Genomic DNA, 71375 nt, shown 5'->3' with positions numbered 1-71375 from the left:
ATATTTTTAGCAGACAAGCCTTGCAACATCCTTTTAAAAAACATTAAGCCCATTTCTTAAACAGAAATTTCAGAAACACATGTTTAGAGACTACCTCTCTCTCTCTCTCTTTTTTTTAATAACTATATTTATTGGCTAGACACAGTCAGAAATAGAGAGGATAGGGGTGATAAAGAGGGGGAGAGACAGAGAGAGAGAGACACCTACAGCCCTGCTTCACCACTCACAAGCTTTCCTCCTGCAGGTGGGGACTCGGGGCTTGAACCTGAATCCTTACACATTATAACACATGCACTCAACCAGGTGTACCACCACCTGGGCCCAAGACTACCTTTCTTTGTGTAACATCCATGCTCTCTGGAAGCTATTGTAAAGTCCACTGTGGTCTGCTTAAAAGGAAATTTGAAATGAAATCTACCCTCCTAGTAGCTATGAGCATAGACAGGGCTGGAGAAGTGGGTCAGCCAGTAGAGTGCATGCTTGTGTGTGTGTGAAGCACTAAGTTTGATCCCCACAACTGTACACAAATAGGAAAAATGGAAATAAATAGGGACCAACAAGATAGTTCTCCTGAGAGGGTGCCTGCTTTGCCATACACAAGACTCAGGTTCAAATCTAGCCCCCACAGCACTTGGGGAAGCTTTGATGCAATGTTGTTTATTTGCTAATTTGTTCTTAACTTTTTTGATTGGCAGAGAAAAATTGAGAGGGAAGGGGAAGATAGAGAGAGACACCTGCAGCATTGTTTCACCACTCATGAAGTTACCCACCCTGCAGGGGGTCCGGGTCCACGGGGCCATGTGTATCACTGCCCAGCCATTCTCCTTCTGTTTCTTTGTCTGTTCCTGTCTTTGTATTTCTCTCTCTCTCTTTTTATTTGACGGGACAGAGAGAAATGGAGAGGGGAGGGGAGATAGAGAAGGGAGAGGAAAGACACACCTGCAGGCCTGCTTCACCACTCAGGAAGCATCCCCCCCATCAGGCAAGGAGTGGGGTTTGAACCCCAGTCCTTGCACATGGTGATATGTACTCTTAACCAGGTGCTCCACTGTTAGACCCCTGCATTTATTTTTATGTGAAAAAGCCAGTCCAGAATAGTGAATCTCAGCGACAACAAACAGAATATCTTAAATGGTAGAGTGATGCACTGCTTTCTCTCTTTGTGTCACATAATAAAATGAAATAGTGAACTTCTGGGTGAGCAAGGCCTGGGTAACCATCTGGGTCCTAGGGTCTCTGTTCACATCTCTAAAGCTGAGGAGACATGTTAACACTTGGAGGCAGGCACTTCTATGATCCCCAGGAGTAAGAGAGACACTAGATAATCCCAGTGCATTCAAGTTCACTGCAACATGGACCAGGCCAGCTGCAAGGTGACGAACTATATCCTGGTAACCAGAGTGTTTCTAGGGAAGGGTGGGTGCCCTTGGCCCTATCTTTGGGACCCGGGCCTTAGTTAGCTGTGCCTTCTTTCTTTCCATTTCCTCACACTGAGGCAATACCCAGCTGCAGTGCCACACCCGGCCTGGGCAGGATGGCATCTGTCACCAGCATATGGAGATGGCAAGCCTCAAGCACCCAATGGCGACATAAGGAGCCTGAGGTCAGGGTCATGGAGCCCCAGAGCCTACAGCAGGAGCTCATCTTGACCTCTGGACCCATGTTACCCTGTCAGGTGCCCCTTCCCCTGCATGTAACTTTAATGTTCTCACCCATCAGTATTTATTTGCCTCCTTTGCTCCCTAATATGACTCAGATCTGACCCATCTCTATTTCCCCTACACTCAGCATGGGCAGATGTAAAAACATACATCAGTGAATGAGGAGTGGATGAATGAATGAATTGTCAAATGAAAGCTTCATCACATACAGATGATCACCCTGAATCTATTACTTTTGAGAGTAAATTCCAACTATCTAATTGAAAGATTGAGATGTTATTTATTTATTTATTTTAAATATTTATTTATTTCCTTTTTGTTACCCTTGTTTTTATTGTTGTAGTTATTATTGATATAGTCATTGTTGGATAGGACACAGAGAAATGGAGAGAGGAGGGGAAGACAGAGAGGGGGAGAGAAAGATAGACACCTGCAGACCTGCTTCACTACCTGTGAAACGACTCCCCTTCAGGTAGGGAGTTGGGGGCTCGAACCGCCATCCTTCTGCCGGTCCTTGCACTTTGTGCCACCTGCACTTAACCCACTGCGCTACCGCCCGATACCCTTATTAAAAAAATTTTTTATTAGTGATTTAATAATGATTAACAAGATTGTAAGATAATAGGGGTACAATTCAATACAGTTCCACCAGAGTTCTGTGTCCCATCCCTTCCCTTGGATACTTCCGTATTCTTTATCCCTCTGAGAGTATGAAGCAAAATTCTTTTATTATTATTATTTATTTTCTCTTTTGTTGCCCTTGTTGTTTTATTGTTGTTGTAGTTATTATTGTTGTTGTTGATGATGATGTTGTCATTGTTGGATAGGACAGAGAGAAATGGAGAGAGGAAGGGAAGACAGAGGGGGAGAGAAAGATAGACATCTACAGACCTGCTTCACCTCTTATGAAGCGACTCCCCTCTAGGTGGGGGAAGCAATATTCTTTTTTGAGGGTGCAGAAGGTCAAAGGTCTGGCTTCTTTTTTTTTTTTCCTCCAGGGTTATTGCTGGGCTCGGTGCCTGGCACCATGAATCCACCGCTTCTGGAGGCCATTTTTTCCCCCTTTTGTTGCTCTTGTTGTAGCCTCGTTGTGGTTATTATTATTGCCATTGTTGATGTTGTTCATTGTTGGATAGGACAGAGAGAATGGAGAGAGGAGGGGAAGACAGAGAGGGGGAGAGAAAGACACCTGCAGACCTGCTTCACTGCCTGTGAAGCGACTCCCCTGCAGGTGGGGAGCCAGGGGCTCAAACCGAGATCCTTACGCCGGTCCTTGCGCTTTGCGCCACATGCGCTTAACCCACTGCGTCACCGCCCGACCCCGGAAGGTCTGGCTTCTTTAATTGTTTCTCTGTTGTACATGGGTGTTGATAGGTGGGTCCACACCCCCAGTCTGTTTCTATCTTTCTCTAGTGGAGTAGGGCTCTGAAGAGGTGAGACTTTGGGACACATTGGTGAGTTTATCTGCCCAGGAAAGTCAGGATGGCATCATAGTAGCATTTGCAACTTGGTGGCTGAAAGGTGATAATATATAAAGCAGGATAAATTGTTTAATAAACAGAAACTCAAAGGTAGGACTAGAGCAGATGAAATTAGGGGTCAGTGTGGGAAGAAGCTACAAAGTCTCTAGTAATTTTTGCCTGAGCCTGATAGCTGATATTCAGGTAGACTAAAAATATTGTCTTGGAAGACAGTTTTGGGGGCTGGGCTGTAGCTCAGTGGATTAAGTGCACCTGGCACAAAGTGCAAGGACCAGCATAAGGATCCCAGTTTGAGTTGCTGGCTCCCCATCTGCAAGTAGTGAAGCAGGTCTGCAGGTATCTATCTTTCTCTCCCTCTTCTGTCTTCCCCTCTTCTATTTCTCTCTATATTACCTAACAGCAGCAGCAATAATAACAATAACACTAACAACAACAACAACAAAAATGGAAAAAATGGAGCAGGGGATTCATAGGCATGGAGCACTAGCGATAACCCTGGAGGCAAAAAAAAAAAAAGATCCTGTCAGAGTTTAAAATATGGGTAGATAGTAGCTCTCAAATATGAGGAAAGTAGGTGCAGGGCAGTGGCTCAGCGGGTTAAGTGCACATGACATAAAGAGTAAGGATCCATTTTGAACCCCCGGCTCCCCATCTGCAGGGGGATAGCTTCACAAGTGGTGAAGAAGGTCTGCAGGTGTCTATCTTTCTCTCCCTCTCTCTGTCTTCCCTTCCTCTCTTGATTTCTCTTTGTCCAACAATGACAGCAATAACAACAATAATAATAACAACAACAATAATAACAGCAATGATAAACAACAAGGACAATAAAAGGGGGAAAATAACCTCCAGGAGCAGTGGATTCATGATGCAGGCACCAAGCCCCAACAATAACCCTGGAGGGAAAAAATAATAAAAATAAAATAAAAAATGGGGGGTCAGGCGGTGGCGCAGTGGGTTAAGCACATGTGGCGCAAAGCGTGAGGATCCCGGTTCGAGCCCCTGGCTCCCCATCTGCAGGGGAGTCGCTTCACAGGCGGTGAAGCAGGTCTGAGGGTGTCTGTCTTTCTCTCCCCCTCTGTGTCTTCCCCTCCTCTCTCCATTTCTCTCTGTCCTGTCCAACAACGAACAATGTCAACAATGGCAATAATAATAACCACAATGAGGCTACAATAACAAGGGCAACAAAAGGGGGAATAAATGGCCTCCAGGAGCAGTGGATTTATGGTGCAGGCACCGAGCCCAGCAATAACCCTGGAGGAAAAATAAAATAAAATAAAATAAAATAAAAAATGAGGAAAGTATATAAAGTCTTCTTCTTTTTTTTTGCCTCCAGGGTTATTTTGGGTCTCAGTGCCTGCACTATGAATCCACTGCTCCTGGAGGCTCTTTTTTTCCCCTTTTGTTGCCCTTGTTGTTTATAATTGTTGTTGTTATTATTGCCATTGGATAAGACAGAGAGAAATTGAGAGGGGACAAGAAGACAGAGAGGAAGAGAGAAGGACACCTGCAGACCTGCTTCACCGCTTGTGAAGTGACCTCCCTGCAGGTGGTGAGCCAGGGGCTAGAACAGGGATCCTTATGCAGGTCCTGGCACTTTACACCATATGCCCTTAACCTGCTGTGCTACTGCTGCCCCCCCTATAAATACTATTGACTGTTTATCCCATCAGTCTGAACTAGAGCCCATATATATTACTATTTATAACAGGAGCCTGTGTGACCTCTGAGTCCCTGTCAGTCTGAGCTTGAAGTCCATGGCCACAACTAGGAATATTCAAGGTTGCACTCATTTCAGAATCAGTCTTCCTGGAATAGCAGAGTAGGCTAACCCAGCCTCCCTTCAGAGAGTAGGGCAGTTCCTACTATTGCTACCATTGCCCTCTACAATGAGGACAAGCTCCTGGAGAGGCCCACTGGAGGGCTTACAATGATGTTTCTGATGGAAGTGACCAGTGATGGTAGAGAGAGGGATATATTAGAGGTCTAGGCCCATCATACCTATGTGGGAATCCAAGCATTCCCTGACTAAAGCCCCGGATGATGGGGTGGCCTGGTACTATCATTACTCAAAAGGCCATCATTAAAGTGAGCCAGTCTCTTGCCCATATCCAGCTTTTGTAGTCCTTTCTTTATCTGATGAGCTTAGACTTTCTCCAAGTTGTTAAGTCATTAAGTGTCATTTGTTGTACCCAAACTGGTTTTGGGTTTATGGGATCTGGCCTCAAGTTGGGAAGGGAATAGACCTAGGGCTTAAGTGGGATCTAAGTTAGCCCTAAGTTTCACTGCATTTCACTTGTTTGATGATTACAATAGAAGTTGTCATAGGAACAGTAATTGTACTTTACTTGATATATATATATATATATATTTTTTTTTTTTCACCAGTATATCTTTTGGCCAATTGTATACAGTGTTTCTTCTAAAGATTATCAAGGGTGTGACATTAATGCTGTTACTGTTAGAAGAGATTAGGGGATATCTTGTAATTGCTTTCTTTTGTGTAGTTAACTGAGTAGATAAAGTGATTGAAGGAAGTGATGTAAGGGGTAGGGGAGGGGAGTGTCTAGGTTAAAGTAGTAAATATTTAATTAGACATTTTATGGACAAATGTCTTTAGATCTTTCCACTTTCTTGCTGAGCTTATTAAGTCTAAGGGTAATCACAGCAGGCTATTGTGCACTTGTACTTTGAGGTGTATTGTTGCCACTAACTTATGGATACATGTGTACATATACCCTGTGCTCTAGTCCCTGGTCTGTATGTAAGGTCTGTAGCTTTGTTAGGGAGTGTGCCATTTGAAATGGAATGAGGTAGTCCCATGCACTAGGAAAGGCCTCCCCAGATTTTTGGAGTTGGAAAGTTAACATCTCAGCATTGATGTCTCTGAACACAGTCCAAAGTGAAATGTGGCATTGTGGACTAGCTGCATTTTATTTATTAATTTAAAATTTTTTATTATCTTTATTTATTTATTGGCTAAAGACAGCTGGAAATCGAGAGGAAAGATGGTGATAGGGAGAGAGACAGAGAGACGCCAGCAGCTCTGCTTCACCACTTGAAAAGCTTTCCTACTGCAGGTGGGGACTGGGGGCTCAAACCCCAGTCCTTGTGCATTGTAGCATGTGTGCTCAACTGGGTGCACCACTGCCTGACCCAAAAGAATTATTTATTTGGGAGTCGGGGGGAAGCGCAGGGGTTAAGTGCATGTGTCACAAAGCACAAGGACCAGTGGAAGGATCCCGGTTTGAGCCCCCGGCTCCCCACCTGCAAGGGAGTCGCTTCACAGTTGGTGAAGTAGGTCTGCAGGTGTCTGTCTTTCTCTCCCCTTCTCAGTCTTCCCCTCCTCTCTCCATTTCTCTCTGTCCTATCCAACAACAACATCAGTAATAACTACAACAATAAAACAACGAGGGCAACAAAAGGAAATAAAGAAAAAAGGGAAAAAAATCCAAAAAAAAAAAAGAATTATTTATTTATGAGAAAGGAGAAAGGGAATCAGAGCATCCCTCTAATACATGTGGTGTCAGGGATCAAACTAGGACGTCTGCTTGAGAGTCCATTGCTTTACCCACTGCACCACTTCCCAGTCTGCCAAAAGAGCCAGATGTTCAATCTCACCAACTCCTACTTTTGGAGAAAAAGGAAAAGTGCAGACCCTCATATTATTTTCTTATGAAAGTTAACTCTGTCTGTCTGTCTGTCTCTCTCTCTCTCTGTGTCTGTCTGTTTCTGTCTCTGTCTCTCTCTGTCTGTGTACACACCAGGGACTGAGTCCAGGGTCTCATACACATCATATGCTTTACCTCTGAGCTACCTCCCCAGTCAGAAGCTTACCTTTTATGAAAAGCCTTACTTTAACACCAAATCCAAAACAGCTTTTTGGGTTTTTGTAACAAGCTCATACCTGCTCCAGGAAGAAAGAAGAATTTAAAACTAAGAATCTAAAACTCTAAGAGGAATTCCTGCTGTAGGGGGTGGGGTGGGGAATAAAACCAGGGAATGAAAAAAACTCTCAAGTGCTCCATGCCTTCCTTCCGTAGCCCAAAGATTTGCAAAATGACATTTTCTTTGTTTAGAAACATAACAACACTTTTTATTTTTTGTAAAAAATGATCCAGCCCCTTGTAAGTGATGCTCGTCATGTCACTGGAAAAGATTTAAATTACCCAGAAAAGGATGCAGAGGGAAATAAAATCACCAGTATCACACTTCCTAGATGTTTAGTACGTGTACTATTTAGTCGTCAGAACCACGCCCAGGATGGGAGAGCTCTGCTGTGTGTGTTCCATTTTAATTGAAAACAAAAAGAAAAAAAAGAAAAAACTTATTGTAGCAAAGGATTCTGGGGGAAAAGAGAAAGGGATGGAGCTGATGGGATGGCTTCGGTGTCCTGATGCATGATGGGGGAAAAAGACCTAAGCTGAGGGTAAGAGTGTTCTGCAGACACTTAACACAGGGACATTAGAAATTGTGCCCGTTTGTCAAAAACAGCAGTATCATTTATTAACCCTCCATTAAGTGGTACGAAGATTTAACCAATTTTTAAGTGAAATACTCTCACTACCCAGAGGAAGAAAAAGGTCTTATTTTGTTCTTCTAGGTCTCACATCTGCCTCTTATAACATATGGATTCATTCATCAGATAAATAGCTGTTTATTTGTACTGTACCAGGCTCTTGTTGGGTCCTCAGGACATAAAGGATAGAGGTGTCCTGGTGGAGCAGATTTCTATTTTATCTTATTTTTAATTTTTTTCAACTTCTTATTTATTTGATAGGACAAAAAGAAAGTGGAAAAAAGAAGGGGCTGGGTGGTGGCTTGTCCATTAAAGCACACACGTTACCATGTGCATGGATCTAGGGTAAAGTCCCAGGTCCCTTCTCCCAACCCTCTGTGTTTGTGTGGGGGGAAGTTTTACAAGTAATGAAACAGTGCTGCTGGTGTCTCTCCTTCTCCCTAAGTTTCTTTCCCTCTTGCTATCTTTCATGTTCTATGAAACAGGAGAAAGACAGACAGACAGACAGACAGGAAGAAAGAAAGAAAGAAAGAAAGAAAGAAAGAAAGAAAGAAAGAAAGAAAAAGAAATAGAGGAAGGAAGGAAGGAAGGAAGGAAGGAAGGAAGGAAGGAAGGAAGGAAGGAAAAAGGAAAGGGGGTCGTAGCACACCTGGTAAAGCGCACATGTTACAATGTGCTAGGACCCGGGTTTGACTCCCTGGTCCCCACCTGCAGGGGGAAATCTTTGTGACTTGCTTAGCAGTGTTGCAGGTATCTCTGTCTCTCTCCCACTTTTTTCTTTTTTTTTTTTTTTTTTTGCCTCTAGGGTTATCACTAGGGTTCGTTGTGTGCACTAGGAATCCATTGTTCCTGCCAGACATGTTTTCACTTTACTAGATAAGAAGAGAGAAATTGAAAAAGGAGGGAGAGATAGAGAGGGAGAGAGAAAGATAGATACCTGCAGACCTGCTTCACCGCCCTCCCACAGGTGGGGAATTGGGGCTTGAATCCGGGGGTCCTTGAACTTTGTACTATGTGCGCTTAACCTGTTGCGCCACCACCTGTCCCCTTCTCTCTTCCCCATCACCTCCTCCCCTCTTGATTTTTGGCTGTTTCTGTCCAATAAATAAATAAAGATAATTTAAGAGAAAGAAAGAAGGAAAGGAAAGAAGGGAAGACGGGAGGGAGGAAGGAAGGAAAGAAGGAAGGGGGGCTGGATGGTAGCGCAGCAGGTTAAGCACACATGGCGAGAAGCACAGGGACTGGCTCAAGGATCCTAGTTGGAACCCCTGGCTCCCCACCTGCAGGGGACTTGCTTCACAGGTAGTGAAGCAGGTCTGCAGGTGTGTACCTTTCTTTTTTTTTTTAATATTTTATTTTATTTATTTATCCCCTTTTGTTGCCCTTGTTGTTTTATTGTTGTAGTTATTATTGTTGTTGTCATCGTTGTTGGATAGGACAGAGAGAAATGGAGAGAGGAGGGGAAGACAGAGAGGAGGAGAGAAAGATAGACACCTGCAGACCTGCTTCACCGCCTGTGAAGCGACTCCCCTGCAGGTGGGGAGCCGGGGTTCGAACCGGGATCCTTATGCCGGTCCTTGTGCTTTGCACCACCTGCGCTTAACCCGCTGCGCTACAGCCGGACTCCCGGTGTGTACCTTTCTATCCCCCTCTGTCTTCCCCTCCTCTCTTGATTTCTCTCTGTCCTATCCAACAACAATAACAACAGCTATGGCAACAATAACAACAATAATAACAAAGGCAACAAAATGGGAAAAATGGCTTCCAGGAGCAGTGGATTTGTAGTGCAGATACCAAGCCCCAGCGATAACCCTTGAGGCAAAAAAAAGAAAAGAAGATAAACTGGCTGCCAGGAATGGTGAAGTAGTATAGGCACTGAGCCCCAGCAATAACCCTGGTGGGGAAAAAAGAACATAAAAAAGAAAATTTAGCTAGTTTTTTTTTTATTTTTTAAAGATTTTATTTATTTATGAAAAAGATAGGAGGACAGAGAAAGAACCAGACATCACTCTGGCACATGTGCTGCCAGGGATCGAACTTGGGACTTCATGTTTGAGAGTCCCAAAGTCCTATCACTGCACCACCTCCCGGATCACAATTTAGTTAGTTATTTATAAGATAACTAGTAGGGCAGATAGCATATGGTTATACAAAAAGACTTTCATGTTTGAGGCCCCAAAGTTCCAGGTTCAATCCCCCACACCACTATAAACCAGAGCTGAGTAGTGCTCTGGTCTCCTCTCATTGTGCCTTTCTATCTGTATCTCTTTTTCTCATTAAGATAAAAACAAGATATATTAAAAACATGCCCACAGATACCAAAGGAGACCACCCGGACCGAAACAAGACAGGACTAGAATGACCACAGAAACCCAGTAAATCACCCGTGAGTACAAACACGCGTGGCTGGTGACAGAGAGGAGAGAGGGGCCTAAGGAGAGATTAAGTGACTGCTAACAGTTCGACAGTTTGTCAGTGGAGACACCACCTCCAGTCTGCTCCACCAACAAGGGGACAGCTGAAGGGAGGAAAGGACTCCCCAGAGACTCACCAAGTACAACTCTGAGTCTCCATTGCTACTACCCTCAGAATCTGGAGCAGCAACAGGGAGGGACACCAGGGCACAGAGATCTAACCGGGGAACTCAGGAGAAGACCTATACCTCGGTGGCATAGCTGAAGGGCTGTGAAAGTCTCTTTGCATAACCACTGGATTATCTCTGCCACACCCTGCTTTATCTCTTGGTCAGGAGTCATTGATTAAGCCAAGAAGCCTATTGATAGTTTAAAAGCCCTCAGGCTACCATAGCCTACAGGGGGAAAAAAAAAAGGCTTTTACACCACTGAACTCCAACTCAGGGATTGAAAAAACTGTTAACTTATATAAAATGGTTAAAACAACAAGAAAAAATAATGGAGACTCGAACCAGGACAAGAGTCCAGCTAAAAGTCCTCCAGAGGGCGAAGCACAAAACAACGAGTTCAACATCCAAACATTAGCTAAGGAAATAATAACAGGAGTGAGTAAAGAATTTGAAAAAATTGTAATCAGAACTGCAGGAACAACAAATGAGAATATGGAAGAAAATTCTAATAATCTCATGGTTATTAGAGAGCTGAAAGCTGAAATTGCTGAGCTAAGAAGGCAACTAGCTGAACAAGCTAAAACAGTATCAGAGCAGGGCAACAAAATAGATGAACTCCAGAAAGCAGTAGAGGGCAGAGAGAATAGAATCAATGAGGCTGAAGACAGAATTAGCAAGATTGAGGATGAATTAGAGACAACTAAAGAAGAAGTAAGAGATCTCAAAAAGAGATTAAGAGATGCTGAAAACAACAACAGAGTCCTATGGGATGACTTCAAAAGAAACAATATACGCATTATTGGCTTACCAGAGGAAGAAAGAGAAGGGGAGGAAGAAAGCGTTCTCCAGGCCATAATAGCTGAAAATTTCTCTAGTCTAGACAACACCAAAGACATAAAGATTCAAGAAGCCCAGAGGGTCCCAAACAGAATTAACCCAGACCTAAAGACACCAAGACATGTCATACTTAGATTGGAAAGGAATAAGGATAAAGAAAGGATCCTCAAGGCTGCAAGAGAAAAACAAAGAGTCACCTACAAAGGAAAACCCATAAGATTAGCAGCAGACTTCTCCATACAAACACTACAGGCCAGAAGAGAATGGCAAGATATCTATCGAGTGCTCAATGAGAAAGGCTTTCAGCCAAGAATACTATATCCTGCTAGATTGTCATTCAGACTAGATGGAAGCATCAAAACCTTCTCAGACAAGCAACAGTTGAAGGAAGCAACCATCACCAAGCCTGCCTTGAAAGAAGTTCTGAAAGGTTTCCTATAAACAACCAGACCACCACAAATAGAACATATATCAAAACACTCTAAAACTCTACGAGAATGGCGTTAAAATATCTTCAATCATTGATATCAATAAATGTGAATGGCCTGAATTCACCTATTAAAAGACACAGAGTAGGAAGATGGATCAGAAAACACAACCCAACAATATGTTGTCTACAGGAAACTCACCTAACGCAACAAGACAAACACAGACTTAAAGTGAAAGGATGGAAAACTATCATACAAGCCAATGGCCCACAAAAAAGGGCAGGAACAGCTATTCTCATATCTGACATGATAGACTTTAAAATAGATAAGATTAAAAAAGATAGGAATGGACACTACTTAATGCTGAGAGGATCAGTCAATCAAGAGGACTTAACAATTATTAATATCTATGCACCAAATGAGAAGCCATCTAAATACATCAAACTTCTACTGAAAGAGCTACAGCACCACCAAGTTAGAGAACCTGGAAGAAATGAATGATTTCCTAGATACCTACTAACTTACAAAACTAAGTAAAGAGGAAGTGGATAACATGAACAGGCCCATCACAGCTAATGAAATTGAAACAGTTATCAAAAATCTTCCCAAAAATAAAAGTCCTGGACCAGATGGTTTTACAAATGAATTCTACAAAACTTTCAAAGAAGAACTAATACCTCTACTTTTAAAAGTCTTCCAGAAGATTGAAGACACTGGAATACTCCCTGCCAGCTTCTATGAAGCCAACATCACCCTGATACCAAAAGCAGACAGGGACACAACCAAAAAAGAAAACTACAGACCAATATCTCTGATGAACATAGATGCGAAAAAATTGAACAAAATTCTAGCCAACCGGATACAGCAGTATATCAAAAAGATTGTTCATCATGACCAAGTGGGGTTTATCCCAGGCATGCAAGGTTGGTTTAATATACGTAAATCAATCAATGTGATCCACCACATCAACAAAAGCAAGACCAAAAACCACATGGTCATATCAATAGATGCAGAGAAAGCCTTTGACAAAATACAACATCCCTTTATGATCAAAACACTACAAAAAATAGGAATAGATGGAAAATTCCTGAAGATAGTGGAGTCTATATATAGCAAACCTACAGCCAACATCATACTCAATGGTGAAAAACTGGAAGCATTTCCCCTCAGATCAGGTACTAGACAGGGCTGCCCACTATCACCATTACTATTCAACATAGTGTTGGAAGTTCTTGCCATAGCAATCAGGCAGGAGCAAGGAATTAAAGGCATACAGATTGGAAGAGAAGAAGTCAAACTCTCCTTATTTGCAGATGACATGATAGTATACATGGAAAAACCTAAGGAATCTAGCAAGAAGCTTTTGGAAATCATCAGGCAATACAGTAATGTGTCAGGCTATAAAATTAACATTCAAAAGTCAGTGGCATTCCTCTATGCAAACACTAAGTTAGAAGAAATTGAAATCCAGAAATCAGTTCCTTTTTCTATAGCAACAAAAACAATAAAATATCTAGGAATAAACCTAACCAAAGAAGTGAAAGACTTGTATACTGAAAATTATGAGTCACTACTCAAAGAAATTGAAAAAGACACAAAGAAGTGGAAAGATATTCCATGCTCACGGGTTGGAAGAATTAACATCATCAAAATGAATATATTACCCAGAGCCATCTACAAATTTAATGCTATCCCCATCAAGATCCCAAGCACATTTTTTAGGAGAATAGATCAAATGCTACAAATGTTTATCTGGAACCAGAAAAGACCTAGAATTGCCAAAACAATCTTGAGAAAAAAGAACAGAACCGGAGGCATCACACTGCCAGATCTCAAACTATATTATAGGGCCATTGTCATCAAAACTGCTTGGTACTGGAACATGAACAGACACACTGACCAGTGGAATAGAATTGAGAGCCCAGAAATGAGGCCCCACACCTATGGACACCTAATCTTTGACAAAGGGGCCCAGACTATTATATGGGGGAAACAGAGTCTCTTCAACAAATGGTGTTGGAAACAATGGGTTGAAACATGCAGAAGAATGAAACTGAATCACTGTATTTCACCAAATACAAAAGTAAATTCCAAGTGGATCAAGGACTTGGATGTTAGACCAGAAACTATCAGATACTTAGAGGAAAATATTGGCAGAACTTTTTTCCGCATAAATTTTAAAGACATTTTCAATGAAATGAATCCAATTACAAGGAAGACTAAGGCAAGTATAAACCTATGGGACTACATCAAATTAAAAAGCCTCTTCACAGCAAAAGAAACCACTACCCAAATCAAGAGACCCCTCACAGAATGGGAGAAGATCTTTACATGCCATACATCAGATAAGAGTTTAATAACCAACATATATAAAGAGCTTACCAGACTCAACAACAAGACAACAAATAACCCCATCCAAAAATGGGGGGAGGAATTGGACAGAATATTCACCACAGAAGAGATCCAAAAGGCCGAGAAACACATGAAAAAATGCTCCAAGTCTCTGATTGTCAGAGAAATGCAAATCAAGACAACAATGAGATATCACTTCACTCCTGTGAGAATGTCACACATCAGAAAAGGTAACAGCAGCAAATGCTGGAGAGGGTGTGGGGTCAAAGGAACCCTCCTGCACTGCTGGTGGGAATGTCAATTGGTCCAACCTCTGTGGAGAACAGTCTGGAGAACTCTCAGAAGGCTAGAAATGGACCTACCCTATGACCCTGCAATTCCCCTCCTGGGGATATATCCTAAGGAACCCAACACATCCATCCAAAAAGATCTGTGTACACATATGTTCTTGGCAGCACAATTTGTAATAGCCAAAACCTGGAAACAACCCAGGTGTCCAACAACAGATGAGTGGCTGAGCAAGTTGTGGTATATATACACAATGGAATACTACTCAGCTGTAAAAAATGGTGACTTCACCGTTTTCAGCTGATCTTGGATGGACCTTGAAAAAATCATGTTGAGTGAAATAAGTCAGAAACAGAAGGATGAATATGGGATGATCTCACTCTCAGGCCGAAGTTGAAAAACAAGAGTAGAAAAGAAAACACAAGTCGAACCTGAAATGGAATTGGAGTATTACACCAAAGTAAAAGACTCTGGGGTGGGTGGGTGGGGAGAATACAGGTCCATGAAAAATGATGAATGAAATAGTGGGGGTTGTATTGCTAAATGGGAATCTGGGGAATGTTATGCATGTAAAAAAAAAAAAAAAAGAAGTAGAAACGCAAAGCAGAAATTGACTGAGTTTGGAGTATGGCACCAAAGTAAGAAAGCAGAAGTATACTAGAGTTTGCAGTGAGTACCTCCCTAATACTTCCTCTCCACTTTTCCAAGCTTTGGGTCCATGATTGCTCAACAATTTGTATGGCTTTGTATGTTAACTCTCTTTTCAGTCACCAGGTTCCAGGTGTCATCAGGATGCCGGCCAGACTTCCCTGGATTGAAGACACCACCAATGTGTCCTGGAGCTCAGCTTCCCCAGAGACCCATCCTACTAGGGAAAGAGAGAGGCAGACTGGGAGTATGGACCGACCAGTCAACGCCATTGTTCAGCGAGGAAGCAATTACAGAAGCCAGACCTTCTACCTTCTGCAACCCTCAATGACCCTGGGTCCATGCTCCCAGAGGGATAGAGAATGGGAAAGCTATCGGGGGAGGGGGTGGGATATGGAGATTGGGCGGTGGGAATTGTGTGGAGTTGTACCCCTCCTACCCTATGGTTTTTTTAATTAATCCTTTCTTAAATAAAAAAAAAAAATTAAAAAAAAAAAAAAAAAAAACATGCCCACAAATCATTCTATTAAAAATGTAAGAGAACTAAAACAAATATGAAATTAAACGAAAATCTCCAATGAAGCAACTCTTCCCTAGGTTTATAAGCTAGCAAATTATATTTATTTATTTATTTATTTACATTTTTATTTCTTTATTGGGGAACTGATGTTTTATTATTATTATTATTATTATTATTATTATTATTATTTATTTTTACCAGAGCACTGATCAGCTTTGGCTTAGGTAGTGAATGGGGATTGAACCTGGGACTTTGAAGCCTCAGGCATGACAGTCTGTTTGCATAACCATTATGCTATCTACCCCTGCCTGGGCACAGGCAGTCGACAGTAAATACAATACTTTATACATGCATAACATTTCTCATTTTTCCACACAATATAACCCCTACTAGGTCCTCTGCCATCCTGTTCCAAGACCTGAACTCTCTCCCCCCACCTAACCACCCCAGAGCCTTCTACTTTGGTGCAATACACCAACTCCAGTCCAGGTTCTGCTTAGTGTTTTCTCTTCTGATCTTGTTTTTCAACTTCTGCCTGTGAGTGAGATCATCCCATATTCATCCTTCTGTTTCTGACTTTTTTTTTTTAAATATTTATTTTATTTATTTATTCCCTTTTGTTGCCCTTGTTGTTTTATTGTTGTAGTTATTATTGTTGTTGTCGTTGTTGGATAGGACAGAGAGAAATGGAGAGAGGAGGGGAAGACAGAGAGGAGGAGAGAAAGACAGACACCTGCAGACCTGCTTCACCGCCTGTGAAGTGACTCCCCTGCAGGTGGGGAGCCGGGGTTCGAACTGGGATCCTTATGCCGGTCCTTGTGCTTTGCGCCACCTGCGCTTAACCCGCTGCGCTACAGCCCGACTCCCATGTTTCTGACTTATTTCACTTAACATTATTTCTTCAAGATCCACCCAAGATGGGCTGAAAACAGTGAAACCACCATTTTTACTCTGAAAATGTCCAATAGTTCTAGTTTATCTGTCTCTTCATTTAGCTCCCCTGTGTCTTTTTTCTTTTTTCTTTTTAAGATTTTTTAATATTTATTTATTTATTTTTTGTTGCCCTTGTTTTTATTGTTGTTATAGTTATTATTGTTGTTGATGTCATTGTTGTTGGATAAGACAGAGAGAAATGGAGAGAGGAGGGGAAGACAGAGAGGGGAGAGAAAGATAGACACCTGCAGACCTGCTTCACCGCCTGTTTTGATACTATATTAGCTTGTTCAGCTAGTTGTGTTCCTAGCTCAGCTATTTCAGCTTTCAGCTCTCTAATTACCTGGAGATAGTGCTTTCTTTGAGAGTCTCATTTGTTGGTCCTGCATTTCTGTTGACAATTCTTTCAAACTCTTTCCTCAGTCCTGTGACTAATTCCTCAGTTAGTGTTTGGATGTTGATCTCATTCTGTGCTTCTACCCCTTTCTACCCCAGGGGCTTTTAGCTAGACTTTTGTCCTGGTTCATTTCTCCAATGTTTCTCCTTGGTTTAACCATTATTATAGTGTGTTATGAGGTCCTTCTCTCAGTAGGTCTGTAGGTCCTGAGGCAAATATTCACCAAGTTCTCATCAGGAGAACAATGTGGAAAGACTCCCACTATACAGCCCTACTGCTAGACCACCAGGATGTAGCTCTACTTCTGAGTTTCCTGGTCAGTTCTCTGCTCCCCATATCAGCACAGGGCCTCCCCCCTGCTGCTCCAGCCTCTGAGGGCAGTAGCAATGGAGATTCAAAGTTGCATTTGGTGAGTCTTAGGGGAGTCCTCTCCTCCCTTCAGCAGTCTTTTTGTTGGTAAAACTGACTGGAGGTGACTCCTCAGGTAGAAAATTGCCAGACTGTTTGTTACCAGCAGCTCGGGAGTAGATATGGGCTTTAGCCCCAGGAATCTCTCCTTAGCTCCTCTCTGTTCACGAACCACACGTGTTTTCACTCACCAGTGACTTGGTGGTTTCCCAGAGTAGTCCCAGTCTCATCTTGTTGCAGTCTCAAGAGATCTTTGCTATTCCTTGTTCTTTAGAGAAGTTTCTCAACTGGGTAGAGCTGAAGGTTTGGGCAGCGTTGTGGTCTCTGGATACTCTGGTGATTTGGTGGGTTCCCAAACTAGTTCTAGTCCTGTCTTGTTGTGGTCCAGGTGGTCTCCTTTGATATTCCTAGTTGACCAGGCAGTAAATTATATATATATTTGTCTCTGGCGTTATCATTGGGGCTCAGTGCTGGCACTATGAATCCACTGCTCTTGGATTCTATTTTATTCATTTTGTTGCTCTTGTTGTTTATCATTGTTGTTATTGCTGTCATTGTTGTTGGATAGGATAGAGACAAATCGAGAATCTATGGTCTCAGGGAGCCAGGTGTCTATCTCTCTCTCAGTCTTCCCCTCCTCTCTTGATTTCTCTCTGTCCTATTCATAACAACAACAAGGGCAACAAAATGGGGAAAATGGCCCTAGGAGTGATGAATCTGTAGTGCAGGCGCCAAGCCCCAGCAATAACCCTGGAGGCCAAAAAAAAAAAAAAAGAGAGAGAGAGAGAGTTGGGCAGTAGCGCAGCGGGTTAAGCGCACATGGCGCAAAGCCCAAGGGCAGATGTAAGGATCCCAGTTCGGAGCTCCCGACTCCTCACCTGTAGGGGAGTCACTTCACAGGTGGTGAAGCAAGTCTGCAGATGTCTATCTTTCTCTCCCCCTCTCTGTCTTCCCCTCCTCTCTCCATTTCTCTCTGTCCTAACAACGATGACATCATCATCAACAACAATAATAACTACAACAACAAGGGCAACAAAAAAGGAAAATAAAAATAAAAGAATCTATGGCCACAATACAATAAGAATTCATGATAATAATAATAATTTACTAGAAGCCAGGGATGTGGTGAAGTGATAGTGTAGAATTTTATAGAAAGATCTAAAATAAGAGGGTGGAGTATAAATAGCATAATGGTTATGGAAAGAGACTCTCATGCCTGAGGCTCCAAAGTGCCAGGTTCAATCCCCCACACCACCATAAGCCAGAGCTGAGCAGTGCTGTGGTAAAAACAAAGAAACCTAACAAAGACACCATAATTAAATATTTTCTACTTAGAACTAGATACCTTCCTCACCTACTCCCTATTTCACTTCCCTAAATCACTCTAAGTCCAACCGTGTCAAATAAAGTAAGAACTATAAAAGTGTACTTGGATAGTGTACTTGCACGATGAAGCAAGTACACTATCCAAGTGAGCTATCTGGCCAGCCCAGAAACAGATCTGTGTATGAGGTCCTTGTTCCTCAGCCATGGGGAGCAACCTGTACTTCCTGAGTAGTGATCTTTCATGTTCAACTAATATCCCCTGAACATGTGTGTATTGTGTCATCTCTGAATTACCAGAGTTCATCTCCACACCTGGCTAGGAACTCAACAGTTTGTGCAATTGAAAGACAGGATTATCTGATAACCTTCAGGGGGAATGTCATATGTTGGGATTGAGGGGGATGGGGTGAAATGTCATTGGCTTATAGTGGGGCAGGGATGTTCATGCATGCCTGGATCTTGGATAAAAAAGCTTTGGACATAGTGGTGCTTGGGAACCTCCCTCCTGTTCTTGCAGATAAGGGGATTAGTCTTGGAATGGGTAGTGAGGAGAACAGTCAGTCGTGTAGGGCTGACTCAGGACTAATTCCATCAAAACTACTGGAGTTGGGTAGGAGGACAATTTTGCTAATCTGCACTTCAGCTGTTGATTGGAACTCCACCAGCGTCCTCTGGCTTGTGATGTGCACTAGTGGCAAATGTGGTGAAGTCCCTGGGCCACCTCTCTCATCTTGATCTGACTGTGCAAGTCTTGACAAAGGACTCTCAGTTTGGCTTTCCCAGCTGCCTGGATTTCTCACATCAAAGCCTCCCTGAGTGAAGGCTTTGAGTGCCATCCCCTGGAGTATGAACTTGATCCTCAGAGCAATGTAGGGAGTCACAGGGCCATGTAGTTCATGGAACTCTAGTGGAAATTGTCAGATTTTCATTTATTTATTTTTTAAAATCTTTTTTTTTATATTTATTTACTTATTTTCCCTTTTATTGCCCTTGTTTTTTATTGTTGTTGTAGTTGATGTTATCATTGTTAGACAGGACAGAGAGAAATGGAGAGGGGAGAAGAGAAAGATAGACACCTGCAGACCTGCTTCACTGCTTGTGAAGCGACACCCCTGCAGGTGGGGAGCCGGGGGTTCGAACTGGGATCCTTATGCTGGTCTTTGCACTTTGTGCCACGTGTGCTTAACCCACTGAGCTACCGCCCGACTCCTTTACTTATTGTTTATATGTCACTGAGGAATGATTCATTGTCTCATGCAGATTATTGTTATTATTATTATTTAGAAGTAGGAGAGAGACAAAGTCATTGTAGCATTGTCCCACCATCCATAGAGCTTTTCAGTGGCTGTCCATGGTGCTCTCATACGCAACTGGGTCTCAAACCCAAGATCCCACACCTGATAATATGTGCACTCTAGGGGGGGCTGGACGATGGCTCACTTGGTAGAGCACACAGGTTCTCATGTGCTAGGACTCAGGTTTGAGCCCTTGGTAAACACACGAGAGTGCCTGTAGGGGAGAAATTTCATGAGTAATGGAGCAGTGGTGTCTCTATTTCTTTCTCTACCTCACTATATCTTTCTCATCCTTTAAAAACCAAAACCAAACCAACCAACCACCAAATAAAAAAAAAAAAAACACACTGAAAAAATGGCCACCAGGAGTTGTGGAGCCGTGGAGGTAGCAAGCCCCAGTATTAACCCTTGTTGCAATAGACAGATAAGGCACTCTACTATGTGAGTTATCTCCCAACCCATGGATTGTCATGTGAGAAATTTACTTAGTGATCAAGGTGGTTGGTCATCAGAGGATGAGAAATGGAAACAATGGAGTTCCAGTGGTGCAGTTGATTAGCACATGAAGTACTTAAATGAGAAATGAAATATTAATGCGGAGATTATTGCACAAATCCAGACAAAAACTAATAAGACCTTATTTAGATATTTTTCTCTAGTATGAATAGTCAATGTAGAACCCACACCAGCACCTAACTTCTTATTCTCGTGACAGACATGGTGAATTGTTCCCTGACTTCCTTTCCCTGGACTCAGTGGACACCTCTCCTAGACAGCCCTGCCAATCAATCAGAGTGAGCAAACCAGATGAAAGAAATTTGCCTTTTCAGGGAGCTGGGCGGTAGTACAGTGGGTTAAGCACATGTGGTGCGAAGTGCAAGGACTGGTATAAGGATCCTGGTTTAAGCCTCTGGCTCCCCACCTTTAGGGAGTCGCTTCACAAGTGGTGAAGCAGGTCTGCAGGTGTCTATCTTTCTCTCCCCCTCTCTGTCTTCCCCTCCTCTCTCCATTTCTCTCTGTCCTATCTAACAATATCAACATTGATAACAACAATAATAACTACAACATCAATAAAAAACAAGGGCAACAAAAGGGAAAATAAATAAATATTAAAAAATTAAAAATAAATTTGCCCTCTCAACTCTATGTTATAAAAGTGACTAGTTTTGAGGTTATGCTTGTGTTTTCTGACACTTCACTTTGCAGCTGCCCCTTCTAATCCCTGAGGCTCCTAAGTCCCAGGTTCAATCCCACGTATCACCATCAGCCAGAGCTGAGCAGTGCTCTGGTTAAAAAATAATAATAATCATAAAGTAAAAATAAATAAAAATCAGTCTTTGGCATCTGTTATAGTGCATTATTGTCAGGGGACAGTGGCAGTGACATAAGGCACTGGGGTGCCTTATGAATACCCTCCACATTTTCCTTTGCAAAGCCTTTTCACATCCACTAATTTCAACCTCATAACATTCTTGGAAGGTTCCAGTTGTTATCCCATTGTATAGATTGAGAGACTGAGACCCAATATTTCAAGTTGAGTGTCCAAACCCTACAAGGGGTTGGGGAGAAAAACCGTGGCAAAAAGCTTGTTCCAACTACAAAAAGCTTGTTCCAACTACAGCAGCTGCTGGCATTTGTCAGCATCTCATGCAGAAAAGTCAGAATGGGTTGGGACCCACCTCCTGGTAACAATGACTTTCCCTGTCAGTAAAATTCCTGGCTAACAAAGATCTGGGAATCTTGGCTTTTGTATCACTCTGGTCTAATCTACTCTACACTGAGCTAGAGAGGGGCAAGGCTCTGGCTATGGGGTGGGTGTGGGGGGACTACTGTGGGGGTGCAGCACAGATGGTGTTGGGTGGAGGCCTCAGACTGGGAAGAGAATAAAGTTTCTGTCCAAGTGTAGTTGGAATGAGGGCCCCAGAACCAAGCAGTCAGGGCCAGGGTGGGGCCAGCCAACCTTTGGCATGCGATATGCCACCCTGTGCTCATAGCAGATGATGCTTGGTAATAACTCACCCCCCTCAGCAGGCATGCATCCTGAAAGCCCTGTCTGTTCCTGCTTTGTGGGGTCCCTGCTGGAATGTGAGGGGTCGAGGGATACTGGCTCCAAACGTGGGCAGAGATCAGACTGAGTCTGGTGTGCAGGGCAGTGTCTGGGCACAGCCTGGGGGCAGAGCGAGGCTTTGTGTTCTGTGGTCTGGGAACCGACTTCTCCCCCTCCCTTCCATTGCCGTGTTGGGGGAGAAATGATTCAAAAGTCTCCAAGTTTTTTTTTTTTGTCTTTATTTATTTATTGGATAGAGACAGATATCAAGAGGGAAGGGGGTAACAAAGAGGAAGAGAGGCAGACACACCTGCAACACTGCCTCACCACTCACAAAGCTTTCCCCTTGCAGGTGGGGACCAGGGGCTCAAACCCCATCCTTGCTCATTGTAAGATGTGTGCTCAGGGAGTTGGGTGGTAGCGCAGCGGGATAAGCGCATATGGCGCAAAGCACAAGGACGGGTGTTAAGGATCCCGGTTTGAGCTCCTGGCTCCCCACCTGCAGGGGGTCACTTCACAGGTGGTGAAGCGGGTCTGCAGGTGTCTATCTTTCTCTCCCCCTCTGTCTTCCCCTCCTCTCTCCATCTCTTTCTGTCCTATCCAACAATGATGACATCAGTAACAATAACAATAATAACTACAACAATAAAACAAGGGCACCAAAAGGGAATAAATATTTTTTTTAAATGTTGAAAGTCTTTAAAAAAAAAAAAAAAGATGTGTGCTCGACCAGGTGCACCACCACCCAGCCCTAACAGCCAACTCTCCATTAAATTAAAAAAAAAAGGCATTGTGTGATTGAGACAAAATAGATGCAACTGGAGGTGACTATGATTATGCTAAGTAAAATAAGAAGTGAAAGATAGGGCTCAGCAGGGGATGTAGTCTTAAGACACTGGACTCTCAAGCATGAAGTTCCAAGTTTGATCCTCATCATCCCATATGCTAGAGTGATGCTCTAGTTTTCTCTCCCTTGTGTAAACAAATAAATAAACAAATAAAATCTTCATATAAAAAAGAAATGAACAGATTTATTTATTTACTTTTGCCTCCCGGGTTATCACTGTGGCTGCAGGTCTGCAGGTGTCTATCTGTCTCTCCCCCACTCTGTCTTCCCCCCCTCCCTCAAGTTCTCTTTGTCCTATCTAACAGCTATGCAAAAAGATTTTCATGCCTAAGACACCAGAGGTGCCAGGTTCAGTCACCAGTACCACCATAAATTAGAACTGAGAAATTGTCTGCTTTAAAAAAAAAAAAAAAGAATGTTGCTGTTTCTCAGCTAAAAGTAGTCTTGAACACATGCCAGTGCCTCAGTTTCCTCATTAGTGAAATGTGTACAATAACAGCAGCTATTTCCTGCGGTACCTTAGAGGATTCAACAAAATAGTTCAATAAAGATTCAGCACTGGAGTGGTCCAGGAGATGGTGCAGCTGATAAAGCATTGGACTCTCAAGCATGAAGTCTCAAGTTCTATCCCCGGCAGCACATCTCCTCTTTTCTCATTAATAAATAAATAAAATCTTAAAATAAAAGCTCAGCACTAGAAGTCTGGGCGGTGGTGCACCCAGTTAAGTGCACATATTATCAAGCAAGTGTAAGGACCCAGGTTGGAGCCCCTACTCCCTACCTGCAGGGGATCTGCTTCAGGGGCGGTGAAGCAGGTCTACAGGTGTCTTTCTCTTCTTCTATCTCTCTATTCTTTCTCAATTTCTTTCTATATCTTAACTAATAAAAATTAGAAAGAGGGGGTCGGGCGGTAACGCAGTGGGTTAAGCGCACATGGTACAAACCACAAGGACTGGCGCAAGGATCCCGGTTCCAGCCCCCGGCTTCCCACTTGTAGGGGAGTCGCTTCAAAGCGGTGAAGCAGGTTTGCAGGTGTCTTTCTCCCTCCCTCTCTGCCTCCTCTCCTCTCTCGATTTCTCTCTGTCCTGTCCAATAACAACAACATCAATAGCAATAATAACAATAACAAGGACAACATAATGGGAAAAAACAGCCTCCAGGAGCAGTGGATTCGTAGTGCAGGCACCAAGCCCCAGCAATAACCTTGGTGTCGATTAAAAAAAAAAAAAAGATTCAACACTGAGTTGGAATAGAGCACATGCTTGGATGTTGGAATCCTATGGAAGGTGTTATTATTTCTCTTTCCCACATGCCAAGTGAAGATTTTTAGGGCTTAAAACCCCAGAGAGAAAGCCTGGTGGGCAGAGACATAGCCCTTCTGAGGGGCACGTCTTTAGAAGTGGCCGGAGGAAGTTCATTGCTGACATGGAGGCACTGGAGCTAAGTTCTGTGGCCTGTATGGCTACAGTAGAAGCTCACATCTCTTAGCAAATCATATAGAGCCCACCCCCTCACCCCCAACTTGCTCCTGGAGCACCAAGTAACCACAGTCCCCAGTTGTGGGTGTGATCACATATGGCTTCCCCACTTGCCTCAGGCTCTCACGCAAACTTGTATTCATTAGGCTTGTAACATAAGGCCAGACGCAGGTGTCGGTCCTGCTACATAACCCAAGATATACAGTTTGGCCTTGTTGGAAGTGCCAAGACATTCTCTGAACAGGGCACTTACTGGGCACAATTGTGTGTGCTGGGTATCTCTCTCAGGGCTTACAAAATTGCACACACCCTGTTCATGTTCTCTCTCTCTTATATAAATAATTTATTTATATATTATCAAAGAGGAGAGAAAAAAACAGAAAACTATTTAGCTCTGACATGAAGTAGTGCTGCAGACTGAACCTGTGGTGGGGTGACAACCATCAGTGCTTAGGCAGCTAGCTAGTTTCCCCTAAAGATGGGTTTTCTCGTTTTCACACAACTGCAGAATGGAGTCTCTGGAACTATCCCATCTGCTCCCTGGTGCCATGATCCGAGATTATGTTCTAGAGATTTCTGTGTGAAACCTTTTTCAGGCATGGCTTCAGTAAATATGCTGCAGAAATAAATGAAAATGTGTGGCTCATCTAGTGACAATAACCTCAGAGCCCATGAGGGCTTGTTCAACAAACTCTGAAGGCATTTACCCAAAGTTTTTGACACCAAAGCTCAGTTATTTGCATATATTTACTGAATGTTTCAAGTTATTAAATGTGTCATAAGCATGCAGATCACAGCACTTAGTCAAGATTTCTAAATCAAGTTTTTCATCATTTATTTACTTAGGTATTTGCCACCTTGTTGCAAAAAAAAAAAGACATTGTGACAACTTACAAAGATAGAAAAATATAACAGAATAAAAGTATAAAGAGATGGGGTAAAAGTAAAGGCAGAGAACTAGGATGAAACTAAAGTCTAGGAGGAGACAACTATTTAAAATAACCTCAGATATGACCTTGAGCTTCCCAGTGACCAAAGGGGAAAATAAAAGACTGGTTACAAGATTCCCAACAACAGTTTGGGGATTTGGTATAAAAACAGACCTGGCCCAAATCTTGACCCCCACCACTTCCCCCCCCCCCCCACAATTTGTGACCCTGTGCAGATTGCTAGCCTCTTTGAACTTGAGGTTCATCACTGGTAATGGGGAAGATAACACAGACCTTGAGCAATACTGGTGGATTGGTGATAATATTTTTATGGGAGCCTCTAGTACTGTCTGGGCTGTAAGCCTCAAGAGGGAAGTGACAGCCCACCCCAGAGATAAAAGGCCCATCCTAGCTTGCAGCATTAGGAGGTGGCACCAATCCAGAGTTCCGTAACTACCATCTAGGGCTCCCTGACAACCATCCAGTGTTGTTTCCTTCTGTCACTAGAGTCGTTTCCAATGCTGTCACGGCAGAAAAGATGCTCTGGAATATGTGGACTTTCAGGAATCTTCTAACTACTCCTGGCAAACTCTCCAGCCCCACTTATACGGCAAACCCAGAGTGCAGAGAACCTTAATTTCCTCCCCAGACAGAGTTAATTAGACATTAGAGCTCAGAAATCTCTAGAGAGGGGAGTCAGGCAGTAGCACAGCGGGTTAAGTGAACGTGGCCCCCGGCTCCCCACCTACTGGGGAGTCGATTCACAGGTGGTGAAGCAGGTCTGCAGGTGTCTCTCTTTTTCTCCCCACTCTGTCTTCCCCTCCTTTCTCCATTTCTCTCTGTCCTATCTAACAACGATGACATTAAAAACTACAACAACAGGCAACAAGGGCAACAAAAGGGAAAATAAATTAAAATAATAATAATAAAAGAACTCTCTAGAGAGGAAGCAAAGGCTGCAGCCAGAATCCTTTCACAAAGCAGGTTGTTGAGACACATAGAAACAGCTTCCTCTGCCTTTGCAGCTGAGGATGGTAGGAAACATGGCCCTTCCCAGTCCAGACCAGGCTCGTTTGAAGTGCCTGCTGACACGTATAATAGAGCCCATGGTGGGTAAAAATATAAACTGATGGGGGGGGGGGCGAACTTCCTTCAGGGCTCACAGGTCTGCCACTGTGGACTAGCTCTAATTGCCCAACAAACCCTTCCTGGTGCCCATCAAATTGATTTAGAGTTTCCTTTTCTCCATTACTCTAGCCTTGACTTTGCTCTAAATGCAACTAGAGGCAGTCCCTCCTTGGCTTGAAATACAAGGTTTTTTGTTTTTTTTAATTTATTTTAATTTATTATTTTTTTTACAAAGCTTTCCCAATCTCCTTGGATTTCTATGTAGATGTGGTTGGTGTGTGGTCTGGAGAAACACACTGGATAAGTCCACAGCCACCACATCTGTAACTGCCTCTCAGGTGGCATGCAGTTGATAAAGAACATGTGTGGACTAGCTTTTAAGCTGCAGCTCTTCCACTAAGCTGCTGTGTGACCTTAGGTAAGTCCCTTCACCTCAGTTTCCTCATCTATAGAAATGAACGATTCAGGGTATGTATGTTCCACTGTTGTGAGCATGCGAGAAGAATATGCACATACTAGTCTTAACACACTACTGATGCGCAGCCTCTGATGGCTCTATTACCTGATTTTGAGACCTAGCTCTCCACTTAAGTGCCTACCTGACAAGTAGCCCAACTACTTTGGCTCCCAGTTTGACCATTGGGAAAGTGGGAAAAATAACCACGCCACTATATAACCCGTGGATAGAGGCCTGAAGATAGGAGTTTTGGTAAATATTTTGGGGTTGCAGTTGGCATCATGTCCCCTGAAAACAGCAGTGTGTTCCCTTTAAGTTTTCAAGGTCAGTATACATTATAATCTTAAAACATTATAACCCACTACTAATCACAAATGAAAAATTTTTTCAAGGTCAGCCTATGCTGACCCTTTTCTCAAAGAGTAGACAAAAGGGGGCCTGAACATTGCTCATATGGTTGGGCTGTGACATCAGGAAAAGCAGAGTCTTGTTAAGCCACACCCAGGGTCAGGGAGAAACACAAGGTCCTTGAAGCCCCTTAAGAGTCTGTGAGTGGAGTATACTGAAGCCAGTGGGTGGAGGAGGCTGAATGTGTCCGCTGTAATGAGTCAGACTTTGCTGGGCTTGGTGTCATCATTCCCCTTTCCATCAGGGGAGAGCTACAGCTTAGTCCAAACAACATCACCTGACAGCATCTGAGAGAAACGCCTTCTACACAAAATGCATTTTCTTAGGCAGGGTCTCATGGACGCAGCTGAATGTCCTAACATAGCTACTGGGTGTTCAACAAACACCTATCTTGGGAACTGTCATGGGGGCAGATTGAGGGGAGCAGGGCCAGGATTGTGTAGGGGTCAGTAGTAAACACCCTTCAGAGGTGCTAGGATCACTTGGGTGCTGGTTAGTTCATAATCTCCCCAGACAGAGTTGTCTCTAAGCCAGGAGAATAAAGGGCAAAGCCAAAGTTCTTCTGGAAGGAGATGGATCAGTTGTGTCCTGTTCCCCATTGACCCTCAGTCTCCCTCTAAACATTTCCGGGCCTAATTAGTTCTCCTTTGGTGATACAAGCAGTTGAATCACAGAGCTTTTTTCTAGATTAATAAGCTCTGAACCAAGTAGTTGAGGGAAGGCTTGAAGGTCTTTTCCCCAGCCCCATTTGATTCTGAGGCTCTAGAGAACCCCTATAGCACCAGGTATGGTGACACACCTGGGCATTCTCAGCCCTGAGTCCTTCGAGGGGCAACCCTGACACCAACATTTCTGAAATCAGGAAAAGTTTAGTCCACATACCCCCCTCCCAACCTTTCCCTCCCAACTCTAAGCTCTGTTTCTTCCCTGTCACCAGAGGCTAGATTCTTCCCTCAACTTCTTTCCCAGCACTCCAGCTATGGAGCCATCCTACCAAAGAACCAGGCCTGACAAGGAAAAGGAAGGCTGATTCATTCTGCCACAGTCTGAGCTTAGGCCTGGAGCCTTGCTCATGGCAGACTTAGAGGTATCCCTGAGTGCATATTGCTTTTAGGTTTGCAGGCCCACAGAGAAAGGACAAGGTAGACCCAAGGCCTAGACTCTCTGAGAGGGACAAAGGAGAGGAGAGGACTGGAAGCCTGGGCATATGGCCAGAGCTAGTGCTTCTGGGTGGAGAAGGAGCTTTGGGGCCTGGCTCAGCTCTCCACCCTAGCAGACAGCTGCTATAGCCTTCTCAGCTGCTGCTGCAGAAACAAATGACAGCACTGGTGGAGAATAAGAGCAAATAAAATGAGAACAGAGGGAGGGGGACCTTGGAATGGGGGCTGCTATTTTTTCCTTAGGGGTGAGGTTCCTGCCCAGTGACTGGGTGATCCTGGCTGTTTGGAATGTAGTTGGACAGAGGGTAGGATCGTCAAAGGCAAGAAGCAGGAACATTAGCCATGGAGCCTGAAGCCCAGCCTCACCAACTGCTCAGGTAGAAGGAATGAGGGCCTGCGGTGGTGCACAGAGCCAGGACTCCACCCAATACCAGTATAGCTGGTCTCAAAGGGATCTAGTTTTGAGTAGCCCTGGGGAAAGGAGACGAAGTTAAGAGAACAAAGGAAGTTAGGGGAGAGCATGGTCAAGTCTCCTCATCAGTAAAGAGGTGCTGTTGTGAGAGCACTGCCTGCCTGATTCAAAGGGAGGCTTCTTAGGCAGGGGACATCCTCCCTGGGAACCTCAGTCTCCACATCTGTTACATGGGCTAAGGGCACTTTCCCTGCATGGCTGGTGTTGGGAGGAGCAAGTGGGTTAGTGCAGGTGAAGCTCTTGGCACATTACTCTGAAAGTGGAAGCAATTACTATCCCACTGAGTGCTACAGAAAGAAGCTCTATCCAGGCTGTGCCCCACGCCGAGCAGTTCTCCTAGGGATGTCCTCTAATAAATACTTGCCCAGCAGAGTTCGTTGCAGGAGCTGCCTTAGGGAGCCCCGGTGCCCGCTAGCACGCCTCTCCTGGGAATGCATGTCCCAGCTCAGACCACAAAGTGGAGGGTGTAGGTGAGCTGGTGGCCGTTGTCCCAGGCGTAGAGCACGCGCTCCTTGGGGTTGTAGTCAATCTGGGTGGTGTAGGCGTGCTCGTTGAGAAAGGGCAGCTGCGGGCGGGCCTCGGCGCCCGTGTGCGTGTCGAAGGCGTAGGCCACCTGGCCTTCGCGCTGGTTATACGTGTCCACGGCGTACAGGACCCCGCACACCAGGAAGCAGTTGCCATAGGAATTTCGCTGCAGCCGCGTCTTCCACGTGGTCTCCTGGTGCACAGAGAGGTCGTCGGGGTCCAGGCGGCTCAGCACGATCACCTCGGCCTGGGCCTCATCCCGGTCATCCGCCGTCGGGTAGATGACCCACAGGCCGGTCTCGTCCACGGCGAAGTCGATGTCCGAGTGGCCGCGCCAGCGCCAGGGCGTGGTGTCCTCGTACACCACGTCAGGCAGCAGCGCCCAGGAGGCCACAAATCGCTGGCGCAGGTCGTACTTGATGATGTTCTTGGTAAAGGCGCGGTTGTAGTAGAAGGCGCCTCGGTACACCACGTGGCCCGTGCCGATCCAGTTATAGGGCAGCTTGTACATGTTACTCCAGCGGCCTGTGTGCAGAGCAGAGGTGATCACACCACACAGGGCAGCCCCCAGTTAGCCCCAGGGCCAGAGAGGCCCTTCAGGCCTCTTGACTGACCCAGCAAGCACTTTTTACTGAATGCTACTGGCCTGGAGCTGAGTCCATCAAATGATCAATCCTAACAGTCCCATGAAGAAAATACCATTACTGTACGATTTCTCGAGGAGGAAAGAGGCTTAGACAGATCTAGGTCACCCTGTTATGGAATGGTACAGCCAGGATTTAGACACGGGCCCCAGCCTCCCTGCATTGCCCAGGACCTTTGTTTCTTCTCTCTGGCCTGCCATCCCATCTGGTCTGCCTGGGGGAGTCTTCCTTATCCTTCCAAGTCCCCAGCCAATATTACCTCTCCCAGAAGCTTTCCCTTGCCTCACCTCTAGGTCTAATTAATTTCTGGGTTTAATTAGTTCTCCTTTGGTGATACAGGCAGTTGAACTGCAGAGCTTTTTTTTTCTAGATTAACAAGCACTGAAAAAAAGTAGTTGAGGGCAGGCTTGAAGGTCTTGTTCCTAACCCCATCTGATTCAGTAAGGCTTGAATAAGGGACTCTCCTCTAGTCTTCACTAAGTCTTTGTCTTAGCGTTTGCCACTGGCCTCTTCCACACCAGCCTGTGTACCTTTGTGTAAAGGTCAAGTTGAACCTTCTAGAGGAAGGACTTGAGCTGTTTCAGGTCATACAGTGACGGCATGGCACTCAGGGCAAATCAACACTGTTTCATATGGCTTATGAGGCCTGCACAGACATTGAGACACTGCCATCATTCTTTCTCTCTCTCTTTAATGACATGTATTTAATGAGGGAAAGAGAGAGAGAGACAGAAAGAGAGAGAGAGAGGAAGAGAATAGAACATCTAGTGCTGGGGGTCGAACCTGGAACCTCATAAATGCAAAGCATGCATTCTTGCTGCTGACCCATCTCCAGGCTGCCCACCTCCCTTCTGTGTAACCATGCTCCCTCTCATTGCGAGGTCTGCACATGCTGGGTCTGTCACCTGCAACATGTCTCCCTCTCCTGTCTTCATGGTCTATTCCTGCTCTTCCTCCAGGGCTCAGCACCACCTCTTCTGAGAAGATCTGACTGACCTCCAGACTGGGTTCCCACAACCTTATGAATTTTCTCACTAGTGTTGAACTAAAATTACTTCTTCAAGCCCTTACCTCCCCCATCAGACTATTTCTAGAGGAAGGTTTTTATTTAGTGGCCATTTCCCTCCATCGTGCCCCAGACCCTATGACCAAATCTCTCATTCTTCCCTGTGCTGACAGTCCCATCCTGAGTGCTGCCTAGACCTGAAGTTCCTCTAAGGCCTGAGTGCTGCTCACTTGTAAAATTTTGCTCCCCAGAATTAGGACCCGACCATGAGTTGATGCACACAGGGTGACTAGTATATAGAAAGCACTAAATAGGTGGGATCTAGGCATCATTCTCCTAATGCTGAGCTATACTCATTAGGGCAGAGCCACATCTATCTTATCTGTCCCAAAATGGAACTACTAGCAGACACACATCAAGTGCTCCCAAACTCCCCTCCTTGGGGTTTCTGGGGAAGTCTGGACCACAGGAAACCACAAAGCAAAGGAGGGCCAGTATTTATAGTGGACCCTCCCCAAGCTGCCCACATTCCATTTTTCCAGGCCTCTCACAGTCCATAATGGGATTCACATCCCCTCCCCAGTTTAGGGATCCCAAACCTTGTTTGAAGTTTTCCAGATTGCGGAACTCCACCAAGCTGTTTCCATAATAGTAGTTGGTGACGTAGATCCTGTCATCCCGGGCAGTGGGGTCCTTCATCCATGCTCCCTCATGGCGCCCATAGCTGTGATGCCACACAGGGGGGTCCACAGCTCGGAGGGTGCCCTCACAGCTTGTCTCCCTACCTGGGTGCAATACATCATATACATATCACAATACTAAGAGTGTTATCTGGGTCTAACTGAACTCTATCCTGATGTTTTCTTTGAAATCTTCTAAGATATTTATTTATTTGCTTATTTTTGTTACTGGGAATTGAGCCCAACATGTGAGGCCTGTACTCTGCCAATAAGGTACATCCTTGGCCAGTATGTGTGTGTGTGTGTGCTTTTTTTAAAAAAAAAGATTTATTTATTTATTTATTAGAGGGGGTGGGTACTGCAGCATCATTCTGGCACATGCAATGATGGGAATTGAGCTCAAGAGCTTATGCTTACGAGTCCAATGCTTTATCCACTGCACTACCTCTCAGGCTACCCAGGCCATAACTTTTAAAGAAAAATTCTGGGAGTCAGGCGGTAGTGCAGCAAGTTAAGTGCACATGGTGCAAAGCGCAAGGACCAGCTTAAGGATCCCGGTTTGAGCCCCTGGCTCCCCACCTGCAGGGGAGTCACTTCACAGGTGGTGAAGCAGGTCTGCAGGTGTCTGTCTTTCTCTCCCTCTCTCTGTCTTCCCGTTCTTTCTCGATTTCTCTCTGTCCTATCTAAAAAAGACGACAGCAATAACTACAACAATAATAACTACAAGAACAGAAAAAAAAGGGACAACAAAAGGGAAAATAAATAAATAAATAAAATTTTTTTAAAAAGAAAAATTCTCTTGTGATCATGGCAACATCTGATCACTGTAGAAAGCACAGAATCAATCAGAAAGGATAATAGACAAAGTTTATTCAAAATATCATTATCCAAAAACATTTTAAACATGTTCTATTTTCTTTTCTTTGTATGTACATTTCATTCAGACACTGTTTTTTTTTTAAAAAAAAAAAAACAACACACGATTCTTCTGAATCCACCCTTTTACATATCCTGTTTTTCCTCTTCTGAGAAAGTTCTCACATCATTAAGGGGCCTTTGAATGATGTGATTTTGAGGTTCTACACAGCTTTATCCTTTAATTTATTTAACCAATTCCCTCAGTGTTTGACCTTTAGTGTAGTGGTTTTTCTTTTGTTTTTTACATTAGAAATAGGCTACAAAGAAAGCAGTTAAGGGCAACTGATGTCACATTGCTGGTGGAGCCTTTAGGACACATTCCTAGAAGTGGATGCACTTGGATTTGAAGTGGGTTCAATGCTATAGGTGTCTCCCCCACCCCCAAATAAAAACAGGTTTGATTTTTTTTTTGCCTTCAGGGTTACTGCTGGAGCTCAGTGCCTGCACTATGAATCCACTGCTCCTGGAGGCCATTTCCCCCATTTTTGTTGCCCTTGTTATTATTGCCCTTGTTGTTATTATCATTGCTGTTGTTGTTGTTGGATAGGACAGGGAGAAATTGAGCAAAGAGGGGAAGACAGAGGGGGAGAGATAGACACCTGCAGACCTGCTTCATTGCTTGTGAAGTGAGCCCCCTGCAAGTGGGGAGCTGGAGGCTCAAGCAGGGATCCTTACATTGGTTCTTGCACTTTGCGCCATGTGCACTTAACCTACTGCCGGACCCCTTTGATGGTTTCTTCTTATTTATTTATTTATTTATTTATTTATTTAGTGCTGGATAGAGACAGAGAAATTGAGAGGGGACGGGGAGATAGAGTGTGAGAGAGACACCTGCAGCCCAGCTTCACTACTCATGAAGCTTTCCCTTTGCAGATGGGAAACCATAAGAGAACTTTCCCTCTGCTGATGGGAACCAGGGGCTTGAACCTGGGATCTTGCGCACTTTAATGTGAGTGCTTAACCAGGTGTGCCACCCTGCTTGATGACTTTTAATGGGGAAGATTTCTATTCTTTCTTTCCTTCTTTCTTCCTTTCTTCTTTTTTTGCCTCCAGGGTTCTCGCTGGGGCTTGGTGCCTGCACTGCACTACGAATCATGTTCCTATGGCCATGTTTTGATATTTTGGATAGGACAGAGAAACTGAGAGGGGAGGGGAAGATAGAGAGGGAGAGAGAAAGATAGACACCTGCAGACCTGCTTCACTGCTTACGAAGCGACTCCCCTGCAGGTGGGGACCTAGGGGCTTGAACTGGGATCCTTGCTTGGGTCCTTATGCTTTATACTATGTGCACTTAGCCTAGTGTGCCACCATCTGGCCTCCAATGAGGAAGATTTCTTCTTTCTTTTTTTTTTTTATTGTTTTTTTAAAAAAAAATTATATTTATTTATTTATTTTCCCTTTTGTTGCCCTTGGTTTTTTTTTATTGTTGTTGTTGTTGTTGTTATTATTGTTGTCATTATTGTTGGATAGGACAGAGAGAAATAGAGAGAAGAGGGCAAGGCAGAGAGGGGGAGAGAAAGATAGACACCTGTAGACCTGCTTCACTGTCTGTGAAGTGACTCCCCTGCAGGTGGGGAGCCGGGGGCTCGGACGAGGATCCTTAAGCCAGTCTTTGTGCTTCGTGCCACATGCGCTTAACCCGCTGCGCTTCGTCCAACTCCTTTTTTTTCAAATTGTTTTACATTTTTGTTTACCAGAGTACTGCTCAGCTCTGGCTTATGGTGGTGTGGGGGATTGAACCTAGGAGTCTGGAGCCTCAGGCAAGAGAGTCTCTTTGCATAACCATCATACTATCTACCCCTACCCAATGAGGAAGATTTCTATCAGAACACAGAAACTAACACTTTGTACCAGACAGAAAAAGCAACCAAAGACTGGACAGAGGACATAAAGAAATGAAACTAGTTGCTAAGTCTGATGATGGATCTGTAGGGAAGTGTTTTAAGAAGAATCTGTTGAAAATATGAGCTGTCTTCTTTCTTTCTTTTTAATATTTATTTATTTATTTATTCCCTTTTGTTGCCCTTGTTTTTTCATTGTTGTAGTTATTATTGTTGTTGATGTCATCATTGTTGGATAGGACAGAGAGAATGGACAGAGGAGGGGAAGACAGAGGGGGAGAGAAAGATAGACACCTGCAGACCTGCTTCACCTCCTGTGAAGTGACTCCCCTGTAGGTGGGGAGCCAGGTGCTGGAACCAGGATCCTTATGGCAGTCCTTGTGCTTTGCATCACCTGCACTTAACCCACTGCGCTACCACCCCGACTCCCAATATGAGCTGTTTTCAACGTCAGTGTGGTCAGACTTTCTCTGTAAGGGATCAACTAGCAAAATTTTGGGACCTTCCAGACTATACCTTCCTGTCCCATATTATTATTATTATTATTATTATCTTTAACAAATATGAAAATCTCCCCTGGCTTGAGGACTTACCTTGTGTAGCAACTTCCTGGTATGAAGTTGGCTTGGTGGGCAGAGGACTAGTGGTAGGACTAGTAGCAGAGGTAGGGGTGGTGGTAGGGTTTGACATGGTGGTGCCAGAGGCCAAGTCCACTCCTTCTGAGGGCTTGGATGTTGGCTCCTCATGCTCCGATGAGTTGGGTCCTGGTCGCCTGCTTTCCATCCTGGGTGGAAGTTGCTCTAGCCAGGTAGTATCTTTGAGAGCACCGTCTAAGGAAAGAAGACCTTGTGCTAATATCCTTGTAGCATCTGCTGCCTGGGGCTTTCCCTAGGCTCTAGGGATTTCCAGATTCCCATTTCTGGGTCAATAGGTCAGAAATGGGGGGTGGAGGGGAGGGCAGGAAGTGAAAGGGCTGAAAATTGAAGGATCTGTGGTCATCACCTGGCTCCCTGGCCAAGTCCCTGCTTTGGTGGGTCTCAGCTTCCCCCTCTGGGAAATGAGTGATAAAGTTTCTATGAAATGAGTCAGTCATCTTCTTGGTATTTTCTAAAACAAATCTTGTTGAATGTGACACTCTTCTCCCTCTGAAGGATGAAACACATTGTAGCAGTTCTTTCATTTCCTAGATTCCAAGAGGGGAAGCTTTGACCTTATTTATTATTACTTATTTATTTTGGATAGAGACAGAGGAACTTGAGATGGAAAGGGGAGATAGAGAGGTAAAAAAGACACCTGCAGACAGTTTCACCACCCATGAATTTATGAATTTTTCCTTCTACAGGTAGGGACCAGGGGCTTGAACCCAGGTCCTTGAGCATTGTAATGTGTGTGTACACCCAGGTGTGTCACTTCCCATACCTTACTTATTTATTTATTTTTAAAATAAGAGAATGAGAGAGCTAGGAGGAGAGAGAGAAATGGAACCAAAGCATCACTCTGGTACATGTACTGTTCGGGATTGAACTTGGGACCCCATGCTTGAGAGTCCAAAGCTTTAACCACTGTGCCACCTCACAAACCACTACTTATTTATTATTCTTATCAGAGTACTGCTCAGCTCTGGCTTATAGTGGTGCTGGGGAACTGAACCTGAGACCTTTGGTGCTTCAGGCATGAAAGTCTTTTTGCAAAACCATTATGCTATTCCCCCAGTCCAGCCCTACCAGACACACTTACTCCATTTCTTACCCACTCTGCTTTCTCTTGCTCATTTTTTGACACTTCCTGTCACCTTCAGAACCTGGCCTCTGTCTCTCTCATTCATCTCCTAGCTCCCACCTCTCAGCATTCTCAGAACCCTCTCCCTCACTTCTCCCCGCCCTGGTGGCAGGAGCTTTGCTGACAGGACTTCCTCAATTCTAGACCTGATTTGGAGCTGGCCCTAGGACAGCCCTGAACTACAGTTTCTCTGGGTAGGATGGATAGCGTCTGGATAGGGAAAGATTCAATGTCATACAACCAAAGGACAAAGATACTTCAGCTCCAGGGGACAGCATACTAGAGACAAAGAATGGCAAAAAAGAAAGGAATTATGTGCTTGCCCCTAAGGTATGTACTGAGGTCCTTTGACTTAAGAGTAATCACTTGGCAGGGCTGGATGGAGACAGACCAGGTAGAGCATATGTTACCATGCATGAGGACTCAGGTTCCAGTTCCCATTCCCACCTTCATGGGGGAAGCTTCAGAAGTGTTTGAGCAATACTGCAGGCATCTCTCTCTCTCTGTGTCTCTCTAATACATACATACATACATACATATATATATGTATATATATATATATATATATATATATATCTTTCAACCTTTATTAAAAAAAAAAAAAGAAAAAATGGTTGTCGGGAATGATGGAGCCTTGTAGGCAAAATCATCGTCATCATTATCATCATCTTCATCATCATCAGCACCACCACCACTAGGCTTCTTCCTTTTCTCTCCCACAAGAGCTTTCTCTTTGCACAGGTTGAATCAGGCCCTTGGATGTTCTCTAGTCAGGGGCCCTAGGGTGGCCTGACCTCCACAGCCTGCTGGGCAAGGGGCTTGTTGCCACAGATCTTGCTGGCAGAATCACATGACTGCAGCTGTTCCCAGCAGTGCCCTGGCCAGGGGTCAGAGGTCTGCTTGATGGCCAGGACAAACTAGCAGGACTTGGCACCAGTAGCTATCATGAGGAGTTGGGGGAATGGGGTAGGGAGTCTCCTGAAGCTCCAAGAGACCCATAGGTGAGGGGGCCTCTTGAAGGAGGTCAGTTCCTGATAATGCCTCCTTCCAGTCCCTTTGGCTATGAGCTGCTCAGCATGCAAAGTTGGAGGAGGTGGTCAGCAGGAGATGGGGAGCAGGTTTAGGACACTTCTTAGAGACACCAGGCATGAGGGAGGGTCTTGGTGGACAAACCAGGAGGATGGCTCAGACTCGGGATTTTTTTCTTGTTTCTTGGAGATTTATTCTGTTGTCTTTCTGTGTGATCTAGCAGTGAGCTGCTGAAAAGATCTAGCAGGCTGTGGGCTTTTCTCTGGAGAGAACAGGGGAGACCATTCCAAGGCCAGTCTAGAGATGAAAGTGAAGCTGAACAAGGAGGTACATTGCCCAGAGTACAGAAAGCCAAGACCTTGTCACACCAGCTTTTGCATGAAGGGAAATCTGTTTTTTTAAAAATTATATTTTGGGGGCTGGGCAGTGGCACATCTAGTTGAGCGCACATGTTACAATGCTCAAGGACCCAGGTTCGAGTCCCCGGTCCCCACCTGCAGGGGGAAAGCTTCACGGTTGGTGAAGCAGTGCTACAGGTGTCTCTCTGTCTCTCTTCCTCTCTATCCCTCCTCCTTCCCTCTTGATTTCTGGCTGTATCTATCCAATAAATAAATAAAGATAATTTAAAAAAATTAAAAATAAATAAAGTCTTAGGGAAAAAAGAGATTTGAAAAATAAATACAGTGTAAGGATCCTGGTTCAAGCCCCCGGCTCCCCACCTGCAGGAGAGTCGCTTCACAAGCGGTAAAGCAGATCTGCAGGTGTCTATCTTTCTCTCCCCCTCTGTCTTCCCCTCCTCTCTCTATTTCTTTCTGTCCTATCCGGCAACAATAACAATAATAATGACAAGAGCAACAACAACAAAAAATATAGGAAAAATAGCCTCCAGGAGCAGTGGATTTGTAGTGCAGGCACTGAGCTCCAACAATAACCCTGCAGACAAAAAAATGAATAAATAAATAAAAGAAGTGGGTGGGGACTTGAACCCCTGAGGATGGCCTTCTATTTCTAGAGTGGCTTTTGTTTTTTTAATATTTATTTATTTATTCCCTTTTGTTGCCTTTGTTATTTTATTGTTGTAGTTATTATTGTTGTTGTTATTGATGTCGTCATTGTTGGATAGGACAGAAAGAAATGGGGGGGGAGACAGACAGGGGGAGAGAAAGAGAGAAACCTGCAGACTTGCTTCACAGCTTGTGAAGCAACTCCCCCACAGGTCAGGAGACGGGGGCTCGAACCGGGATCCTTATGCTGGTCCTTGTGCTTTGCACCACCTGCTGTGCTACTGCCTGACTCCCCCAAATTTTATTTTTATTTATTTCTTTTTCTTTTTTTTTTTCCCTTCAGGGTTATTGCTGGGCTCGATGCCTGCACCATGAATCCACTGCTCCTGGAGGCCATTTATTCCCCTTTTTGTTGTCCTTGATGTTGTAGCTTTGTTGTGGTTATTATTATTGCCATTGTTGATGTTGTTCGTTGTTGGATAAGACAGAGAGAAATGGAGAGAGGAGGGGAAGACAGAGAGGGGGAGAGAAAGATAGACACCTGCAGACCTGCTTCACCACCTGTGAAGTGACTCCCCTGCAGGTGGGGAGCCAGGGGCTCGAACTGGGATCCTTACGCCGGTCCCTGCGCTTTGTGCCACGTGCATTTAACCCACTGCACCACCGCCCAACCCCCTACCAAATTCTATTTTTAAAAATGTATTTGTTTCATATGAAGTAGAGAGAGAAACCAGAGCAACATGTTGGTACCTGCAGTGTGGGGTGGGGGTGTGTCAAACTGTCAGCCAGAGGCATGCAAGTCTAATGCTTTCCTAGATGAGCTATTTCCCCAGCCACAGCTGGACTGTTTAATCCCCAACAATTCCATGATGTGTTGAGCAAAAGACATCCAACAGATGACCAGTACAGTTCGAATCTTGGACAATCTGACCCTGGCTGTTGGGGTGTGGGCATTTGTTAGCTAAATGCACTCCCCAAAGTTCTAATTCCCCTTCAACTCACCAGCCACAGTCTCTGTTGCCTCCTTTTGGGCAGCCTTGTAGTAGGTGATGCCTCGGATGATAGTCTGTTGCTGGGCCAGGGCCCGGGGCTTGGCTGTGGGCTGGGGGAGTCTGCCCTTGCTGCCCTCCTTCCTCGGCTTCTCCACCTTTAGCAGTTTCTCCTTTGGAGGTTTGGGGAGGCCCCTGTCCACAAAGTTCTTCTGCATGCTGCTGTATTTGATGCTGTCTTTGCCTTTCCCTCCGCCCGTGTCCTGGGAGAGAAAGGAAGCCTCAAATTTGGGGAATGGTAGAAGGGATGTTGGGGGGATGGTGGTGGAGGGGAGGGATCTGTGAACAACACACAGGGGCTGGGAGGGGTTGTGTTGATCCAGGTTCTGCATCTCAAGTGCTCATGAAGATAGGGCTTTTCTCCCCTGGAGTGGCTACAACAATAACTGGAGTGTGCCTCGGTTTCCTCCAGTCAGTTCTTCAGCTCTTCTACATGCCTGAAGCTCAAGCTGAGAAGTTAGATGCCTGCCTCATTTCCTAACTCCAGTTCATTCCCTCACTACAGAGAATAGAATACAAAGGTCAGCTTCCTGGGGAGGTGGCCCATTACCAGGTCAACTTCCTATCACCTTCCAGTGATCTTTGTGTGGGACCTGAGGACAGGTTCCTCAGGCCCTTGGGAGAGGTGACCTGCTCATTTCAGTGTGCTCAGAAGGTTCCCAATCTTAGCAGTGAAAGCCCTACATCCTGAACATACTGCCATCCTGGAAAAACTGGGATAGTTGGTCACCCCACCCCTAGGACCTGCCACTTGTAACACTTTGTGTATTTTATTATCCTCATTTCCTTTTCAATGCCTCTGCTGCTGACCTGGCACAAGAACACAGGGTCTCTGACATCACCCATTGTGGGGCAGACTCTCCAAGAGCTAATGCAAGGAGTGTATCTAGACCTGCCACGCTGCTGGCAAAATAAGATTCCTTTAGTGCCTGTGGAGCAAGCAGGAAGTTAGCTCTAGGCCAAGGCAGAGCAGGTTTCCGCCTTGCTTTATCAACACCCAGGCAGTCCCAGCTGCAGACACAAATGGCCCCGTCATCACACTGTCTGTGCTGGAGGTTTAAGGGCAGAGAGGAAGAACCTGGGCTTGGCGGTCATGCAGCCTGGGGTTCAGTCCAGGGCAGCCAACTTTTCTCTGTGTGACATTGTCTCCCCACAATATCCTCACTGCTTCATGGGCAGTGAGCACCCCTCCTGATGGGTAAGGATGGAGTGGATTCAGATAGTGTCTGGGAGAAAGTCCAACAGAGAGCAGGGGTTTCAGAAATGTCAGCTTCTTTCTTCACTAGCTCTTCAAACAAACAACAACAACAACAACCAAAAAAAAAAAAAAAAACAGAGTTGACAACCTGTAAAACAGCTCACCTGGATCCTGGATAGTAAGCCTGCTTTGCCATGTATACAACCAGGTTTGAACCCAGTTCCCATGGCATTGGAGGAAGCTTTGGGTTATGATGTTTCTCTCACAATTATTTTCAACTTGGAGCAACGAAATCTCAGCAATAAAAAGAATAATAGAAAAGAAAAAAAAAGAGCTGCTATGCAGAGTGGTGTAGACTTTGTCTTGTATGTGGGTGATGGGTCAAGGAGGCCCAAGTGTGTGTATGTGGGGAAAATCTAGACTGTGTTGTGCTGGCCAGGTCACATAGCCTGAGGTGTATAGGCCAATATAACAGGTTCATCCAAAGAAGCTTCGTCTTTTTAATCTACCTGCCAGAGAGGAAGTCTTTTCTGCAAGCTGTCTGCTGAAAGTAGGGTCCTTTTCAAATGTGACAGAAATCTGAGGTGTGAGTGTCTCTGCATAGTGACCAAACCAGTGTTTCTACTGCATGCTCTGAGTTTATGTATGGAATGCCTGGTAGGAGCAGGGGGTTGCTATAAAAACTCTCTGTCCACAGTTGGGTTGGAAAAGCTTGGATTGGTGGTCCAGAAGGTGGCGCAGTGGATAAAGCATTGGATTCTCAATCATGAGGTCCTGAGTTCAATCCCTGGCAGCACATATACCAGAGCGATGTCTGGTTCTTTCTCTCTCCCCGCCTGTCTTTCTCGTGAATAAATAAATAAATTCTTTAAAAAAAGAAAGAAAGAAATAAAGAAAGAAAGAGAAAGAAATGAAAGCTTGGATTGTTTTGTCTTCAGACACCCTCCAACACAAGACCTCCTTAACCTTGAGCAAGTCTGACCTCACCAGGGGTCCACCTAGTCATAGTAGGGAAGTTAGGAAAGGTTTGCTGTTTCTCAATTGGTCTCACAAAGTAGATAGGAAAGTCCTTACCAGCTTAGAAAAGCAGGTAAGAATTCTACTAGGGCCAGAGAAGATAGCACAGTTTTATGCAAAAGGATTCCGTGACTGAGGCTCTTAGGGCACAGGTTCAATCCCAAACATAACCATAAATCAGAGTTGAGTAGTGCTCTGCTAAAAAAAAAAATTGCTAAAGTTCTGGCTCAGAAAGCAGGCCTCTTGGCTACACCTCCAAGCCTGTCCTCAGCTCCCCTGTGCCAATTGCAGTTACAGCACAGCAGGCACCTCCTGCCTCACACCCTCCACTGCCACAGGCTCTCCAGCTGCGTCAGCCTCCCCCTTCCTTGTGGCATGGAGCCCCCACCAAGCTGCTGCCCCTGCCCCAGATATTGGTACACTGTGCTCTCAAACCCACCCAACTTCTGGTTATCAGAGTCAGGGACTTACCTGGGCTTTGCTCTCAGGGTCCGATGCAGAAGAGGCATCATGGGCTGCGGCCGCATCCTTCTGCAGCAGCTGGAGGCCCAGGCTGGAGAGCTCCTTCTTGATGCTCATCATGATGGCTGATTGGTTCTCATAGTGTCTCAGCTGCTCACTGACATGGCGCATGCTCTCTCTCACCACCTCATTTTCCCGGCTCAGGTTGACTTTGATGCTCTGTAGGGGCAGGACCAGAGGTCTGTTCTCTGATTTATCTCTCTGTCCTGGCCTCGGACACCTCAGTTCTGCCATTAGTCTTGGCCACTTAGTTCTGCCATTAGTCTTGGCCACACTCAAGGGTGTGAATGGGGGTGACATCAGGGAGTAGGGGGAGGGGAAAACAGACTGCTAAAGGACCCTTTAGTCACTCATTTTTTTAAAAAAAAATGAGGGAGTCGGGTGGTAGTGCAGCGGGTTAAGTGCATGTAACACAAAGCACAAGGACCGGCTTAAGGATCCCGGTTTGAGCCCCTGGCTCCCCTCCTGCAGGGGAATGACTTCACAGGTGGTGAAGCAGGTCTGCAGGTGTCTATCTTTCTTTCCCCCTCTCTGTCTTCCCCTCCTCACTCCATTTCTCTCTGTCCTATCCAACAATGACGACATCAATAATAACAACAATAACTACAACAACATTAAAAAAGGGAAACAATGTTCAGCGAGGAAGCAATTACAGAAGCCAGACCTTCTACCTTCTGCAACCCTCAATGACCCTGGGTCCATGCTCCCAGAGGGATAGAGAATGGGAAAGCTATTGGGGGAGGGGGTGGGATATGGAGATTGGGCGGTGGGAATTGTGTGGAGTTGTACCCCTCCTACCCTATGGTTTTGTTAATTAATCCTTTCTTAAATAAAAAAATAAAAAAAAATAAAAAATAAAAAAAAAAAAGAAAACACAAGTCGAACCTGAAATGGAATTGGAGTATTACACCAAAGTAAAAGACTCTGGGGTGGGTGGGTGGGTGGGGAGAATACAGGTCCATGAAAAATGATGAATGAAATAGTGGGGGTTGTATTGCTAAATGGGAATCTGGGGAATGTTATGCATGTAAAAAAAAAAAAGAAGTAGAAACGCAAAGCAGAAATTGACTGAGTTTGGAGTATGGCACCAAAGTAAGAAAGCAGAAGTATACTAGAGTTTGCAGTGAGTACCTCCCTAATACTTCCTCTCCACTTTTCCAAGCTTTGGGTCCATGATTGCTCAACAATTTGTTTGGCTTTGTATGTTAACTCTCTTTTTAGTCACCAGGTTCCAGGTGTCATCAGGATGCCGGCCAGACTTCCCTGGATTGAAGACACCACCAATGTGTCCTGGAGCTCAGCTTCCCCAGAGACCCATCCTACTAGGGAAAGAGAGAGGCAGACTGGGAGTATGGACCGACCAGTCAACGCCCATGTTCAGCGAGGAAGCAATTACAGAAGCCAGACCTTCTACCTTCTGCAACCCTCAATGACCCTGGGTCCATGCTCCCAGAGGGATAGAGAATGGGAAAGCTATTGGGGGAGGGGGTGGGATATGGAGATTGGGCGGTGGGAATTGTGTGGAGTTGTACCCCTCCTACCCTATGGTTTTGTTAATTAATCCTTTCTTAAATAAAAAAAATAATAAAATAAAAAAAAGGGAAACAAGAGTGAAAATAAATACAAAAATTTATTTAAAATTATCTTTAAGGGAGTCGGGCGGTAGCACAGCGGGTTAAGCGCACGTGGCACAAAGCACAAGGTCCAGTGTAAGGATCCCGGCTCAAGCCTCAGGCTCCTCACTTGCAGGGGAGTCGATTCACAAGCGGTGAAGCAGTTCTGCAGGTGTCTATCTTTCTCTCCTCCTCTCTGTCTTCCCCTCCTCTCTCTGTTTCTCTCTGTCCTATCCAACAACCATGGCAGCAATAATAACTACAACAATAAAACAACAAGGGCAACAAAAGGGAATAAATAAATAAATAAATATTTTTTAAAAATTACCTTTAAAAAATGAATAAGTGACCTAGGAAGTAGTATAGTGGCTAAAGAACTAAACTTAAAAGTATGAAGTTCCAAATATGACCCCTTGCATCACCTGTGCCAGAGTGATGCTCTAATTCTACCATTAATAAAAATTTTTAAAAAATGAATGAATGAAAATATAGATAACAAGTTTCTATGGCATGTATTGCACCAAAGTAAAAGACTCTGGGGTAGGGGGGAGGGTTCAGGTTCTGGAACATGATGGCAGAGGAAGACCTAGTAGGGGTCAAATTGTTATATGGAAAACTGAGAAATGTTATATGTACATGTACATACTATTATATTTTACTATCTACTGTAAACTATTAATCCCCAAAATAAAGAAATTTTTAAAAATATTTATTCCCTTTTGTTGCCCTTGTTGTTTTATTATTGTAATTATTATTGTTGTTATTGATGTCATTGTCATTGTTGGATAGGACAGAGAGAAATAGAGAGAGGAGGGGAAAACAGAGAGGGGGAGAGACCTGCAGACCTGCTTCACCGCCTGTGAAGTGACTCCCCTGAACGTGGGGAGCCAGGGGCTCGAACCAGGATCCTTATGCCGGTCCTTGCACTTCGCGCCACCTGCACTTAACCTGCTGTGCTACTGCCCGACTCCCCCAATAAAGAAATAAAAAAAAATGTCCATGGCAGTAAGTAAAAAAGATGCAAGTGGATATTAAAATAATGTTATCTCTAGCCTCTTAATGTGGACAATGGTTAGGGGTTTCTTTCTCTATCTATGGTCTTAACACTCTGGGCATTTTCACTTGAGCCTATTTCAAGAACTGTCCATATCAGTATACACGGGGCTGTCCACTCCTTTTACTGGTCTCATAGCCAGCCATTGTACATAGATGGGACACAATTTACTTGGATCTGCTTCATGAGTGGTGAAGCAGATCTGCAGGTGTTTATTTTTATCTCCCTCCCTCTATCTCCCCATCGGTCTCAATTTCTCTGTCTTATCTAAAAAAAAAAAAAAAAAAAGGCAAAATGGCCCCTGGAAGCGGTGGATTTATAGTGCCAGCATTGAGTCTCAGTGATAACCCCTGGTGGCAATAAAAAAAAAAGGGGGGGGAGTCGGGCTGTAGCACAAGCGGTTAAGCGCAGGTGGCGCAAAGCACAAGGACCAGCATAAGGATCCCGGTTCGAACCCCGGCTCCCCACCTGCAGGGGAGTCGCTTCACAGGCGGTGAAGCAGGTCTGCAGGTGTCTGTCTTTCTCTCCTCCTCTCTGTGTTCCCCTCCTCTCTCCATTTCTCTCTGTCCTATCCAACAACGACAACAACAATAATAACTACAACAATAAAACAACAAGGGCAACAAAAGGGAATAAATAAATAAAATAAATATTAAAAAAAATCTTTAAAAAAAAAAAAGGAAAGAAACCTGGGCAGTCTGGCAGGTATAGGCATCAGGAGGTTCCTCATGACACAACGGGGCTGAGTGTGTGTGTGTGTCCTTTGCTTGAGTTCACTCAGCTAGAGCAGGAGAGACTAGAGTTATTTGCAGGAAGCATCTCATTGCTGTGAACTGTCAGAATTATGAATTCAGTATTTCACTGATAGAAATTTTCAGTGCAGTTGAGGAGGTGGTGTAGTGGATAAATTGTTGGACTCTCAAGCATAAGGTCCCTAGTTCAGTCCTGGGCAGTGCATGTACCAGAATGATATCTTGTTCTCTTCCTCTGTTCTCCTCTCTCATAAATAAATAAATAGTTCTTTTTTTTTTTTTTTGCCTCCAGGGTTATTGCTGGGGCTCAGTGCCTGCACTATGAATCCACTGCTCCTGGAGGCCTTTTTTTTTTCCCTCCCATTTTGTTGCCCTTGTTGTTGTATTTATTGTTATTGTTGTTATTGCTGTCGTTATTGTTGGATAGGACAGAGAGAAATGGAGAGAGGAGGGGGAGACAGAGAGAGAGAGAAAGAGAAAGAGAAAGACCTGCAGACCTACTTCACCACTTTTGAAGTCACCCCCCTGCAGGTGGGGAGCTGTGGGCTCAAACCGGGATCCTTATGCTGGTCCTTGTGCTTTGCACCATGTGCATTTAACCCGCTGCACTACGGCCTGGCCCCAATAAATTTTTTTTTGCCTCCAGGGTTATTTCTGGGACTCAGTGCCTGCACCATGAAACCACTGCTCCTAGAGGCCATTTTTTCCCCCTTTTGTTGCCTTTGTTGTGGTTATTGTTATTGTTGATGTCGTTTGTGGTTGGATAAGGACAGAGAGAAATGGAGAGAGGAGGGGAAGACAAAGGGGGAGAGAAAGACAGACACCTGCAGACCTGCTTCAATGCCTGTAAAATGACTCCCCTGAAGGTGGGGAGCCGGGGCTCGAACCAATAAAATATTTTTAAAGGAGAAGATAAGCTAAACGTAACTTATGTCCAGTTTGCCCTATAAGTAAACAGACTCAGGGACCAAAAGGCAGTAGGGCAAAAGATAGAAAGAGCTGGGTTCAAATCCTTTCCACTTCCTGGTTGGGTAATTTGAACTAGTGACTTTACCACTCTGATTCTTGCCTGTAAAATGAGGATCCTTACCACAATAATAACTAAATGTTATTAAGTAAATGTTGTAGTGAGGACAAGAAAGGTTATAGAGGGCAGGGGAGATAGCATAATGGTCATACAACAAGATTTCCATACCTGAGGGATTGAAACCTCAGCACAACCACAAACCAGAGCTGAGCAGAGCTTTAGAAAAAAAAAAAAAGAAGTGATCCAGGAGGTGGCGCAGTTGATAGAGCATTGTATTCTCAGCTATGAGATCCTGAGTTCAATTCCTGGCAGCACATGTACTAAAGTGTTATCTGGTTCTTTCCCTCTCTCTTCCTATATTTCTCGTGAAGAAATAAATAAAATCTTTAAAAAAAAAAGAAAAAGAAAAAAGAAAAAAGATTATATAATGAGGAAGTGTGTCTAAACCTGGTCACAGGGAAGACAGAAAACAAACTGAATAGGACAAAGCTTCTAGCACAGTTGAAATCTGTCAGAGGCCTGTGAGTCGTGGAGGCTGTCCTAAGCACAGCAGGATGTCTGTAGCATCCTTTGCCTCTACCCATCAGAAATTAATATCAGTTACTACTCACCTCCCCCAAGCTATGGCAGTCACAAATATTTCCAGATCCTGTCAACTGTTCCCCCAGGGAGCAAACTCACTGGAGTTGAAAACCACTGGTACAGGGCTAGGGAGCTAGCATAGTGGTTATACAGAAAGGCTTTCACATCTGAGGCACCAAAACTAAAGCAACAACAAAAACCACTGGTGGGATGGGGAGACGACATAAAGGTTATATAAAAAGACCTTCAGGCCTGAGGCTCTGAGGTTTCAGGTTCAAACCCCAGCACCACCATAAACAAAAGCTGGGCATCATTCTGGTCTCTGTATCGTTCTCTTTGCATCTCTCTCTCTTTATCTAGTTAAAATAAAACAAAAGCGGGTCAGGCGGTAGCGCAGCAGGTTAAGCACACATGGCGCAAAGCGCAAGGACCAGCACAAGGATCCCAGTTCCAGCCCCCGGCTCCCCACCTGTAGGGGAGTCACTTTACAGGCGTTGAAGCAGGTCTGCAGGTGTCTGTCTTTCTCTCCCCCTCTCTGTCTTCCCCTCCTCTCTCCATTTCTCTCTGTCCTATCCAACAACAAACAACACCAATAATAACAATAATAACCACAACAAGGCTAAAACAACAAGGGCAACAACAGGGGGAAAATGGCCTCCAGGAGCAGTGGATTCATGGTGCAGGCACTGAGCCCCAGCAATAACCCTGGAGGCAAAAAAAAATTTTTAAAACCCTACTGGTACAGTAGGTGGGACCCTGAGTCATCAGGATTTCCCCCCCTTGGGTAGAAGAGGAAGCTGACTCCTCTCAAGTGAGACTGTTCTCTCCACCTTTCCTTGGGACTAGCACAAAGCTTTATTTGCATCAAGTTCTCACTTAGCAAACAGAAGCAAAGCACAGATAATGCAAAACAGAAGATAATTTAAAGCTCATTTTGTTGTGGCTGTGGAAATAATTTCTGATTTGTTCCAGTTCCAGCAGGCATACCCTCCAGATACTTTGGCTCAGAGTTACATGAAGGGAGTTAACATTTCCTAAGATTAGGGGAGGAAAGGCCAAAGAAGGATAAATCCAGAACTTGCATCAAGAGAGCCTTCCTGGCATCTATGAAGTGCACAAGAAATCCTGGTGCCCAGTAGAAATTCTGCAACTGGTACCTTTCTTGCTGGCTTGGTCTTAGTGAATAGTTAAAGCTGCAGACACCCCAAATTTGGGGCTAGTCAGGGGTTAATCTCCCACCCTGGGGTACAGGATGCCCAGGTGCCCCCTCCTTCTGAAAAGGAAACTGGGAAAGGAAGCCCCCACACCCACTCCTGGCTGCTGCATGTCCCAGACTCCCAGCAGCCCACAGAGGCCGGATGCAGGAAACAGGCCCCGCCAGGCTGTGCCAACAGAGACATAGACCTCAGACCTGCAGCTGGGACCCTACACTGGCCTAACCTTATTCTCAGCTCTCTAGAGCGTTTGTCCTAATTAAGAGGATGCTTAGTGGCTCTAACACCACTGTAAGTGGGTACCTCACTGCTTCCAGCCTGGCCCCAGCAGGCTTGGCTTGTACCCTGAGGCATCATTCCAGATAAGCACTGTTGCTGTAGTAATTTAAGTCAGTGGTGATTCCAGATTTGTGCAATGTGCAGATTTTGTTGTTGGTAAACTGAGTGCATGCCCAAGTTCTAGCTCTCTCCACGTACCTTTCATGTAACTAGCAGGTGCCTCAGTTTCCCCAGCCAGCCTTCCAAATGCTTGAGCCATAAATCAGACCTCTTCTCCAAAGGCTGGGCCCTGCAGCCTGCATCTCCCTCTCCAATTGCCCTGTGAAGGTCCAACTTTCAATAGTCACAGCAGTAAAGCAGAAATTTCCTCCTGCCATTGGCTCAAATCATGCCCTTACCTCTTCCAGAGTGTTCATCTGGGAGGCCACCTTGTGGATGTAGGCGTGCACTTTCATCAGGTCCACACTGTACAGGGTGCCTTCCAGGAGATCTACCATGGACTGAAGCTGCCAGGGAAGGTACAGGGTTAGAGAAAGGAGCCACAGCAAAATAGCTCATTTGGATAGTGTGCTGCTGTGCTAGTCAAATGACCCAGGTCCCCAGTGCATTGAAGGAAGCTTCATTTTCCTCTCTTCCTCTGCCTTTCTGTCTCCATCAAATAAAATAAAACATAATATAATATAATAAAATAGCCCAGCTCAGGGCTGGACACAGAGGAGCAAAATGAATCCCACTATGGCACAAAACTTCAGAGAATCAAAACGATCTGCATGGATTCTCAGCCCTCACTGCACTGAGATTGCTACCAATAGAGAAAAGGGCTGGGGAGATAGTATAGTGGTTATGCAAAAGATAATCATGCCTGAGGCTCTTAAGTTTCAGGTTCAATCCCTCACATCACCATAAGCCAGAACTGAGTTCTGAGAGAGAGAGAGAGAGAGAGAGAGAGAGAGAGAGAGAGAGAGAGAGGCTATCACGAGGAAGGCAGTAGAGTCCATCTACCTTGGAATTGGGGGTTGAACCCAGAGCCTCATACATGGGAGGCAAACACTCTACCATTGAGCTGTATCTGGCTTGATCTTGGTGTCTATCTTTTGATCACTTGCTCTGTGTCAGGCACTATGCCAGAGGCTCTCATGACTTGATTCACAGTAACTACACAAGGTGGGCGGCAGTGGACATGAGAAGAACTCTTCCTACAACCCTGGGATCTCTTAGGCTGTCAGCACTTACCCCTGGCTTCCATATACCAACCTGTATCTCTGACTCTCTCCTAGTCATTTCACCCCTAAGGTCCCTGGGAATGTTTGTCCTTCTGATACATTTTGGGTCAACATCAGATCTTTATGGGCATCTTATAGCCCAGCTCTAGGGGCTATAAATTAGCTCAGATAGAAGGATGCCTACTTTGCCCTGTGTGAGACCTTAGTTCAAGTCTCCAGTACACTCGATAGGAGTACTGTGGGACTGAGGGAAGCTTCTGTGCTGCGGTGCCTCTTCCTTTCTCTCTCCTTCTCCTTCCAATTCGCTTTCTATCTGAAGAAGTTAATCCAGAGCAGTAAAGCAGCAGTGACAATAAAAATAGACAGATAGATAGATGGATAAAATCCTGCTCTAGGCTAAGCCCAAGAAGGTGGATCAGCAATATAGTATGAAGACCTGGGTTTAACCTCAAGAACCACATGAGTGTAACAAAGATAAAACAAGTCAAAACTTCATAATGAGAGAACCAGGAAGTGGCATAAATAGCTAGTGTTGCACCTAAGAGTATGAATGAGGATGATCCCTGGCAACTCATATGCCAGAGCAGTGTTCTGGTTCTCTTTCTTTTCTTCTCATTAATTAATAATTTAAAAACATTCCATGGTAGGGAGTTGGGCGGCAGCACAGCAAGTTAAGTGCAGGTGGCTCAAAGCGCAAGGACTGGTGTTAAGTATCCTGGTTTGAGCCCCCAGCGCCCCACCTGCATGGGAGTCGCTTCACAGGCGGTGAAGCAGGTCTGCAGGTGTCTGTCTTTCTCTCCTCTTCTCTGTCTTCCCCTCCTCTCTTCATTTCTCTCTGTTCTATCCAACAACGACAATGACATCAATAACAACAATAATAATTACAATAATAAAACAACAAGGGCAACAAAAGGGAATAAATAAATAAATAAATTCCATGGCAAAGTAGTCCAATGCTTTTTCTCTCATGTATCTCTCTCCCTTTTTTCTCTCTCTTTACTACAGAGAGAGAGCGCGACTAATTATTGGGCCATACAGGTTGCTCAGCAGCAGAATGCCCTGGGTTAGATCCTTTGCACAGCATGAAGAATAAAGCAAAAGGGGCTAGGTGGTAGCATACTAGGTTAAGTGCCCATAGTGCTAAGTGCAAAGACCCACAAAAGGATCTAGGTTCAAGCCCCCACTCCTCACCTGCTGGGGAGACGTTTCATAAGTGGTGAAGCAGGTTTGGAGGAATCTCTCTCTCTTTCTCTTCCTATCTATCTATCTATCTATCTATCTATCTATCTATCTATCTATCTATCTCCCCATACTCTCTCAATTTCTCTTTGTCCTATCCAATAAAATAGAAAAAATGGCCACCAGGAGCAGTGGATTTATAGTGCCAGCATTAAGCCCCAGCAATAACCTTGAAGGCAGAAAAAAAAAAAAAAAAAGAAGAAAGAAAAAAATAGGTCAGTTCCTCAACCCAGTATGCCCTGGGGCTCAGGTTAGCACCAGGCCTAAGACCACACCCTGCTGGCCTGCCTACCCTCCCACCCCCCACCCCTTTCTTCCAGCTTCTCTAGGGAGCACTTTCCTGAGAATCAACTTCACATGAATCACTAGCCTCAGGGTCTGCTTCTAAGGACCTGATCTAAAACAAGGTTTGGGCAACTTTTATTTTCATCTTCCAGGTGGAGAAGCTGCAGCTTAAAGAAGTAACATGACTTGCTCAAGGCTGCTTGGCTGTTAACCAGGAGACAGGGGCAGAACCCAGTTTGGCAGAAACCAAAATTTCTCTCTCTCTCTTTGGTCCTGTCAACACTTCATCATGCTAGGCCTCCATTTTTTTTTTTTAAAGATTCTATTTATTTATTCATGAGAAATGATAGGAGAGAGAAAGAACCAGACATCACTCTGGTACATGTGCTGCTGGGGATTCAACTCAGGACTTCATGTTTGAGAGTTTAGTCCCTTAGCCACTGCGCCACCTCCCAGACCACTAGGCCTCCATTTTTAAGAAAGAAAGAAAATCAACAGTTTCCTTCTAAAGGAACTATCCTTCCCACATGGGGCATATTTCCTACCTCACTTTTCCCTTCTCTTTTAGTCACTGTTCGTTTAATTAACCCTTATCGAGGGGGGAAAAAAAGGCAGAAGCAAAGTGAGACAAAGAAGGAGAGACACTATAGGACTGAAGTACTCCCAGGTGGTATGCCAAGGGCTCAGACCTGGGTCATGCACAAGGCAAAATAGGTGCCAACCCAGGTGAGCTATCTCACTGGTCTCCAAACCCTTCCCCCACTTTTTTTTTTTTTTTTTGACAAAGAGAGAGGGATACAAAAAGGGCAGGATGAGAGACACCATAGTGTTACTCCACAGCGTGTGAAGCTTCCCCAAGCAGATGTTCACATGTGGAAGCTGGGAGCTTAAACCCAGGTCCTCATGCATGGTAAAATGTGCTCTCTACTAGGTGAGTCATCTCCAGCCCTCCCAACCCCACCCCATAGCTCTTTTTTTTTATTATGCGTTACTGCTCCTGGCTTATTTTCAGATGGGGAAACTGAGACCAAGAAAGGGGAAGGGTTTTGCACAGTAGGGCAGTAACAGATGCTGGGTCTCCCTCCCCCAGCCAAGGGCTCTTCCTGCCAGCTGCCCCTCCCCTCCCCTGCCCTGTCACACCTCTTCAGGATATGACACTTCTTTCTCTCCAGATGGCCAAGACACTGGCAAGATCAGGGAAACTTTGGATCAATGGGCCAGTTGGGAAATCAGCTTCTCTGGAAGGTGAGTTACTCCAGCCCAGCCTCCTCCCAGTCCCTCTGAGAACCCACTCAGCATGGACAGAGTATTGTCTCTTTCTCAAATGACACTTCTTAGGGTCTGACGCTCCTGTTCAACCCTATTTGGCTGCTTCCAAAAGTGGTTTGTTTATTTCTATTCTCTTTTCTTTTAAGCCTTTAGTAATAAGTAGCATCTAGGTATGTAAATTGGCTGCTAATGATATATATATATATATATATATATATATATATATATATATATATAAATTTGACTCTGGTTTATATTTAAAACACAATTCATTGAGACACTAAATATAATACTAAACAAAAGTTATAACACATAGCTACAGAAAAGTTGCTGCATTTTTTTTTTTTTGCAGTACGATTTCCAAGTTAATATTTTTTCCCTTAACAAAAATAGCATTTTAAGGATATGCTTCTAACCAGCTAGACTGGGCAGTGGTGCACCTGGTTTAGTGCACACATTATCATATGAAAGGACCTGGGTTCAACCCCCTCAGTCCCCACTTGCAAGGGGAGAAGATTCATAGTAGTGATACAGTTGTGCAGGTATCTCTCTTTCTCTTTACCTGCCCCTTTCCTCTTGATTTATCTCTGTTTCTATTCAATAAATAAATTAATTAGGCAGGGGTAGATAGCATAATGGTTATACAAACAGACTCTCATGCCTGAGGCTCTGAAGTCCCAGGTTCAATCTTCTATACCATAAGCCAGAGTTGAGCAATGCTCTAGTTAAAAAAAAAAAAAAATGGTGCAAAGTGCAAGGACCAGCATAAGGATCTCCCCGGCTCCCCACCTGCAGGAGTAAGTGCAGGCACTGAGCCCCAGAAATAACCCTGAAGCCAAATATATATAAATATAGTCAATTAAAAAGCAGTTTTTTTAAAATATGCATTTGTTGGGAGTCGGGCTGTAGCGCAGCGGGTTAAGCGCAGGTGGCGCAAAGCACAAGGACCGGCATAAGGATCCCGGTTCGAACCCCGGCTCCCCACCTGCAGGGGAGTCGCTTCACAGGCGGTGAAGCAGGTCTGCAGGTATCTATCTTTCTCTCCTCCTCTCTGTCTTCCCCTCCTCTCTCCATTTCTCTCTGTCCTATCCAACAACAACAACAACAATAATAACTACAACAATAAAACAAGGGCAACAAAAGGGAATAAATAAATAAAATAAATGTAAAAAAAATTTTAAAAAAAATGCATTTGTTTACTTACTAGAGAGGATAGAAAAGAGACAGAGAAAACCAGAGGGTCACTCTGGCACACAGGATACTGAACCCAGGGCCTCATGCATTCAAGTCCAAAGTTCTATTTCCTGCCCTATCTCCTAGGCCATTCCAAAGCAGTTTTGTTCCCACTCCCCAAGGTGTTCAAGCTGTTTTAACTTTGCTGTGAGCAGACTCTGATCTATAAAACAGAAAAGGGATGAAGGGCTCTGATGGAATCTGGAGTAGGGCGTAGAGTTGTCTTTGCTCTCCTGCAACCTTGCTCAGACCTGGAGGAGTTGCATGTTGCCCCAAGGCCTCTGTGAAGCACAGTTTGAGAACCACACATACAGACTCTTATGTGTTTCAGCATCCTTCTCTGTGCACTGAAGCAGTAAGGTTACAGTGAGAAGTAATGGTGCCTTGATAAGACCAGCAGAGTGGACACACAGCAAACAGATTGCTAGACCAGAAAGTTAAATAGGAACCTCTTAGCTTATAACTAACTGTGGAGTAGACTTGAACAGAAGTTGGACTTGTGGGCAAGGGTAGATAGCACAATGGTTATGTGAATAGATTCTCATGCCTGAGGCTCCGAAGTCCCAGGTTCTATCCCCTATCCACCATAAGCCAGAGCTGATCACTGCTCTGGTGAAAAAGGAGGAGGAGGAGGAGGAGGAGGAGGAGGAGGAGGAGGAGGAGGAGGAGGAGGAGGAAAGGAGGAGGAGGAGGAAGAGGAGGAGGAGAAGGAGGAGGAAGAGGAGGAGGAGGAGGAGAAGGAGGAGGAGGAAGAGGAGGAGGAGAAGGAGGAGGAGGAGAAAGAGGAGGAGGAGGAGGAAGAAGAGGAGGAGGAGAAGGAGGAGGAGGAGGAGAAGGAGGAGGAGGAGAAGGAGGAGGAGGAGAAGGAGGAGGAGGAGAAGGAGGAGGAGGAGAAGGAGGAGGAGGAGAAGGAGGTGGAGAAGGAGGAGGAGAAGGAGGTGGAGGAGGAGGAGGAGAAGGAGGAGAAGGAGGAGGGAGGAGGTGGAGGAGGAGAGAGAGAAGAAGAAGAAGGAGAAGGAGAAGAAGAAGATGATGATAGGCTTGTCTCTGTAACTGCAGACTGGCCTGTGCATGGATACTGCAGGGCCCTAGAGAGACCCAGGAGTAGGGGCCAGGGACTGCCAAGTTGTCAAGAGGCCACTTGACCAAAGATTCTAACACCCCTCCCCCAACTTTAAGTGTTTTGGTATTCATTAAGTTGTTACAAAAATAAAACTAAGGTTAAAATTATTTATTTATTTCTCTAGAGAATAAATCTGGGACCTTGTGCATGGAGAATTCCATCATGAGCAGTCTCCATAGGCTGATTTTTATTATGGAAGAGAGGGGTAAGAGGGAGAGACAGAGAGATATGAGAGAAAAGGAGAGACATCAAGGCATTACCCAGCCACCCAGGCAGTTCCACCTGGCGCTTCCACAGGGTATCAGGGTTTGAACACGGGGCCTCCTGCATAGTAAAGCATGTGTGCTACCAAGTGAGTTATTTCCCAGTCGTAACATTAAGTTTAAAAGAAACATTTCTAGAAAGTGTTGAGAACTGAGGTCTTTTTGCTTCTCTGCATGTCTTTCATTCAGAAATACCTACTGCCTTTGTTCTTAGCCATTTTGTACAACAAACAGCATTGTAACAGAGGTAGCATTCCCTTTTGGAGCAGGGAAGGTATGCTCAGAGCTCATTATATAAGGCCACCTCATCATCTGGGGCCCTAGTCAGGGAATCCTAGGATTCCCACACAGATATGATGAGCCTAGGCCACTAACAGATTCCTCTCTCCACCATCACTGGTCATCTCCAATAGGAACAACATCATAAACCCTCTTGTGAGCCTCTACAGGAACTTGCCCTCAATGTAGAACAATGACGCTAGGGACTGACCCACTCTAACTAGTATGTTAGCATACAAGCAGTGAAACATTTCAGGCAACTTCACAATTCTTGGCTCCAAAAAGGCGAAACAGATATTCATGGTTTGGAATAAAAGTAAAGTGATGTGGGAGGTGGTATAGTGAATCAAATGTTGGACTCAAGCATCAAGTCTCAAGTTCAATGCCTGCTACTGAATATACTAAAGTGATTTTCTCACAAGAGCCTCTATTTCTTTACCTGTGAAATGAGGTGATGGCCTCTATTTCTTTACCTGTGTAAAGAGCCTCTATTTCTTTACCTGTGAAATGAGGTGATGGCTACATCTGCCTGTGTGTGGATTTATCCTTTGAAAGGACAGCCTGGAAGCAGCCATTGTAAAGTACTCATACCCTGGAGTTGCTCCCTGCCCTCTCACTCCAGAAAGCCTACCTTGAACAGCTCAGGTGCCTGCTTCTTGAGTTTCTCCATTTTCCACTCACTCTCACAGGGGTTGAGTGAAGAGGGCGGTGCGGTGCAGGAGCAGCGGCAGTCTGCACCTGAGCTCACGGTCTCCACGGTGTAGAAGTCCTCCACTCGCGCCCGCCCGCTGCGCACCCGGCTGCATGCATCCTTGCTCAGTGGCCGCATGATGCACTTACAACGGCAGTCAGAGCCCTCCGAGGTCATCCGCACCTGGTCTGCATCGCCAAACACCTGCAAGAGAGGCTTGCGTGAGTCGAAGGTTGGATGAAAAGGGGAGAGGAGAGGGAGGGGATAGTGCACAGTCCTTGGCTTGGGAACCTGCAACGGAACAGTTGAGAAGCTGGCACTTCTTATAGGGAAATAGAAGCCTGATAACAACTGAAATAGAAACCAGGAGATAGTTCACCTGGTAGAGTGCACACTTTATCATGCACGAGGATTCAGGTTTAACACCCCCAACTGCCACATGGGAGCATCAGGCAAAGGGTGTATCATGCTTCAGATACATTGGAGAAGTGCTTGTGGTGCCTCTCCTTCTCTGTCTCCTCCCCCTTTCTCTTATCCTCTATCAACAAAACAAAACAAAACAAACAAACAAAACACACACACACACACAAAACCAGGAGTCCAGGGAGTGGAATCATGAGGCAAGGCTCAAAGCCTCAGAAAAAGAATATATATATATATATATATATATATATATATATATATATATATATATATATATATGCGCCATTACTAAGAAGTCTTCCCTGATTACTCATGTCCAGTGACTCTCCTTATCTAAAGGCTTTTTCTTTCTTTTTCTTTCTCTCTTTTTTTCCTTCAGGCTTATCTCTGGGGCTTTGTGCCTGCACTATGAACCCACTGCTCTTGTGGCCATTTTTTTTGGTATTTTCTTGTATAGGACAGAGAAACTGAGAGGGGTGATGAAGATAGAGAGGGAGAAAGAGAGACACCTGCAGACTTTCACCGCTTGTGAAGCTATCCCCCTGTAGGTGGGGAGCTGGGGGCTTGAACCAAGAATCTTGTGCAGGCCCTTGTGCTTCATACTAAGTGTGCTTAACCTGATGTGCCACCGCCTGCTCCCCTCTTAAGGCTTTTTATTTATTGCACCAACTACTACCTACAATAGTTTATCTATTGGGGAGAGGGAGAGAAAGAGTCCAAACCTGGACATTATTGCTTGCTTTTTTTTTTTTTTTTTTGTCTCCCCTACTTTAATGAAAGTACCACTCAAGGCAGGGACTCCATCTAGGTCCCTTCTACATCTCCAAAACAGTGCCTGCCTGACCCAGAGTAGGGGACCTGTAAACATTGATGGGAGCAACAAAGCTGCATTTTGCAGACATTTTGCTGGAATGCAGGAAGAAAGCATGGTATTCTGGAGCCTGGATTAGTAGCTGTGAGACTATAGGCTACTTAACTTTCCTGCTCCTCTGTCTCCTCAGCTGCAAAATGAGCACCTGCTCTGTGTGGCTATTGTCAGGAATAAGTGAGTTAATATAGGTAAAGAATAGACCTCAGAACATTGAGAATCTTTAAGTGTGAGGCCCTGTTAATCCAGCTAGAGAAACAAGAGGCTCAGAGATGAGAGGTCGTAGGTCCAAGGTCAAACAGTTTCAAGTGGCAGGATCCATCATTGGACCTTACTCCAGGGTGAAATGTGAAATCACTGGTTTGTGCTGCTGACAACCCTGTATGTGACTTTAGAGAAATTATGTAACCTCTCTAAGCCTCAGTCCATCATTGGTAAAAACAGACTGAAACATGGCCTTTTCCTAGCAAGTATGAGAAGGAAGAAATGCCATGGCTTCCACCTAGTGGTTGACTCCCCTCTCTCCTTTTCCTTCAGTCCCACCCTGGGGTGTTACACACCCAGTAGGTACGTATGGAAACAAGTGGTCAGTTCAGTGAGGACAATGGAAGGTAACAGGCTTCGTCACCAACTCCAGCCTGTCTTGCCTAACTTACCAGGTGGGTTTCATTATTCTAGGTATATCTTTTCTGAGAGAGAGACACACACAGAGAGAAAAAAGGAGAAAAAGACCACAGCACTGAAGCTTCTAAGGCCGTGAGGGTTGGGCTTGAACTTGGGTTGTGAATGTGGTGAAGTAGGGTGAGCTATCCAAGTGAGCTATTTTGCTGGTCCCTAGTCTCTTTCTTTCTTTTTATTTATTTATTAAATATTTATTTATTTATTCATTCCCCTTTTGTTGCCCTTGTTGTTTTTTATTGTTGTTGTTATTATTATTGTTGTCTGTCTTCATTGTTGGATAGGACAGAGAGAAATGGAGAGAGGAGGGGAAGACAGAGAAGGGGAGAGAAAGATAGACACCTGCAGACTTGCTTCACCGCCTGTGAAGTGACTCCCCTGCAGGTGGGGAGCCGGGGGCTCAAACCTTACACCGGTTCTTGCGCTTTGCCCCACATGCGCTTAACTCGCTGAGCTATCGCCTAACTCCCCCTAGTCTCTTTCTTAGCTAGCTTTGAAATACAGGAACCCACAGCTCAGTGACAAATACCCCAGGCTTCATGGCTGCTCTCTTCTGACTGAGGTCACCTTGACCTCGTTAAGTTCATAGCTTCCTTGGGTTTTCTGTCAAACTCAGTGTCCATGGGTGTTCCAGAGTTCACAATGGAAGAGTGGTCACTGCATCATCTTTGCTGTGTTCGAGCCCCTGGTCCCTTCTGATCCTGAGTGATAGGCAGAGATACAGGAGAAATAGTTCAAGGCATTTCTTGACCTTCAAAGTCCTGGGAGGATCTGGCATTGCAAACTCAGATCACAGAGAGTCACTTATGGAGGCTGCTTGGAGTAGGGCACCCTTTGGGAACATCTTAAAAGGAGAAGAGGTTTCCAGGGAGAGCAAGTCCAAGACAAGCAAGGGTCTGGTCCTTTTAGAGCCTAGTTGTGGATCATGCAGGCTGCTACATGTAGGGAGCCTGAGCTGCCAGAAGGTGGGGCTGGGGGTGGTAGAGCCTGGCTTGGTGAGGGTCTTGAGAGCTGGCTGAGGATTCTGCCTTCTTCCTAAACACACTGGAGAGGCATGGAAGAGTTTGCAGCTGAAGAGATGCTGAGTCAGAACTACATCATGAGAAGATCACTCAGGCAGCTTCACGGATAGGTGGTGGAGGGAGGAGGTGAGCCTGAGGCACAGAGCCCAGGAAGGCAACACTGAAAACTTACTGAGAAACTGTTGAACCTGTACAGTGCTGGAGGTTCAAGTTTCTCCCTCTTTTTTTAGTCCTCTGAATCTCCATCTCAAATGAAAGAAAATAACTCTTTTTTAAATGTTTTTTTAAATATTTATTTATTTTAAATAACTCTTGAGCTGAGTGGTGCACCTGGTTGAGCGCACATGTTACAATGCCACGGGCCCGGATTCAAGGCCCTGGTCTCCACCTGCAGGGGGAAGGTTTTGCAAGTGGTGAAGTAGATTGCAGATGTCTCTTTGTCTGTTTCTGCCTCCCTCGCACACACACACACACTCTCTCAACCTCCTTCCCTCTTGATTTCTAGCTGTCTCTATCCAATAAATAAATACAAATAATTAAAAAATTTGAAAAAAATTCTTATAGTATCTTACAAAATTGGGGGGGGGCAGTGGTTGGGGACACAGCCAGGGAGGGGCATGCTACAACTGTGTCTCCTTCATTGGATTACTTGACCTTTCTCTTTTTTTTTAATATTTTATTTATTTATTCATGAGAAAGATAGTGAAAGAACTAGACATCACTCTGCTACATGTGCTGCCAGGGATTGAACTCAGGACCTCATGATTCAGAGTCCAATGCCTTATCTGCTGCACCACCTCCCGGACCACAACTTGACCTTTCTGTACCTCAGTTTCTTCAGCTATAAAACGAGGGTAGTACTAGTGGCTGCTCTGCATGAGGACTCAAAGACAAAAATATTAGTAGCATGCCGAGCCCAGTGCCAGGAGCACGTGGAGTAATGTGTACTCTGCAGCTGTGATTATTATCCTCACCCCAACCCCTGACAATCCTGATGGGGCTGGTGATCCCTCCCTCCCTTCCTTCCTTCCTTCCTTCCTTCCTTCCTTCCTTCCTTCCTTCCTTCCTTCCTTTTTCTCTCTCTCTGTTTCTTTCTCTCTTTCATATTTTTATATTTTATTTTAATGAGAAAGAGAGAGAGGGAGGGAGAGAGAAAGACCAGAACACCACTCTGCTCTGTCTCATGGTGGTGCTGGGGATTGAACCTGGGACCTCAGGGCCTCAGGCATGAGAGTCTTTTGCATAATCATTATGCTGTCTCCCCAATCCATTTGTTTTTTCATGTGGGTGTAGCATATGTAAACTTGGCAGTTTCCTACAGAAAATAAAACAACATTGGAGCCATCAAATGACCCATGTAAAGGGATTAGAGTCCAGAGTGGGTGAACATCTAGGAGAGGAGGTTGGGGAAGAGAGTTGCAGTGAGTTGCTTTGTCCTGGGCACTCTGGGGGTGAAGTGTGTGCTGGGCACTATGAGGCAATCTGTCTTCCTGTGAACACTCTCAGCTCTACTCAGGGTCCTGCACATTCCTGATGCCACTGCTCATGGGTCCCTTTTCCAGCTCTGCCAGGACCTCTAGGCACTCACACCAACTCCTGCTTGGGGAGTCCAAGGGGTGGATGTGGACGCTGGGCCAGGGAGACCTTCTCCTGAGGAAACCCCACCATTCCACTGGCAGCCTCCACATCAGGCTACCACATTCCTCTTCTCCTTAGATGAGGTGCTGCATCCTAATGGGGGTGGCCAAGGGCCTGATACTGGCTAAGAGTCAGAAGAGGCCTTTGTTCTCAGTCCTAGAGGCCAGCGGCTCAGGCAGGGCCTGACACCCTGTGCTTACTATGCATGGCCTTGACTCTTCTGAGCCTCAGCTCCCCCACCCTCTCTGTAAAACGAGAACCATAACAGACTTTTCCTGCTCAACTGGACCTGAGGCAGAAATGGGTTGATGCTATAGGGCACCAGGCATGGAGACTGGCACAGAGCACCTGCTAAGAAGTTCCTTCTGGGGAATCAGACGGTAGCGCATCGCATTAAGCACAGGTGGCGCAAAGCGCAAGGACCGGCGTAAGGATCCCAGTTCAAGCCCCTGGCTCCCCACCTGCAGGAGAGTCGCTTCACAAGTGTTGAAGCATGTCTGTAAGTGTCTTTTTCCCTCTCTGTCTTCCCCTTCTCTCTCCATTTCTCTCTGTCCTATCCAACAACGACGACATCAACAATAACTACAACAATAAAAAATAACAAGGGCAACAAAAGGGAATAAATAAATATAAAAAAAGAATAAAAAATATTTTTTAAAAAAGTTCCTTCTGTTCAGACTGCTGCTAGGGGCTCAGAAAAGGCTCAGTGGGTAGAGTATAAGCTTTGTTGTGTTTGATCCCTATCACCACCATGAATGACATCAGGGGAACTCAATGGATGGTGGAGTGGTGCTTCGGTAAGTAGATGGAATGAAAGTAAATAAATTAAAGTAAAGAAAAAAACAGTTGAGGAGTTTGCTCAGTGGTGGAGTACTGAGTGTCTCTCCTTCTTTATCTCTTTCCCTCTATCAAAAAAAGGGGGGGGGAGAAAAACCAGAATCACATGTGCCAATGTGATGCTGTTGTTTTTTTTTTCACTCATTAATACATAAATATATTTGAACAATTAAGAGTTTGGGAGGTGGCACAGTGAGTAGGATGCTGAATTTGGAAGCATGAGGTCCAGAGTTTGATCTCTGGTGTCCTAGGATGCCAGAGATATGCTTTGGTTCTCTCACTCTTTCTCTTTCCTCATCTTCTATTAACAAATAAATTGATAAAGTTACAAGCTTTCTAATAAGTAATTAAACTAACTAAAAAATAAAATAAAATTTCAGGAGGTGGTGCAGTAGATAAAATATTGGACTTTCAAGCACGAGGTCCTGAGTGTGATCTCTGGTATATATGCCAGAGGGATGCTCTGGCTCATATTCTGTCTTTCTCTGCTATTAACAAACAAATAAGCAGTTCATACAATAAAAATAAATGACCCAGAAGGTGGCACAGTGGCTAGAGCATCTGACTTACAAGCATGATATTCAGAGTTTGATCCCTGGCAGTGCCAGAGTGATGCTCAGGTTCCCCCCCCCTTTTTTTCTCATAAATAAGCAAAATAGCTGTCAATAGCCCTACCTCATATATTTTTTTATTATCTCCCTTTGTTCTCATCACCATCTGAGAGAGGAGAAAGCTCAGCACTAGAGAAGACTAAAAGAGTCCTCCCAGGGTGCCCACAGCACATCCTGACTCCAAAATTTGTATTTTGTGCCCTTTATTCCACCACCACCCATAGTCACTAAGCAAGGGCTTCTCTACCCCCCAGTTGAGCTGAGTTGTCCTGTAGAGGGGCTACAAGCTGAGGGCTGGGCTAAATTTCCCACTGGGTCTGACCCATGCTAACTTTGGCATGAGTGCTGGGAAGGCTGCCAAGCAGGAAAATGCTTACTTTGCCTTTCTCCCTCAAAATCTATTCCAGAAGTGTTGTTCAAGACATATTTATGCTATAACCTCCCAAAGCATGGGTAGTTTGTGTTAAACAAAATAAGGGGGGATCCAGGTGGTAGTGCAGCGGGTTAAGCGCACGTGGGGCAAAGCGCAAGAACCAGTCTAAGGATCCCGGTTCGAGCCCCCAGCTCCCCACCGGCAGGGGAGTCGCTTCACAGGCAGTGAAGCAGGTCTGCAGGTGTCTATCTTTCTCTCTCCCTCTCTGTCTTCCTCTCCTCTCTCCATTTCTCTCTGACCTATCCAACAATGACATCAATAACAACAATAATAGGTACTACAACAATAAAACAACAAAGGCAAGAAGAGGGAAAATAAAGAAATAAAAAAAAAGAGAGAGAATGAAAAACAATGATGGGTGGTGGTGCAGCTCACTTGGTAGAGCACACACATTACCAAGACCCCATTCCCACCAGCAGGGGGAAGGATTCACAAGCAGTGGAGCAGTGCTGCAGGTGTCTCTCCTCTGTATCTTTCCCTCTATCAAAAAAAAAGGGGGGGGAGGAGGAATAAATAAATATCCACTAGGAGCACAGAAGCAGTAGAGTTGGACAGGCATGGAGTCTCTGTGACAACCCTGGTGGAAAAAACAAAAACAAACTCGGATATTTGTAAGGAAATCTTACAAAGAGGTGTCAGGAGGGTATACTTGAAATTTTTCTGATGGAGGATGGATAAATCTGGCCAGAATGAGGAGGCAGGGGTGGGGTGGGGCGAGTTGTCAAACTGTGTAATGTTTCAATCTCAAACTGTGTCGCCCTGAGGTTGAAGCTTCTGTCTTCTCTCAGGGACAGCCCAGACTCACTGAGAGGCAGTTCCTTGCCTTCCTGCAGCCTACTACTGGCTGGATACCTTCCCCCTAGAAACAACCAGTACTTAGTCTAGCCCACAAACAGCCAGTACTTAGTCTAGCGCAAATTCCATACAGCTTCTTCTCCCAAGACCACCTCTCTCTACTCTCCCACTAAACCCAGTACTTAGAGCCTACTTGCTACTCTGGAATAACCAATAGTTTTCTGCTTTTTCATCATAAATATCTCCCACTTTTGTCCTGCTCTCCAGTCCAGGGATACCATCTGAGTTCAGGCCACATTAACTATTACTTGTACAGTACAACAGCCCAACAGGCCTCTCTCCCCTGAATTATTCTTCCTAAAGGTTCTGTCTGATGACCTGCTGCTGCAAGCATGGGTGTGTGTGTGTGTGTGTGTGTGTGTGTGTGTGTGTGTGTGTGTGTGTATGTGTGTGTGTAGGGGGATAGAGCCTTGCACATATGTGATGTTCACTGCTCTGGTCTGCTTTCTTGGAAAGAGACAGAGAGATAGAGATGGAGATGGGAGAGAAGACACCACAGCACTGGCGCTTCCTAGGCTGCATCCATTTGTCCTATCCAGTAAGTTATCTCTCTGGTCTGATGATGTGTTACTCTTGCTCCACAAACTTCAGTGGCTCCCTACCATTTCCATGAGTTCTCCATGAGATTCAAATGCTGTGGGAAGCACTTTGAAAAAGCAGATGCCCTGACTTTGCTTCACTTCCCTATACTCAGGTCCTCTAACCATCACTTCTCCACTTGCTTTTATTTTGCCAACTGGGTTGTCATTCGGGCCTACTGCCTTCACAATTCCACTGTTTCTATTGGCCAGCTCTTTTCTTTTCTTTCTTTCTTTTCTTACATTTTATTTATTTATTTATTTATTTATTTATTTATTTATTTATAAGATAGATAGACATCAGAGAACTGTTCAGCTTTGGCTTGTATGGTTGTGCTGGGGATTGAACTTGGGACCTCAGAGCCTCAAGCATGGAAGTCTTCTGTATAATCATTAGGCTGTCTCACCAGTTCCCCATCACCATCTTTTTTTAATAGAAGGTGAGAAAGAGGGCAAGAGAAAGGAAGAAAGAGGAAAGAAGACAACTGTAGCACTGCTCTACTGCTTGTTAAGCTTCTCCCTGCAGTTGGGGTCTGGGGGCTTGAACCTGTGTTCCCATACATGGTAATGTGTGCACTCTACCAGGTGTGCAACTTCATCCTTTTTCTTTAATGTTTAAAAACACTTTATTTGCTTTATTTTGGTAAGAGACACCAGAGCACTGCTCAGTTCTGGTTTATGGTTGTGCTGGGGATTGAACAAGTGTCAGGCTTGAAAGTCTTTTGCATAACCATTGTGTTATCCCATCAGCCCACTCTGTCTTTTTTCTAAGGTGGTACTGAACAGTGAACCCAGGGATTTGCATGTGGGTGATATTACTGAATAAATTTTCTGTTATTTATTTATATATTTTTTGCCTCCAGGGTTACTGTTAGGGCTTGGCTCCTGCACTATGAATCCACTGTTCCTGAAGGCCCTTGTTCTTGTATTTATTGTTATTGTTGTCATTGCTGCTGCTGCTGTTGTTTTTGGATAGGACAGAGAGAAATGGAGAGAGGAGGGGAAGACAGAGGGGGAGAGAAAGACACCTGCAGACCTGCTTTACCACTTGTGAAGCGACCCCCTGCAGGTGGAGAGCCAGGGGGCTCGAACCAGGATCCTTATGCCGGTCCTTGAGCTTTGAGTCACCTGTACTTAACTGGTTGAGCCCCCTTCTCCCCTTTCTCCGTCTTCTCCTCCACTCCCCATTTCTCTCTGTCCTATCCAACAACGACGACATCAATAACAACAAATAATAACTACAACAATGAAACAACAAGGGCAACAAAAGGGAATAAATAAATATTTTTTTTTAAAAAAAGAAAATTCTTCTGAATGTATTACTTAAAAAAAAAGATGTGTGCTTTCTTGGGTGCTGGAGCTTGAATTTAGCTTGTGATTTATTGTTAAACCATCCTCCTGGCTCTTTTCTCTTTTAATAGCTGGAGTTTGGTGCCAGCACAGTGACTCCACTGCTCCTGGGGGCCATTTCCCCCTCATCTTTTGTTGCTATAGACAGAAACTGAGAGGGAAGTGGGAGGGAGAATGAGAGACCTGCATTACTGCTTCACTGCTCATGAAGCTTCCCCACTACTGGTGGAGACCAGGGGCTTGAATCCCAGTCCTTGTACATGGCAACCTGTAAGCTTTACTGAGCCACTTCCAAGCCCCCCAACTCCATTTAAAAATATGTATGTATGTATGCATGTATGTATGTATATTGCCACCAGGGCTATTACTGGGGCTTGGTGCCTGCTTGACAAATCCACTGCTCTTGGCAGCCATTTTTAATTTTAATTTTTTATACAGAAAAAGGGAAATTGTGAGGAAACAGAGAGAGCAAGAAAGGGGGCTGGGCAGTGGTGCACCTGGTTAAGTGCACAGAGTACTGTGTGCAAGGACCCGGGCTCAAACTCCCCCCCCCCCCACAGCAGAGACACTTCACAAGTGAAGCAGCTCTGCAGTGTCTACCTTTCTCTCTCTCTCTCTCTCTATTTCCCCCTCCCATCTCAATTTCTCTCTGTCCTATAAAAAAAAAATTAAAAAAAGGGAAAAAATGGCATCTGTGAAGCTTCCTCCCCTGTGGGTGGGGAGCAGAGGCCTGAACTGGGTTTTTGTGCATGATAACCTGTGTGCTCAACCAGGTGTGCTACCACCCGCTTATTTATTTGGTTGTTTGTTTGTTTTCATGAGAAATAGGCACACACGGAGAGAGAAGGACCAGCATGCTGCTCAGCTTTGGCTTATGGTGGTGCTAGAGATTGAACCCATGAATGTCTGATGCACACATCACTTTGCTGTCTCCCTATGCTATCCAGGCACAATTTAAATGTTTTTATCTTTTTTTTTTTTTATGTGAGAAGGGGGGGAAGGAAATCACAAAGTACTGCCTCACTATCCATGGAGTTGTACTCTTTTTCTTTTTTTGCTATTATGTAGTGCTGGGGATCAAACCCAGGTCCTCATGCAAATACAGGGCATGTGACCCATCTCAACCCCTTAGTGCCCAGTCCAGGCTCTTTGGAGATTCCCCTAAAGATTGAGAGTCCTGGATTTCCAGAATTCATCTTGTTCCTTGAACTCCTGCCTAGGATATTTGGGCAGCCCAGTCTGACTCTTCTGAGCCTGTGTTCATGTCTGTTACGTGGGATAGGACCATGGAGGCCTCAGAACTGGTAGGAGGGCTGTGGAAGATCCTGAAAGTTAGGGCTAGGCACACAGGCTATTCTTGTGGGCTTTGTCCTGCGTGCTCAAGCCAAAGACGATGGTAGTACAAGATCTTCTTGGTAGAGAGACCTGTGGTGGGAGCTGGCTTGGTCCTATACTTTTCATGTGCAGAAGGGGGATTCCACTACTGTGCAGCCCTAGTCTGTTTCTAATTACACCCAGAAACTGAAATTCCTAGAGCCGAGGTGCAGCAACACCTAAACCCTTGGGACCAGCTTGGCCTGGAACATCTGATCCAGCCCAGAACACCACTGCCTGCTGGCTCTAGCCCCTCCTGCTCTCCTGGCCCACTTCCCACAAGTCTTGTCCTTCCCTCTGTCCTCAGGCCTCTGGTCAGTTGCAGGGGTGACCACATGTCCAGATCTCAGTTCTGAGCACATGGAGGAAGGGAGGTCACAGTAGTCCTTTGCTGATGGGGAAACTGAGGTAGATACAGTGAAGTTCCAACACAAAAAACAAACAAGCAAGCAAACAAACAAAACAAAAAAGGATGCCCAGAGGTGCTATGCTTCAGAGTCATGTGGCTGTGGTCACCTGTCTGGTCATCCTTACCTCTGTACTGGGCAGCCCTCAGAAATACTACAGAAGCTTTGAACTCCTTCTTTTACTCCCAAGCAGGACAAAGCACTTAGATGGATACTCCAAATTCTGTTTAGGGCTAGGAACACTGTAAACATGAAGTCAAAACACCCAGAACAAGTTGCTGGTCAGATCACAGAGTTCTGGCAATAGCTGTCCTTGTACCCTCTGAAAGTATCTGGGGGCCAAGGGAGGTTGGACTTCCTGGGAGCTTAAAGGCTGAGGAGAGGACCAATTTAACACTTCCAGGGCCCTAGATAAACTTCAAATCCCAGGCTGAGCCTCAGAAGGGTTCTCACTCACCCTCAAAGTAGACTTGGATAGAAGGAGGACTTCTGGGGGAGGGAGAGGGTGATAATGAAAACAGTTCTTTCTCTGCAGAACCAGCGGGAGTTTGGCTGTGCTGAGGAATGTGGAGTAAATTCACCCACTTGAGTTTTATTTTTCCCAGCTGGCTGAATTTGTAAGGGTGGGAGGTGGCTGGGGGAGGGTGGTGCTGAGTTCCCAGCTGTTTCACCCTCCATACTCCAGGATGCCCTCCCTACTCCACCCACCAGCTCTAGCTTGATCTGAAACAACTAAACACACCACATGCTCATACGTGTGCATACACACTCACACCATCCAACCTAGCAAGTCTCTCTCTCTTCCATACACACATAAACACAACCTAACAAGTCCCCCCCTCTCTTTAACACACACGGTGCACACACACACACACACACACACAAACACACACAACCTAGCAAGTGTTAGGCTGACTCACTACATAAACAGGGTGTTGGGTTCTCTTTGTCTTTGCTTTGTTTTAAATGTGAACCCTCCCCCACAAGCCCTAAACCCTCTTTGTGGCTGGGAGGGTGTCCAAGAACGAATATTCCTTCCAACCATTGAGATGAGAGGTGACAAAGCACTAACAGGTTAAGGGGTGGGTGGTTGTTGATCACTCAGTCTCCTACCTGAGCAAGGTCAGGGGATCCTAGAAGGTCTTCTATGAAGGGGGTTTGGGGAGAGATTGTTTTTTAGATGGGGAAACTGAGACCCAGAGACAGGCCATGATCTGCCCAAGATTCCAAAGCTAAAGAACAGCAATGTTTGGTAAAAAGAAGCAAGCAAACACGAACAGCAAAGTTTAAGAAAAAAAATTGTGTGTATATATGTGGAGCTGGGTCTTGCACATGAATGATTTCACTGTTCCAGGTAGAGTTTTCTTTTTTTAGATTTAAAAAATATTTATTATTGGATAGAGAAATTAAGAGGGGAGTGGGAGATAGAGAGGGAGAGCCACAGAGAGACACCAGCAGCCTTGCTTCACCAGTAGCAAAGCTTTCCCCCTGTAGGTGGGACCAGGGGCTTGAACTTGAGTCCTTGCACACTTTAGTGTGTGCACTTAACCAGGTGCTCCACCATCTGCCCCCCAGGTAGAATTTTCCATTCCTATTATTTCAGAGAGAAGCAGGGGTTAAAAGAAAGCACAAGAGACACCGTAGCACCACTCCATTATTCTAGAGGTTCATGGCACTCCCATGTGGGGTCAGGGCTCAAACTGAGGTCCTTACAGATGATAAGGAACACATTCTACTGCATGAGCTATCTGTCTCCTAGTTTCTGAACCCTAGGTTCTATTTTTAAATTTATATATATTAAGTGGTCCGGGAGGTGGCGCAGTGGTAAAGTTTTGGACTCTCAAGCATGAGGTCATGAGTTCAATCCCCGTCAGCACATGTGCCAGAGTGCTATCTGGTTCTTTCTCTCTCCTCCTAGCTTTCTCATAAATAAAATAAAATCTTAAAAAAATTATATATATTTTAAAAAATTTAAATATATACATTAAAAAATTAAGAATATGTAAAATTTACCAGAGCACTGCTCAGCTCTGGTTTATGGTGATGATGGGGATTGAACCTGGGACTTGAGAGCCTCAGGCATGAAAGTCTTTTGCATAACCACTATGCTTTCTCCCCAGCCCTGGGTCTTGGGTTTTAGTGGGAAGATACCTTCTCTCTCCTTGTCTAGGGTTAGGACTGCAGCCCACATGTGTTCATATCCTGAGCTGAGTCTTATAGCTGAGGGTTTCCCAGAGGCCACTGCTCATATCCTTACCATGCGTTCAATGACTTCTGCTCTTCTCCTGCCTGTTGACAGGAATGCCTCACCCTGTTGACAGGAATGCCTCACCTTCTACCCATGGAAGAGGATATAGAAACATCGAGAAGTCATTGCTTTGTCCCCATACTTAGGGTCCCCTACTCTCCTCTCCTCACTGTAGTGCTCCTCACATCCTCACTGGATCATTAACTCCCTCAGTGGTCTCTGCTCTGACTGACCCCAAGTTCTCTGCTCTCTACACATTCTGGGCCTCATACATTTTGGGGCCCCTGTAGTGAGATTTCATAATCACAGGTCATTTACTTGGTGGCATGTAGCATGCTATGCATTTTACAGGCTAATTTCACTAACCTAGACCTCTTCAACTACAGGGAGAGGAATGAACTGTTATTTCCATATTTACAGGTAAGGGAACAGAGGAGGCTCCAAAGAGGTAAGGGCCCAACCCAAGGTCACTTAACTGAGAGGTGGAGGTAGGATCTGAATGCAGCTAGGACACAAGGGCAGATCTTTTAGTCCTGAGAATAGTCTTTTCTGGAGCCTCAGTGTCCCCCAGAGTATATGTATCTATTCATCTACTGGTGCTGGTGGCCAGCCCTACTTGGTTCACTATAGAGGGGCTCTGGGTCTCCAGCACGACCTGAAAACCCTGGGATTTCTGCAAATCTGTGAGCCGCTGGGATACCAAGGTGTATGCCCCCACGTGCATCAACACATGGGGATCTCTTCCCGAGAGTGGGGTCTGTCTCTTCTGTCTCTTGTCTGCCTCCCTTATTATTATTATTATTGCCTCCCTTATTTTTAATATATTTACTATTGGATAGAGACAGAGAGAAATTGAGGGGAAGACAGGGAAAGAGATAAACACTTGCAGACCGGCTTCATCACTCGTTAACCTTTCCCCTTGCAGGCGGAGACCAGGGGCTGGAACCTGGGTCCTTGCACACTGTAACGTGTGTGCACTTAACCAAGTGCGCCACCGCCTAGCCCCGTCTGCTTCCCTTTTAAGCTCCCAGCGCCCCCTCTCCTCGGCCTTGGTCTCTAGTGCTAATCTCCTCTCAGCCCGGGTCCCCAGTACCCCAGTGCTTCTTCCCTGCGCGTTTGACCTTTTTCGCTCTGTCTTCAGTGCTAAGCCCGAGGTCCGCCGTGCCCAGGTCCAGGGCTCTCGGCACCCTCCTCCGTCCGCATCCCCAGCTACAGCGCCCCCTCGCGCCCCGGTGCCCTCGGAGCTGCGCCCGGATGCGAAGGCAGCGCGTACCTTGCTGTCCGCGAGCGCGGGGTCGGTGCGCAGCAGCAGCAGCGGCAGCAGCAGCGGCCACAGCAGGAGGAGGCTGGGAAGCGGCCGGGCCCGGGCTCCCAGGGCGGCAGCAGCCATGGCGGGACACTCTCCGCGGGCACCGCTGGCCGGGGGCGGGCGCTCGGCAACGGGAGCCGCGCCACCGGTTTTGTGCCGCCCTCTCAACCGGCGGGGCGCACCCCTAGCCCGCCGGCCGCTCCCGCCCCAGGCCCCCTGCAGCGGCGCTAGGGGCGGAGCCAGGCTGGAGGGGGCACCCTGCCTCGCCCCGCCTGCACTAGGTGGGGCGCTGCCAACCGCCAGCGCACCAAAGGGCATCTCTCTAAGGACTGAAAAAAGAAGGGGTGGGGGCTTAAGAAAAGTCTGGGGGGGTTTCCCACCCACCCAACCCCCCCCCCCCCAGCGCCACCGAGGTACTGTTTGTTTTGTGAGATATAATGGAGCCTCCAATTTGAGACTCAGTTTTCTCATCTGAAAATCAAGGGACCTTATGCGTTCCTTCTAGAGTGGCTGTAAAATCCCCTAGTGATGTTCCAGGGCAGGCGAGCCTTTGAGCTCCGAAGGCCCTGACTTCGCGGGATTTCTCTCTCCCTCTCTCTCTCCCTCTCTCCCTCTCCTGCACATTCTTTTCCTCTTTCTCCTCAAGGCCCCTTCCCTCTGTCCCCACTCTCCCAACTAAACTCAAGTAATGCCCACCTGCCCTCCTCCTCCCCAGCATCTTGAAGGGGCACTTCATCTCTCGACTTCCTAAAAAATAAATAAAATAAATATAAATAAACCAAGGAGCCATGCAGGTTTCCCCTCCC

At 45.2% G+C, this 71375-nt stretch overlaps 1 protein-coding gene across 3 annotated transcripts; it reads right to left on the bottom strand.

Annotated features, from left to right (window-relative positions):
* Positions 1 to 24864: 24864 nt before the first annotated feature.
* On the bottom strand, positions 24865 to 70794 carry OLFML2A (olfactomedin like 2A). 3 transcript variants are annotated; one of them, XM_007539981.3, is made up of 8 exons: positions 70534 to 70792; positions 55879 to 56142; positions 48732 to 48839; positions 41762 to 41971; positions 39029 to 39278; positions 34808 to 35044; positions 31375 to 31560; positions 24865 to 29650 (listed from the first exon to the last, which is right to left on the bottom strand). In XM_007539981.3, exons 1-8 carry the CDS (start codon positions 70648 to 70650, stop codon positions 29046 to 29048), a joined length of 1977 nt encoding a protein of 658 aa, XP_007540043.2. In that variant the 5' UTR covers positions 70651 to 70792; the 3' UTR covers positions 24865 to 29045. The 3 variants fall into 3 exon arrangements, with proteins under 3 accessions (XP_007540043.2, XP_060056126.1, XP_060056127.1); XM_060200143.1 differs by lacking the exon at positions 48732 to 48839 and having other exon boundaries at positions 70534 to 70794; XM_060200144.1 differs by lacking the exon at positions 34808 to 35044 and having other exon boundaries at positions 70534 to 70793.
* Between the last annotated feature and the right edge of the window lie 581 nt (positions 70795 to 71375).

Source organism: Erinaceus europaeus, chromosome 10, assembly GCF_950295315.1.
Source record: "Erinaceus europaeus chromosome 10, mEriEur2.1, whole genome shotgun sequence".
NCBI lineage: Eukaryota > Metazoa > Chordata > Mammalia > Eulipotyphla > Erinaceidae > Erinaceus > Erinaceus europaeus.
This window is presented reverse-complemented; position numbering and strand designations above follow the sequence as displayed.

Bases quoted from the DNA above. Each gene is read 5' to 3' on its own strand.
- OLFML2A (XM_007539981.3), bottom strand. From the start codon at position 70,650: ATGGCTGCTGCCGCCCTGGGAGCCCGGGCCCGGCCGCTTCCCAGCCTC. The intron at 56,143-70,533 runs GTACGCGCTGCC...CCTCTCTTGCAG, and splicing joins CCGCGCTCGCGGACAGCAAG to GTGTTTGGCGATGCAGACCA. The intron at 41,972-48,731 runs GTAAGGGCATGA...CTGCCCCTACAG, and splicing joins AGATGAACACTCTGGAAGAG to AGCATCAAAGTCAACCTGAG.